The following is a 72,089-nucleotide window of genomic DNA, read 5'->3' on the forward strand; positions in this document are numbered from 1 at the left end:
TGCCTGGAAGCACCTCAATCTAAGCTTTCCCAGTCTTGGAAATAGACACATTTCCTCTTCTCCCTTGGGCAGAACTTCAAGATCTCTGTCCCCACCTTAATCAGAATCCACTGTTGCCTTAAGTCCTATCTGGAATGGTGCTGGGTAGGAGTAGTGATGGGATTGGCATGAGCTTGCTAGGTTTGGGGTGTTGGGGCAGCATCAGCCCAAACCCTATTGCAAACCCCAGGGCCATAGATCTGAGCTGCAAAGCATTGTTTGTTTGTTTTTGGTTTTTAATTTTTATAAAGGGTATTTATTTGGGGTAGGTTACATATACCAGGCCATAAAGCATAAGTTACTTCCCTCACCAAAGTCTTTTCATGTGTTAGAGCAAGATGGCTGCCAATGTCTGTGAGGGTTCAAGTTCCTGGGTTCCTCTGGGCTCAGCTCCTCTGTTTCCTATACAAGGTCAGCTGTAGACTATGAGGCTCTCTAGGCTTCTGCAAAGCATTTTGAAAGCCAACCCACAGATAGCAAAGGTACAAGAGATATGAGTAAAAGTCAGAGTCCAGGAAAGAGTGCTTATAGGATGCATGGAGGCTCAAGATGTCTGCTGAGCATATGACTGTGGATTTAAAAAAGGATGAATATGGTTAAGCAGAAATCATCATTTTCACAGTTTGGCAGGCCAAGGTGTCTCAGTTTTCTTCTTTTTTTAAAGATATATTTTACTTATTTATCTCCTTGCATCCCCTCATTGTTTGCACTGGCTGTGTCTCTTTTTCTTCACTGTTTCTTTAGGAAGGACTGGGAAACAAACCCTGGAACTCTGATGTGGGAGGAAGTGCCTAATCACTTGAGCCACCTCCATTCCCTGCTTTGTTGTGTCTCTCATTGTTTTCCTTCTTGTGTCTCTTGTTGTATCATCTTCTTGCATCAGCTTGCCACACCTACCTGTCATGCCAGATCACTGTCTTCTTTAGGAGGTGCCAGGAGCCAAACCAGCAACCTTCTATGTGGTAGGTGGGAACTCAACTGCTTGAGTTACATCATTTCCCTCCACTTTCTCCTTTATCTAACCTAGAGTTTGTAATTTTTTACATCACTCCTTCAGTTTTTGTGATAGTTTTCTAAAGCTATCATTGTATTTTAACATTTTATTATTCCTTTTTAACATATTTGTATTGTTTGTAATAGTTTTACAGTTTTTCCAAACATTTACTTATTCACTAACTCTAAGTACCTTAAATCCTTAGTATACTTATCATACAAAGAGAAATGTCAGAATAAGACAAAGGACTTTATTCCATCTGGTGTGTATGCTGGTAACTAGGTAAATAGTATGGGTTGCTAGTTCTACAACCCAAAAGATATTTGTTATTTGTCAGAGCAATAATCTTGCATTTTCAAAGAAGAGTGGCTATCTATCAAAGAGAGATGAAGAACTAAGGTTTGTTTCTTCCCACCAACTGTGTTACAAATATGAGATCAATTCAAAAACAGCCCACCCATCTCACAAACTATCAGTAACTACAGTAATCTCCACTTTTGGCAAGAATATATGGGGATATTTGTTTAAGTACCAGGCTTATGCACAAGGGCACAGGTGACTCTCACATAAGGTTATATACCATAAATTATACAAACAGTGCCCTCAAAAAGGATATCAATATTGTCCTGAGACATAGATTTTGAAATAAAAATTAATTTTCCTACACTCAATCTCATCTATTTGGTTGCAACTTATCCTTATGATAAAGCCATTTTTTGCTCTTCTTTATGAATCCCAGCCATTTAAGTGAAAGTCCTAGATAGTGTCTTACCCTCAGCTTTTGCTCCTTATGATTTCTGGTTCTTCTGAATTCAGTAAGGGCTTCAATGATATTCAATCTTGTCCAAACCATGCCTACTAATGATTTGGGAATCTATTTTAAACCCATGGCACAATTAACCAAAAGTGGTTGATAAACCAGGATGGGCTGTGCGTAACATTTCTCCAATCACTCAACTTCTGACCTTGTGCTACTATTTAGTCTCCCACCCCTTATTTCTGGTGCCAACTCAACTAACCTTCCCCAAAGGACCTACTCATTTTTAACTAAAAATCTTACCTCCAGGACTTCTCTCTCTAAAACATGACCTTGAGCTGTAAAATTTAATCATTTGAGCTCTCTAAGAAGACATCAAAGGCATACAATAATCTTAGTACCTTTTTTGCTTCTAAGAAGTCTAGAAGTCTGTGGCATATGATCTGAGTTTGCTCCCATTCACTCTCCCACTCCAGCTTGGTCACTGTAGAAGTGCTATGAAGGCAGGATAGGCAATCAGACCAGGAGCACCTCTCACACAGTCAAAAAGGATTCACTGGGTGCAGATGAAGCTCAGTGACTGAGTAACTCCCTCCCATGTTTGAGGTCCCAGTTTTAACCCCTGGTAACTCCTAAAAAAGGAGGGAGTTTTATTAAATATGGAGTAGTAAGTGCACCCATTCCTAGCAGCATAATCAGATGACATGACAATCTCAGAAAGAGGAAATTGGGGAGGGTCTAGGGATGTGTCGTAGGGAAGCACAGGTTCAGATAGGGCTTCATGCAGGAGAAGTAGAGGGCAGACAGGGCCCTGTAGCAGTTTGATTTAGTTATTAATTCCAAAAATAGATATTGGGCTATATTTGTAAATTGGTCTGTACTTGATTAAATTATGATTAGGGCTTTGATTGGGCTACATAAGTAGGGTGTTGGGTCCCCACCTCTTGGTGGGTGGGGACTCACAGGTAAAAGACATGGTGCTCTAAAATATATTCAACAAATGCAATGAATGTTCCATAATGATAATAGAGGTTGTTGATGTGGGAGGAGTGGGGTGAGGGGGTGGGGGGTATATGGGGACCTCATTTTTTTTAATGTAACATTTTTTAAAAACTAAAGAGGGAAAAATCAAACACAAAAAAATTTCTCTAATTTTTTTTTAAGATGCATAGATCACAAAAAAATGTTACATTAAAAAATATGAGGTGCCTATATACCCCACACACCACTCACTACTCCCACATCAACCTCTTTCATCATTGTGGCATATTCATTGCATTTGGTGAATACATTGGAGCACTGCTCCACTGCATGGATTATACTTTACATCGTAGTTTACACTCTTCCCCAGTATATTCAGTGGATTATGGCAGGATATATAATGTCTGGCATCTGTCCCTGCAGGATCATGTAGGACAATGCCAAGTCCCAAAAAAGCCCCCACATCACATCTCTTCTTCCCTCTCCATGCCCTCAGCAACTACCGTGGCCACTGTCTCCACATCAATGATACAATTTCTTCCATTGCTAGAGGCACAATAGATCTATAGCAGAATATGAATAAGTCCATTCTAATCCATATTTTATTCATCCTGTGGACCCTGTGATGGTGATGTCCACTCTACTTCTAAATCGAGATGGGACTTACATCCCACATGCCTGATGGATGTGATTCTCCTGCTTGCAACTGTAGGCACTCTGGGTTCCCTGGTGTGGTGGTTGACCATCTTCACCTCCCTGTTAGTGATCTGGTTAAGTCCAATGAACCAAAGAGTAGGTGTTGCAACTCTGCTGAGGCTCAGGGCCCAGCTGGCACATGGCTAGTCCAGAGATTCAAGTCTTCTGAGTATACACCAATCCCATGGCCAACCACAGGTTCAGTAAAAGTGACAGAAGAGGCATGTGTAGAAAGTTCATATCTGAGTCCAATACCATCACATGTAGGAGCACAAATTCCAAAGTAGGCCCACAGGCAAGACACTGAACTCCAGAGTCATCTGCCATGACCATAGAACTTGTGTGTCTCTGTAGGCCTTAGGAGCACCAGTACCTGGGATTGTATCTATTTTGGCTGTATCTGGGGTCCTGCTGAGATGTGTGTAAGCATGACCCCTCTGATGACCTCCCAACTCATTTTGAAGTCTCTTAGATATATAAATTCATTTGTCTTCACCATTTCTCCCTTTTATTCAAGGTCTTTTTCTAGTTGCATCACCAGCTGGTGATTGGCAGTAATCCCTCAGTGCCAGGGAGGCTCATCCCCAGGAGTAATGTCCCATGCTGGAGGGAAGGTAATGCATTTACATGCTGAGTTTGGCTTAGAGAGTGGCCACATTGAGCAACATGGAGGCTCTCAGGAAGTAACTCTTAGGTACCCTGCAGCTCTATGCCTAGTTGAAATTTTAGGCACATGGGCTCATAAGCATAATGTTGCACAAGATCACGAAATGACAGATATAGGATATGTTAAATTTCACCAAAAATTTAGAGAAGTATATAGTCTAAAATGTAAACCATAATGTAAACCATAATGTGACTAAAAATTTAGAAAGGTGTACAGTCTAAAATATAAACCATAATGTAAACCAAAATGGAACCATGTTTGGTAGCTATTTTCTTTTATATATATTATTTTATTTTATTTTTTGGTAGCTATTTTCAATATTGGTACATCAGCTGTAGCAAATATAACATGACCATGTAAAAAGATCATTGCTACGGAAGTAGGAAAAGGGTTTGATGTTGGATATATGGGAGTCCCCTACAGTGCATATGTGATGTTACTGTGATCTAAAACTTTTTTGAAGACGAATTTTAAAAATTTAAAAAGAGGTTGGGGTTTTGATGTTGGAGTTTTGATGTTGGAGTTTGATGATGAAGTCTTAAGCTGGAGACCCAGTAAGTAAGCACACAGTGGAAAGAGAAACATTCCCCAGGAAGAGAAGAATCCTGAGTCCAGAGAGAAGTAAGCCCTGAGAGGAACCCTGATCCTGGACAGAAGCAAGACCTAGGAAGAGAGGAACCCAGGAAGCCTGAACCCTGCTGATGTCAGCAGCCATCTTAGTCCAACACATGAAAACAGACTTTGGTGAGGGAAGGAAAATATGTTCTATGGCCTGGTGCCTGTAAATTCCTACTCCAAATAAATACCCTTTAAAAAAGCCAACAGACTTGTGATATTTTGCATCAGCACCCCTTTGGATGACTAATACAGGCCCTATCATCCATATAATCCTAGCTGATCCTGAGGCTATACACATGCACTTAGGAGAACTGAAAGTGCACAGCAAAGGAAACATCACAGCAGATACAAAAATGTCAGGGAACTTTCCTTTTATTTTTATTTTTAACTAGGACATCTTAAAATAAGATTTAATCCACATTCAAACATTTCTTGCAAAGTAGTGTTGATGGGTGAATGAAATGTTTTCAAATGTAAATATATTGCCTTAATATTACATTTTAATTTGAGATAACATTTGTCAAGACATAAAATGGAAATAGAAGTTCAAGAAAAAATGGGAACACACATTTCTGTTTGATTATGAAAAGTCAATTTGTGTATTTTTAAACAAAGAGTGATATGAACTCCATATATATTTAGAGGATAGTGGATTCACTTAAAAGAATGATATAGAAGTCTTGTTTTAAAAACTGCAGTAAATGCAGTGTATTAGATATATCATTTGGAGCTATGTAAATTTATGAAAAAAATGTTAAGTTAAAAATGTGCCAGAGTTATATAACTTTTAAAATGTCTTTTGTAAGTACAGAAGCAAAATTTTTGGAAATCATTTATATAGCTTATGAAGGATAATTGCCTCCAATTGCCTCCAAGATAAAGTTTCTGGAACTACTCTAAACTTTTCATTCTGTTTCATAAAATTTCACGTCCTTGTACTTGCCAGAGTCAATGGGGGATGTAGAGTGACAGATATTCTAGACTCATCAATACTATATTAGTTTTCCAGGGATGCTTTAAGACTACCATATCCTGGCTGGCTTAAGCAACAGGAATTTGCTATCTTAGTTTTGGAGGCTAGAGTACTAAACCAGGCCATCTTTCTTCCAAAGTCTGCAGTGTTCTGGTGGTGACTTGTTGGTAATAAATCTTTGCCTCAATGACATGGTGATCTGCTTACTTATGTCTCTTCCTATTCTTTTTTTATAAAGATTTATTATTTATCTCTCCCCTCCCCCCAATTGTCTGTTCTCTGTGTCTATTTGCTGTGTGTTCTTCTTTGCTTCTGTTGTTGTCAGCAGCACAGGAATCTGTGTTTCTTTCTGTTCTGTCATCTTGTTGTGTCAGCTCTGTGTGTGTGTGCAGTGACATTCCTGGGCAGGCTGCACTTTCTTTCATGCTGGGTGGCTTGCCTTAAGGGGTGCACTCCTTGCACATGGGGCTCCCCTATGCGGGGACACCCTTGTGTGGCATGGCACTCCTTGCATGCATTAGCACTGTGCATGGGCCAGCTCCATATGGGTCAAGGAGGCCTGGGGTTTGAACCACAAACCTCCCATGTGGTAGACGGATGCCCTAACTACTGGGCCAAGTCCGCTTCCCTCTCCTATTCTTCCTAATACTACTGTATGGTAGTATTAAGATCAAGAACATAAAGATGATCACTTTCAGTATCTGTTATAACTAACTCTAATAACAAAGAACTCTCTTTCCTGTATAGCCTTTTCATTCTTGGACATCTCAGATTTCGTTTTTTTTTTTTTTTTTTTACACTTTTTATTAAAGTTAATAGATAACAAAGAATGTTACATTAAACAACATTAAAAAAACATAAAAAACATGAGCTTCCCATATACCCCACACCCCACCCCATCATTTTTGTAAATTGTAATTTTTGAAGATACACATATCACAAAAAAAGTTACATTAAAAAATATGAGGGTCCTGTATACCACCCACCCCCACCCACCCCATTCCTCCCACACCAACAAACTCCTCCATCATTATGGCACACTCCGCACTCAGTGAACACATTTTTGAGCACTGCTGCACAGCATGGATAATAGTTTACCCTGTGGTTCACACTCTCCCCCAGTACATTCAGTGGCTTATGGCAGGATATATAAAGCCCAGCATCTGACCCTGCAATATCATTTAGGACAACTCAAGGTCCCAAAATTACCCCCACATCACATCTTTTCTTCCCTCTTCCTGCCCTCAGCAACTACTGTGGCCACTTTTTCCACCTCAATGCTACAATTTCTTCTATTACTAGTCACAATAGTTTTATAGTAGAGTATCAGTGTGTCCACTCTAATCCATATTTTATTCCTCCATTCTGTGGATCCTGGGATGGTGATGTCCACTCCACCTTTAGATCAAGAGGGGGCTTAGATTCCACATGGATGATGGATGCAATTCCTCTGCTTGCAGTAGTTGGCACTCTTGATTCCCTGGTGTGGTGGTTGACCATCTTCACTTCCCTGTTAGCAGACCTGGGTAAATCCAAAGAACCAGAGAGTAGGAGTCACAACTCTGCTGAGGTTCAGGGCCCAGCTGGCACATGGGCAGTCCAGAGATTCAAGTTCCCTGAGTATGCACCATCCCTAGTGTCAACAACAGATTCAGTAGAAGTGACAGAAGAGGCATGTGTAGGAAGGTCACATCTGAGTCCAGCTCCATCACACTCAGGAGCACAAATTCCAAAGTAGGGCCCTCTGACATGCCTCAAAACTCCAAATCCATTTGCCATGACCATATACCCTGTGGATCTCCATAGCCTTCAAGAGAACCAGCACCTAGGGTTGTATCTACTTTGGCTCTCTGGGATCCTGCTGAGGTGTGCATAAGCATGACCCCTCTGATGACTTCCTGACTCTTTTTGGAAGACTCTTAGCCATATAAACTAATTTGTCTTTGCCATTTTCCCCTTTTATTCAAAGTCAAGGAGCAGTTTTTAATACTTGATTCAAGATGTAGGCTGAGATATTCTGCTGGTCTGAGTTGACCCCTTTATTCAAGGTCTCTTTCTAGCTGCATCACCAGTTAGAGATTGGTAGTAATCTCAGGGAACTTTCAATAATCTTCTTCCCACATAGACTGATGAGCAAAGGATTGAACCCTTAGTGGTCTACAGTGGTTAAAAACAACCTCTGCCCATTTATTAGCTAACAGTTAATTCACATAGAAAGAGGTGCAACCCATGGGAAGACAACAAGAATTATGTAATATATACTATATAAAATATATTACATATTTGTGTGTTTATGCATATATATGCACACACATATATCGAGAACAGACATATATTGCTGTATAGTACAGGGGAGAGAGAAACCATAGATTTAGTCCAAGCAGACCAAAATAAAAATATGAATAAAAAAATTAACAACAGGAGAAGTAAGCACCATAACAATTAAAAATAAGAATGCAAACATGGTAAAATATTTTAAGTCATCCAGAATGATCAGTTTTCAGAAAATGAAAGTGTTTCATACACAGGGGGAAATGCAGTGAAGAGGATTGGCCCACAACTATCTCCAGAAGTCTTTTAAATGAAGATATCAAACAGCTATTATATGTGTTCCAAGAACTAAAAAAGATCATATTTAATGAATGAAAAGACAGTATGGCTACAATGAAGCAAGAAAAGGAATTTCTAAGAGGAGATAAAAATTATTTTAAAAAGAAATTTTAGTGTTGGTGAAACAGTAACTCATGAAAAATTCTGTAGAGTAATGCAACAGATAATTCAAGATGGCAAAAGAATGAATCTTGAACTAATAAAATCCATTTTTCAGAACCCAACTAAAAATTACTGAGGGAAAATTAAGAGAATGTCAGTCATCTGTGAGAAACATCAAATATACCAACTTCCATGTTATTGGACTCCTAAAAGTAGAGAAGGGGAAGAAAAATATTTGAAAAAATAAAGACCAACAATGACCTAGATTTAATGATAAACAATATTCATATCTAGGAAGTTAAAAACAAACCCTGCTAGGATGTATACAAAGAGATCCACACATCACAGAGAAACAATGAAAAACAAATACAAGGATCCATACAAGGAACCAGTGTCTAGAAGAGAGATGTTAACTCTAAGTTTCAATGTCCTCAGCTCAGCCTATATCAAACCAGCAATGGCTCATTTGAAAAGCAGGAATTAAAAATATTCTGTAAGGCATTTCACTTGTGGCTGCAGCCAGATAATCACAGCAAGGAATAAATCATTTCTCAATTGCTCCTGGAATAGTTTGTGATGAATGGATACTGCAAAAACTGATCCACTTTGAGAGGGACCTGCAATTCAAGCAGAAGAATCCTGGAGAAACTCATGGAAGACCTGACCAATGATTACATGAGGCCACCTGATTTTGTTCATGTCCACATGCAGGGACAGGAAGCCCACTTCTCAGAGAATATGATCTTAAGTATTCATCTCATGGGAAAAAATGTCAGCAGGAATCCCAAGAGGAGTATGAGGACACCCTTCCATGGCCCCCAAAATATACCCTTTCAAACAGAACAAGCAGAGGAATATCAACAGTTCTGTGATATTCCAATCAAGTAAATGACAGTATTACTAATTGAGTCAATCAATTACCTACCCTGGTTATTATTCAGGAAGATACTAGCCCTAAGCCTGAAGAGGGGTGTGGAACTTGGGAGAAACTGCATAACTCCAGAAGAGCAGGGCTTGGCTCCTCTGTATCCCAGAAAGGATCCCTAGGAGGACCTTCTCAAGATGTCCTGATGGAGGTAGAACCACAGTTTCTTCCCAGGATAGATCTAGCCAGCTCTAAGCCTGTCCCTACCAACCAAAGCAATTATAGGACATCCAGACATGGAATAAACCAAGAAAGTGTCCATAGTTCCCCCAAATCATACAAGTGTGAGAATTGTCCCAGGATCTTTAGGTACTAGTTCAGCTAGACACCTACCAGAGAAGACACAGGAATGTGAGACCATTTGTTTGTGCTATGTGTCAGAAAGGTTTCTTCCAAACATCAGACCTCAATGTGCACCAGAAGATTCACAAAGTGGAGAAGCCCTTCAAATGTGCACATGTGAAAAGCCCTTCAGCCAACAAACTTGTGAGCCCATGAGAGTATCAGAGAAGCTACTGCCAGTCTGTACATATCAATGCCATGTGAGGACCCACAAGAAAATTAATCTCAAAACAGATTCTGTCACATCAAAAGCCTCCCCTGCTACCGTCTCCACGCAAGATATATTTTTTAATTATACAGCATGCCTAATCATTCCTGCAAAATGTTAATTATTTTAGTAGGTAGATCATTTAAATATTGGTTACTTGGGTAGAATTGTTCTGTCTTCTCCCTTCCTTTATTATGTGACACACTTACTCATAGTTTAATTCAGAAGAAAAAGAAAATTAAAATCAAGTATAATGAGAAAATCATGAAAGCAACAAGAGAAAAATAATGCATTACATAAAGTGAGGTATCAATAAAACTAATGGACAGTGTGGCCACAAAGCAGTGGAATGACATTGTCAAAGCACTGCAAGAAAAACACTGTCAAGTATGAATTCTATATCTAGCAAAATGAAAGTCAAATAAAGATAATCCAAGATAGACAAATACCAAATATTTTAAGTTGTTGGCTTAAATAACAAGAATTACTGACTCACAATTTCAGAAACTAGCCATTGAAAATGAAGATGGCAGCAAGGCTGTGCTTTCTCAAGTCAGTCATTCTGGTCTAGCGGAGCTTTATCACATGATGGTGTCTTATATCTATGCCTCTGACTTTCTTCTGCTGGTGTTTGCCAAATTAACTCTGCTTATAAAGGATCCAGTAATAGGATACTATTTACAATAGATTCATACCCAAATGAACTGAGATTAAGAATAAGAACTTGGCATTTCTTGGGACAAATCATTTTAACTACCATACATGCCTTACAAGAAAACTGAAAGGAAGTACTCCAGACTGAAAAGAACTTACTCCATTGGGAAGCAATGAAGAGCACAAGAAATGATAAATATGTGGGTTAATATAAAAGCTTCTATAGGTGTACATTTTCTTATTTTTTGTTTTAATTTATGAGAAGGAAAATTGTATAAATCAGTAATTATTACATGGAGCATTTGTAACATATAAAAAATATATATCATAACAACCTAAAGAAAAGGGAAAAGAAATAGAGGTACATTGGAGAAAAGTGTATTTCTGGATTGATCTGAAGTAGAATGTATAAAATAAGCTGTATTCCAATCTTTCAATTAGAATCTGAAAGGAATAACTAAAGGAAATGTTAAAAGTAAACAAATCAATTTAAAGGATACACTAAATAATAACTTATACAAAACAGAAGAACAAATAAGAGAGAAGACATAGAAAAAAACAAAACTACAAATATAGATTTATAATTCCAGAAATGCCCACAACCCACTGAATGTGAATTGCCTAAACAGCCCAATGTTAGAGATCATAAAACTGGATGAATTTACAAGATCTAACTATGCACTGTCTACAAGAGACCCATCTTAGATTAAAGACACAAACAGAGTGAAAATAAAATGATGGGAAAAGACATATCATTCAAGCAGAAACCAATAGAGAACTGGAGTAATTATATTAGTATCAGACAAAATAGACTTTAAAAGAAACATTACTAGAGACAATGATGGATATTTCATAACAAATGAATGAATACATGAAGAAAATATAACTTTAAATATATGCATACTTAATATCTATGCCTCAAAATACCTAAAATAAAACCCTGACACCTACCTCAGAGATAGGAGAAGGATGGGGCAAGGTTACTGTCTCATGATCTTCCCCAATTCAGTTCCTCATACTTTATACTGCCAAGTTCATAACATTCAGCCTAATTTTTTAAAGCACGTTTTCTAATTTGGCTCATGTAGATCATTTTCTCTCTCTGAATGTCCAACCTATACTAGTTTTAATATATACAGTTGATGTATAATGAATGTTTTTGTGCTAAAAAAGTGAATGAATGGATGGTATCCCACACAGAGATGAAGAAGCAAAGGAGCACAGCATATTCTAGGACTTGTTATAAGTTGTTCCAAATGCCTTCAGTAGTATTTTCTAAATTGAACTCCTAAGGATGTTAATGGGTTTTCAATGAAAAACAGTTCAGTACTCAAAATTTACATTCTGTTCTTTTCATGGCTATTCTTAATGCCCACTACTGTGTTTAAACCAATTTTCCCACTTTCACAAATTAAAATTCTTTGTTCAGAATTTTATTAATAATTTGTGAATTTCTGCTCAGAACCTTTTTAGAATATCTAGTGTAGCATAACTCTGATGAGATGGTAGGGGTGAGCCTGGAGAGATGAACTGTGGCCAGACCATGAGATTTTTGGTAATGAAATGTTGAGGAATTTGGACTTTTTTGTGGAGACTACATAAAAAAGTGAAAGATTTTTAATAGTTATTTTTAATAGCATCAATATAGAGGATGAATTGGAGAACGTTCCATCATGAGGCAGAGGAACTAGCAGAAATCTTGTGAGAGCCAGGATACAAGTAATGAACACTTGGAATAAGTCTATAGCAGAAAAAACAGGGAAGAGGAGGGAAATTAAGAAAATGTATTTAGGGAGCAGAGTTGACACATCATCACTAAGTGCATTAATGAATGAGAGTGCAGGACATGTCAAGGAAATCTTCTATCTTCTGACTTAGAGCATTGGTGGTGACTGCACCCTGACAGGGAAGAGGGGGAAGAACATTGTATGAAGAGCTTTAGTTTGAGGTGTCTATGAGAGTTCAACTGGAAATTCAGATGTGGGGCTCAGGAGACAGTTCTCACTAGATGCGAAGAGGGGTTCCCTTGTATTTTGATTCAACCGAATCCATAATTTGGAAGTGGTCACTCCAAATTTTATTAAAGTGAGGGGTATATGGGCAGGAGTTTGAAACTCTGGGCATCAACAGGAAAGGGATAAATGGTGGAAGACTACACTGAGAAGGAAGAAACCAAAGGGTAGGAAGGAAGATGAAAAGGATGATATGGGTAAGCCAAGGTGGGAGTAGGGAAAAATATAATCAAACCTATAAATGATGATGAGAGAAATCAGGAAGAAATGATCAAGAAGATAAAGAAAAATGTGTCCATTACAATTGAGAACTTTAATGTAAATGGTCCTTAGAAGAGCAGTTTCAATGGAGTAGTTGGCTGAAGTGTGACAAGATCACAGCTAGTTGAATTGGAAATGAGTAAGTAGTGTCAAGTAATGACAGACTCATCTAAGAACCTTAGCTCTGAGAGGAGATTGAGGGAGCAGTACTTACAGTGGTGAAGGCCTTCAGCAAAGCAGATATTTCAGTTTCGGATGAGACATAAAGAGGGGAGAGCATGTTTACATGCCAAGGGAAAGCCAGAGAGAGGGAGGGGAGACATCTGAAGGGATTGAGCAAGATTGTTGGGGCAAGATGAGAAGCAACATAGTCAAGGCCAACTGAAATAGGTCTATTATTTGCTTATTCAAGTATATTGTTCATCTATTGGCATATTTTGGGTAGATTCACTAAGTTAGGCAGAAGCATCTTCTTAACCATTTGATTATTCCTTACCTTAGTAGGTTAGAACAAATAAGGGTTAACTTGCCCAGAAACATGCCATGTTCCTCCTGTTGCTTCTACCCTGCTCCCACCACTCTCCATACAGATTCCAAAGTCCCATGTGGTCTGCTTTCTTCTCAGCTTTCAAATTACATTCCCAACCAATTTTCCCCACTTCCTCTTCTGTTCCTTGAACTGGGGAACTTCTTTCCCCATTTAAAGCATGTGCCCTTCCTGTGACTGCTACCATGAAAGCTCTTGCCTTAGCACTTTGAATGGCTGCCTCCTTCAAATTCTTAACTAAGCCTGAAGCTCACTTCATCTCCTCACATGAAAGGATATCTCTGAAACCACCTATACTTTATTAATGATCTCAGTAGTCTTTCTTTTTTTCTTTAGTGTGATGTTTTAAGTTTATATTTAGAGATGTTTAGATTTATATTTACAGAAAAATTACAATAACAATTTAGGGAATTCCCATACAACATCCTGGCACCCACACATGGTTACCACTACTCTTGACATTGCAGATTAGTGTGGCCCATTTGTTAAAACTGATCAACCAATACTGAAGCATTGCTATTAATGAAAGTCTATAGATGATAATTCTCTTTTTATTCCTTCAAATCATTGCATGAAACAATGGCTATCTTTTCTGGCATTTAATTAGGCCTGCTGTGAATAAAGCACCATCAAGGTGACAGTGATTTACCTAATGTCAGTTTTTAAGTGTATATAAGTACACAACATGCCAAATTGTGAAATGAGTAAGATCAAATGTGTTAAGATTTACTGTCATCTTCCCTCTGAGTATATAAATACTCAACACTGAAACAGTACAGAGTCACTCTCTCCTAGTGGAGCATGTAGACCAGGCATCTACCAACTCTTGCCTGAGTAGCAGGCCTGCCTGGGAGACTGGCCATGATTGTATCTTTTGGCCATTTGTGCTAATAAACTGTTTGTTTACTACAAGATTTTGTTGTGCCTGAGTCTATGTTCCCAAGATGCACTACAAAGCAACTTGTTCCACTGATTTAGGGGGCTGCAAGCAGAGTATCTTGCAAATTATGGAATGGAATTGGTTGACTTTTTGGCCATTATTTTAAATTTTCTTTCATATCTTTTGTATGGTGGTGTCTCGAGCAATACAGGACCGAAGCATTTGTGTAGTAAACTGTCTACAGCTGATCACTGATCACAGTTTTTGATTACTGAATTCAGATCACTGAGTAATGGCTCTGGCGGAAGTTATTACTTCAACCTGCTCTGCACAAAGTTGGTGGCAGCCAATGTTTCAACCTTGTCTACAATCCTGGGTACAGGTAATGCCCCACATTTCAGGTACCTATGGCATGATGTCTACATCCTCTTGAGGAAGGGTTCAATATATGGGACTTTAAGAATCCCCCATGAATACCAAGGAGCTGTCAAACTGGTTTAATCCTGAGATCAATGAGGTTGGGGCTACCAGTGCCTGGCTCATGGTTTCTTATATCTCTTTTTATTCTGGAACCAGGATTACAATCAGGCCTCCAAGAATAATATTGTATGAGTATGAGGCCATTCATTGTTTAGGAGATTATGAGAATTGAAGATGGAGACCTGCAGGTGAAATCAAAATTATGAGACATTAGAAAGATAACAGAGTAGGGAGTTCCAATACTCAATCCTTCCACAACTATAAGACAGGCAGGGAATATCTGAAACACCTATTTCAAATGTCCAAGTCCAGTATAACATTGTACAACATCCATGGAAGAGCAGGAGGAAAAGACCAATAAACTATCATAAAAAACTGTAATTACAGTCTCTGAGTGGCAGCAACTGGTGCCCATCACACAATCTCACAAAAGGCCATGTCCATGGGGTACAGACCCTGGCTAGCTGCCACTGGCAGAAAGGTATTTAAAAATCCTATTCCCCAAGAACAGGAGAGGTACACCTGATCATTGATCACAGCTTAATAGAGTTAAGATCACTGGGTAATGGTAATAGAGGAAGTTATTGTTTCAAACTGCTTTGCACAAACATGGTGGCATCTACCAACCTTTCCTGGACAGAGGCAGAGGCAGTGGTGATTTAAAGCAGTAGTTTCCCAGGATTGTGGCGGAAAGTAAGCTGAAGTGCTGCATTTGTTGCCAGGCTAGAAAAGCTCAACTTTAGGAAGGCATTCAAGTTTTGCTGTCCTTACTCTCCATCTCCACAGGACACATTGGAGAAAGTCTGCAACCCTTCATTAGTCCCTGGCTCTGTTTTGGCTAGGAAAGAACAACTTGGGAAATTAATCTCTGGGGTGACCTTCCTTCCAGAATTTACACTCCACACAAAAGCAGCATGAGACAATGAAATGAGTGTAAAAAGCTATAGAAGTGGACAGTCTGAGACAAAGGCCTGCAGTTTCAAATACTCAGGAGAGGGCTGTCTATATACTAGGGAAAGAGCAGAAAACCAAACTTTTAAATACTGAAACTCCAAAACAACTAACAAACAAGACATAGGACAAGATGGAGGCCCAGAAAGACAAGGAAAACCCTGCACAGTATATTTGCCTTGACAAGCCTTCCTGATAAGAGGGCTGAAGCCCAAGAAAATGTTTGTCCTCTCACCAGCTGTTTACAAAATGAAAACAACCCATCCCAGACATAAATACAAGAATTGATATTTAAAACATTAACACATAAAATGTGCAAGAAAAAAAAATACAAAATGAGAAACAGGAAATGATCACCCATCCAAAGGAAGCAGATAAAAATACAGAAAATTCCAATGAAGATGAGAATGTGGACATAATGAACAAAGTATTTTAAAGAGAGGTCTTAAAAACTCTAGAGAGGGTGAATGAAAGTCCAGGTAAAGAACTAAAGTATATCAGAAAAACAATAAATTAGCAATATAAAAGTTTAAGTAAAGAGAAAAATATAAACAATTTAAGTAAAAGTAACAAAATAATAGTACTGGAGTTGAAGCCCACAATACCTGGTATGAGAAATTTTCAGGAGGGTTTCAAGAGTAGATTGGAGCTGGCAATGATCTTGAATAAAAACATGTGAAGTGAGTTAGGCTGAGGAGGACAAAGAGAAAAGAAATACTGAAAATGAAAATAGCCTAAAACACCTACTCCATACCACTATATCTGACTCTGCCAGATGGAGAAGATAAAAAGGGCCAGAAGGATATTTTAAAAAAGAGAGAGAGAGAGACATTCACAAACTTTTAAGAAGGTGTGATTATGCAAATCCAAGAAGCTTGGTGATCACCAAATGGGATAACCATGAAAAAATATACTCCACCATATACTGATTACAGTACCAAATGCAAAGGACAATGAGAGTTCTGAAAGCAGCAAGAGAAAAGGAACATTTTACATACAATTAAATTGAGAAGTGATTGATTTCTCACCAGAATTCAATGGAGGCAAGAGGGCAGAAAGTTGAAATACTAAAAGTTCTGAAGGAAAACAAATGCCAGACAAGAATTTATAATCTTTCAAAAATGACCCAGGTTTGATCCTTGGGGCCTCCTGGTATAGGCATGCCCACATGGTGAGCCAGGCCCATGCAGTGAGCCAGGCCCATATGGCAAGCCAATGACCATGCAGTGACCCAAATGGTGTGTCAGTGCCTGTGTGGCAACCTATGCATTGAGCCAGTGCACAGTAAACCAGTGCCTGCATGGTGAGCCAGTGCCCATGTGGTGAGCAAGTTCCCACACAGTGAGCCATGCAGCAAGATAATGATGCAACAAAAAAAGAGAAATGAAGGAGAGTCAAGGCAAGACAACAACAGAAACAAGGAACTGAGGTGGCGCAAGTGACAGGGAAACTTTCTCCACATCAGTGTCTCCAGGATCAAATCCCAGTGCATCCTAGAGGAGAAAATGAGAAAAACAAAAACAAAAAAAAATAGACACAGAAGATCACACAGCAAATGGACACAGGCAGCAAAAAGAGCAGGGTGGAGGGGAGAAGGGGGAGAAAAATATGAGGGAGAAATTAAGACATTCTCTGTTAAAGAAAAGCTGAGGGAATTCATCACTAGTAGACCTGCCTCACAAGCAATGGTAATGGGAGTTTTTCAGACTGAAATGAAAAGACACTAGGTAGTACTTCAAAACACCCTAAAGAAATAATGATATGCAGTACAGGTAACCATTTGGATAACTGTAAATGCCAGCATTATTGTACTTTGCTGTTTGGTATGTAATTCCACATCTTGCTTCCTACAAGTGCCTAAATGCAAATGTAAAAAAGGTAGTGATAAATAAAGCCTTTGGTACATTCAATGCACAAATATATAAGTGATAAAAAATGGTGGGGGTTCAGAGGCTTATAGTATACATGTATATACATACATGTATACAGAATACTGAAGTAGTATGGATGACTACAGGAACTACTGAAGAGATTAAAAACACCGTTCATTCATTATGTGAGTTCTTTCATATGTTTAAAGGTTAAATCTATGACTGAAGTCTCTTTCATACCCAAAACTATTATACTGTGAGTTTTTACATTTAAAGTAAGAATACTGACTGATTGCTTTCTCAAATTTTTGGCATTCAGAGGGATTCTCTCCAGTTTGAGTAATTTCCTGTTGTCCAAAGTTAGAATAATTAATGTTTCCTCATACATATATTATGATTTCTGTCTAGCATGAATTCTCTCATGTCTCCTGAGGGCAAAACGAAAAGTGAAAGTTTTCCCACATAGACAACATTCATAGGGTTTCTCTCCAGTGTGAATTCCCATATGTTGTTGAAGACTAGCATATTGACTGAAGGCTTTCCCACAAAGGTGACATTCATGGGGTTTCTCTCCAGTGTGAGTTCTCACATGTTGTTTTAGGTTACCTAGTTGAATGAAGGCTTTCCCACATAGATGACATTCATGAGGTTTCTCTCCAGTGTGAGTTCTCACATGTCGCTTTAGGTTAGTTTGGTGAATGGTTTTCCCACATAGATGACATTCATGGGGTTTCTCTCCAGTGTGAGTTCTTTCATGTTGTTTTAGGTTACATAGTTGAATGAAGGCCTTCCCACAAAGATGACATTCATGGGGTTTCTCTCCAGTGTGAGTTCTCTCATGATATTTAAGGGAAATATAATGACTATAGGTTTTCCCACACAGATGACATTCATGTGGTTTTCCTCCAGTGTGACATCTCTCATGTTGTTTAAGGGAAGATAATGTAGTGAAGGCTTTCCCACAGAGATGGCATTCATGGGTTTTCCCTCTAGTGTGAGTTCTTTCATGTTGCTGAAGATGGGAATGTTGACTGAGAGCTTTCTTGCATAGATGACATTCATGGGGTTTCCCTCCAGTGTGAGTTCTTTCATGTCTTTTGAGGGAAGATGACTGAATGAAGGCTTTCCCACAAAGATGACATTCATGGGGTTTCTCTCCAGTGTGAGTTCTCTCATGATATTTAAGGGAAGTATAATGACTATAGGTTTTCCCACACAGATGACATTCATGTGGTTTTCCTCCAGTGTGACATCTCTCATGTTGTTTAAGGGAAGATAATGTAGTGAAGGCTTTCCCACAGAGATGGCATTCATGGGTTTTCCCTCTAGTGTGAGTTCTTTCATGTTGCTGAAGATGGGAATGTTGACTGAGAGCTTTCTTGCATAGATGACATTCATGGGGTTTCCCTCCAGTGTGAGTTCTTTCATGTCTTTTGAGGGAAGATGACTGAATGAAGGCTTTCCCACAAAGATGACATTCATGGGGTTTCTCTCCAGTGTGAGTTCTCTCATGATATTTAAGGGAAGTATAATGACTATAGGTTTTCCCACACAGATGACATTCATGTGGTTTTCCTCCAGTGTGACATCTCTCATGTTGTTTAAGGGAAGATAATGTAGTGAAGGCTTTCCCACAGAGATGGCATTCATGGGTTTTCCCTCCAATGTGAGTTCTTTCATGTTGTCGAAGATGGAAATGTTGACTGAAAGCTTTCTTGCATAGATGACATTCATGGGGTTTCTCTCCAGTGTGAGTTCTTTCGTATTTTTTGAGGGAAGATGACTGAATGAAGTCTTTACCACAAAGATGACATTCTTGCAGTTTTTCTCCAGTGTGAAATCTCTCATGCTGTTTAAGGGAAGAGGATGTAGTGAAGGCTTTCCCACCTAGATGACATTCATGGGTTTTCTCTCCAATGGGAGTTACATTGTATTGCCTGATGTCAGAGCACTGGATACAATTTTTATCACTTTGGTAGCATTCATATGATTTACTTGTATGGTGAAGATGCTTATGTTGTTTAACATATGAATAGTCACTGAGGACTGCTGGAGGTGGTTTCCTGAAATAGGATTTCTTTGTTAAGTGAATCAGTGCATATTGGTTCACTATGGATGTGTGAGAGGACTCTTCTTGCAAAGAATTACATTTAAAGGAATTCTTTCGGGTGTGAGATCTGTGCTGTGGGGAATTAGATGAGAGACTGTAAAACTTTTGTCCATTTAAATGAATTCCTACATTTCCCTATATATGAAACCTAGACTAATCCACTAGTGGTAGTCTCTGCCACTATCTGCCATGTTAGTTTCATATAAAAGTATTCTAATTCATACACATAGATATTCTCTATTATAACACTCTAATTGCAGAGGTATCTGATCAATTTTGAGCTTCACGATGTTTCAAAGATTACCTTCATAAAACCTGCTTATACAATTTGATTTTTATGTGAACTCAGGTTAGAGTTTGTGTTTAGGTTTTTACCAAAAATTCAAACTATCACAAATTTTTGCTGGATTAGCACTTAATTCTAACATTAATTTAAATTTCATGATTTACTGAATTCCTAATTTATTCCATCTTTTGGTATCTATTTGGAACACTAGGGTATACAAAATTGAACTTACCAATGACATGGTTTTAGAAGTGTCTTTCCTACAGGTAGGCTGACTGAATATCATTTCTATCATTTCCCATGTTTTAAAGGCATATTGCCTTCCTGTAGTAATTGAAAAAAAGCAGAATAAATTGTTAGAATAGTTTTAGGGGAAGAAAATTTTAGAAAGTTCCAAATATCCCTTTCAGTATGTTTCCCACATTCACAATTACCTGGGAAAGAATATCAAAGTCATAAATAAGATAATTCTAGGACATTACAGTCAGAAAGGATTTTGAGACATGGATTGTGAGAAAAAAGCTGGGATGTCAGTGAGGTAAATCTTCCAAGAATAGGAACAGGACAAGGATTATTATGTGACAGTTTAATCACAATAACAAATGAACATCCCTTTCCCAATGCCAATGACACTCAATAAAGCTTAAGAAATGCATGGAACAAACACGTGACTAAAATTTCCCCAATATCTTCAGCTACATTTTAGAAATCATAACTCATGTAAAGAAAACTGAAGAAATCATTACAGGCGGCGGACTTGGCCCAGTGGTTAGGGCGTCCGTCTGCCACATGGGAGGTCCGTGGTTCAAACCCCAGGCCTCCTTGATCCGTGTGGAGCTGGCCCATGAGCAGTGCTGATGTGCGCAAGGAGTGCCATGCCATGCAGGGGTGTTCCCCATGTAGGGGAGCCCCACGCGCAAGGAGTGCACCCCGTAAGGAGAGCCGCCCAGCGGGAAAGTGCAGCCTACCAAGGAATGGTGCTGCACACATGGAGAGTTGATACAAGATGATGCAAGAAAAAGACACACAGATTCCCATGCCGCTGACAACAACAGAAGCGGACAAAGCAGCAGCAGCAGCAAATAGACACAGAGAACAGACAACTGGGGTGGGGGGAGGGGAGAGAAATAAACCAATAAATCTTTATTTAAAAATACCTAATTAAAAAAAATCATTACACACTTAAGGAATCCTGAAGTTAAAATATTCAAGCACAATATCATGAGACCCCTCTTCTAATGCAGAGGTCTTTAACAGCTCACCTGGATTCTGGTATTGAGGAAAAACTATTCCTTCTCTCGACACTTCTTCCTGTTCCAACTGGGAAAGCACATCTCTTTTGCAGACTTGATATCCTGTTTGTATGAAAAAAAGTTACCTGGATTTTGAGTTATGATAGTAACAGGTCATGATCATGATGTACATCACAAGTTACCAAAGTATAGGGTAAGCAATGAAGGTCAGCAGTGCAACAATAACTTGAACTTAGATCACTGACAATGTTTCAACAGAATCTGTAACTCTTGGCCTTTCGCCCATTTCAATGAGGACCACTGTTTGTTGTTACCCATGTACTAGTAAAAAGATAGACTGCAAAATTGTCCATTCCTAAATGGAGAGAAATCTGTTTTCAAAGTGATTGAATATTATTTTCAAAATAATCCAATTTACATAAATTCCCCCAAAAAATGATCTAAATTCTATATGGAAAAGGATATAAGCAATGTTTCTACTACTGTGTTCTGAAGCCTCAGCATAGCACTTGGAGGAGAACACTTATTTCAGCACAGCCCTGAGTGTTGGAAATTGAAATTCAAGAAAGACATTAAATTGTGGTCAAGAAGATTAAACTCTACTGGGGTGAACTTGATGTAAATAAAATGAAGAAACAAATTCATTTAAGGATTGTTAGCACAATATAAATGTATTAAAATTATAAAATATAAAAATATAATGTAAGAAAGATTATACAATTTGGAGAAGCTGATTTAGATACCTGAATTTAAAAAGGGAAGATGATTTATGATGAATATATAGGTAGATTAGATAGATGTTAGATAGAAAAAAGCTAGATATAGGTGGTAGATAAAGTTTGAGAGCCTCACCTACTGAGACAAGGTTACTGATATTCTCCAGCATCACTTCACTGAACAGCTTTCTTTGGGTTGTGTCTAACAGGTCCCACTCTTCCTGGGTGAAGTCTACAGACACATCCTTGAAGGTCACTAATGCCTAAAAAAAATCACAGAAATTTGTGTTCACACAGGGCTCTCTTTACCAATGTCTTGAGTGAGATGTACAAAATAACAGCACTAAAGCAAAAACTGTGTATATAAAACTTGAAAGGTGTTGGGGTTCCAGTAACATCATTATCAATGCTGAACTTCCACCTGCCTTTCAGATGCACTCACAGGCACATACACACTCTGAACCCACAATACCCCATTGTAAAAGAAAATCACATGACATAGGGTATGACATACATCTGGAAATATCCCAATAAATTTGTCATTATGCCTCTTCCTGCTAATTATTGTTTTCCTTTGAGCATTAATAATAAATCAATATTTGTTTTAGTAAATTTTAAGTAAATTTACAGATATTATAAGGCAAGCAATATCCATTATATACATATCATTTTGAAAAATGGGTATGGTTAAGTTACTCCCCTATATAGATGAGCTCACTTTCCTCTCATTTATAAAATCATTTAAGAATACGTTGTGCATTTTGGCAAATGTAAGTTCATGTATCAATTGCTTTCTATCTAAATTCAATTCAAGGTCTATTATTCATTAAAATGGCAGGGACCCTTGAAAAGATAACCAGAATCCTGCAAAGCTGAATAGGATTCAAATCATTAAGTCCTGTTTTCCTCAGTGCTACATAGCTCAGGTATTCGTTGTAATGCATACATATGGTTCAGTGTCACAAGCCAGGGACTCCTGAGAAAGGTGTACTGATACATGGCCTTAGACTGACCATTCCTGTGGTAGGACACCATCCAATCTCAACTTTTTCTGGAGTGTACAAAGACCAGTTTCATTGTCTCATTTTTATCGTCATCTCATTTGTCTGTGAAACATTAAAACAATCCTTGTTCATTGCCTCTGGCCTTTACTAATCTTTAAAAATTTTCACTGAGACATAAATTTTATCTATCTATTATACAGCTTCTAAAACCACAGGTAAAATGAAGGAAAAAATAATTCCTATACATAGCATCCACTTATAAAATTTGAATAAATTTGTTTTAGAAAATTGAAGTGGAGAAATTTGAGCAAGAGTGGTAAGGAGAATTGTAGTTTTTAAAAATTATTACAAGGAAAGTGTATGTGGCTCAAATAGTTGGGTTTGTTGATGCAACGAAGAGACAATGATGTGATGGCCTGGCATGGCAACCTGATGCAACAAGATGATGCAATGAAGAGACACAAATAGGAAACACAGTGAGAGATACAACCAGCAGGAGAAGGGGTGGCTTAAGTCATTGGTTGTCTCCCTCCAACATGGGAGGTCCTGGGTTCAGTTCCTGGCTTCTTTTAAATAGAAGATAAGCACACAATGAAAAGACACAGAGAGTAGACAGTGAGTGCAAACAATGAGGAGGAGTTAATATATTTTTAAAATATTTTTAAAAAGTATTTCAAAATGTAAAATATATTCCATCAAAACTTTAAGAAAATTAAAATTGGAGGAAACAAATACATTATTCCTAATTTCATTTAATTCACAAAACTTCTCATGTGCTTCTGACAAATATATCTACCCCTACACCCCAGTACCTGTAATGTTGGGCTGACTGCATGCACAGCTGAAAACTCACCATCCCTTCTGACTGTAAACAACTCTTCTTACTCACTTCTGTCACCACTATTCATCATATGGCCAGGCCAATCTCAGGCACTAACATGATCTGGGATTTCATTATTCAATGAGGCCATGGGATGGGAGAGAAAAAGAAAACTTCTAAAATCTTCTCAGAGAATACACAGCTTTAATCATAGCTTTAACCAACTCTTGTAATTACCTTGGAAGATTACTCATTGATCTGTACCTAACTTACCATAATTAATAAAGAGTCCTGTGTAAACTTAAGCTAAGATCCTTGAATAACTCCTGAATATACTTAGAATAATCACACCAATAGGAGAAATCTTCCCATCTGCTGGCAAGAGAGGTGCAAAGAATTACCTACTCACATGTGATTGCATTGCCAAAACCTGAGCTGGCATCTATCTTCCTCTGGATTTTCACTCACAACCAGATAAGCAGAAGGAAAACAAAGCTGAGAATGGAGAAAGAAATCTTAAGATTCAAATCTTGACCACAATTTTCTAGGCTCCCCCTTCTTAAATGCCAAAACTTTCACCTAGGAGTATCCCCTGCCCAAACAAAATAGAACATAAGGTATGCTCAAGAGAAAGAAGAAAGGACTCTCCTTTCCCAGGGTCAAGATGTTGGAGATCTTATCTTCTCTGGCTAATAAAGATATGATTATCTTCATATTATAGATAAGAAGATGAAAATCCATGAATTGCATTTATTAATTAGCCCATGATGTTCACAGACTTTTTAAAAAATATGCCAGTTTTACTCTTTTGTTTGTAACAGCTTTTTAAAAAGATACTTAGATCACATAAAATGTTACAGTAAAAAATATAAGAGGTTCCCAAATACTCCCACTCCCCACCACCCCCACTCCTCCGACATCAACAAACTCTTTCGTCAGTGTGACACATCCATTGCATTTGATGAATATATTTTGGAACACTGCTACACAGCATGGGTTATAGTTTAATTGTAGTTTACACTCTCTCCCAGTCCACTCAGTGAGTTATGACAGGATGTACAATGTCCTGCATCTGTCCTTCAATATCATTCAGGACAACGCCAAGTCCTGAAAATACTCCCTTATCACACCTCTTCTTCCCTCTCCCTGCCCTTGGCAACTCCCACAGTCACTGTCTCCACATCAGTGATACAGTTTCTTCCATTGCTAGAGTCACAATTCTATAGCAGAATACCAGTAAGTGCACTTTAATCCCTATTTTATTCATTCATTCTGAGGACCCTGGGATAGAGATGTTGACTCCACCTCTAAATCAAGAGGGTGCTTAGTTCCTACATGGCTGTTGTATGGGATTCCTACTTGCAGTTGTAGACACTCTCAGTTCCCTGGTGTGCTGGTTGACAATTCTCACCTCCCTGTTAGCTGACCTGAGTATGTCCAATGAACCTGACAGCAGGTGTTACAACTCTGCTGAGGTCAAACTCAGCATGTAAATGCATTTCCTTCCCCCCAGCAAGGGACATGACTCCCAGGGATGGGCCTCCCTGATGCCAAGGAATTACTACCAAATACCAGCTGGTGATGCAACTGGAAAAAGACCTGGATTAAAATGGGGAAATGGTAAAGACAAATGAGTTTATATGATTAAGGGACTTTGGAATGAGTCAGTAGGTCATCAGAGGGATCACATTTATGCACATCTCAGCAGGATCTCAGAGAAAGCCAAAGTAGATACAACCCCAAATAGTGGTGCTCCTGAGAGCTACAGAGACACCTAGGTCCTATGGCCATGACAGATGGCATTCATTGCCTTGTCAGTGGGCCCTGCTTTGGAACTTGTGCTCCTGAATGTGATGGAGTTGGGCTCAGATGTGACCTCTCTACACATGCCTCTTCTGTCATTAATGAACCTGTGGTAGGTGCTGGGGTTGGTATGTGCTCAGGAGACTTGAATCTCTGGACTGTCCATGTGCCAGCTGGGCCCTGAGCCTCAGCAGAGTTGTAACACCTGCTCTCTGGTTCACTGGAGACTTTTAATTCATTGCTGATTTCAAAACATAGGTATCCCTAACCAAAATCACACCTGTAATTGCGTCCTCGCCGTAAGAGGAAGCATACTGGAATCTCTGTTATAAATATTACTGTTTTTTTGTAATAGCACTGGCTCTCTGTTGGAGCTTTGGACCCGAAGGGTATCGGGAATGAAAGAGAAAAAGAGAGTGAAAGAAAGAGAAAGAAAGAAAGGAAGAACGAGAGAGCTTGGATCAGGGGGTCTGTGAGTAGAGACTCATCAGACAACTTTATTGTTTACAAGGGGCTCTCTATATACCCCAGTCTACGTGACAACAAGCAGGAACACGTAGCCTATGTGACAGCAACATGTAGCCTACGTGACAAGAAGCAGCAACATGTATTAACTATGAGCATTACTCATAGTCTAAAGAATTTTAAAAATTCTTATCTCAAGGAACAAAGTCTAAGTGCTCTATTCACTACAAAAAGTATGTGCTCATCTTTTCTTTCAGCCTTTAACAGCTTCATCCCATTTGCCGGGAACTCTTAATTACTGCATTCCTTAGGTTGCAAGCGTAGCTATGGAGACAGCATGTCTCTCCTTGTGAGGCCACTGTGCCTCAGTTTCCAACAGCTCTCTCACATTCATTTCTGATTTCTGGATTCCCCCTTCCTGCTCTACCATGAACCTGACCTTCTGGATACATTTGTCCTAAAACATCTTTATTCTTCCATACGTACAATGTAGCCCACTCAACACTAAGTTCTACATCCCACCCAAATATATTTGGAAATCAACTAAGAAGCTTAAGAATATATGTTATTAAAATAAAAGAAAAAATAATTTATATATTATTATGAGATTGATCAGACCCAAGATTAGCTAATTCATTTGTACCTCAATTCCAGGAAGAAAATTATTATATTCAACATGTTTGGAGAATTACATATATTTTTAAAATTTAATCTTCTCAGTAACCCAACTGATAAAGTCTAATTTACTCATTTAACAAATGTCCTACATTAAGGCTCAGAGAGGTGAAGTAAAATGACAAATTTATATGGCCACTGAAAAACACAGATTGAGTTTGAATTTTTTCTTCCTGTATCCCAATTTCAAATATCTTAAAGGTTACATATCACACCTAGTTTTTACATGGAATGTCACCTCTCAATTCAATATTCGGATCCTCACCCTGTTGTCAAAACTTCCTCTTCAGAGTTTGTTACTTACACCCATGAACAGCAAACCTGTTCAAGCAAATCTCCTTTTCATTGAACCTATTGTCAGATTTTCTCTATGTTCTTGGCTAAGTTGTAAGAAATTAATTTCAAGAGCAAGCTGGGTTAGTTAGGCCAGGAATTTATTAGGGAATGATCCAAAGAGAAATGGGAAAAAATAACAGATCATGGGGCCCAAGAGGAAGGGGCTGAAGAGTGATAAAAAGGGTTGACAGACTACAATTCCCCATTACAGATCATAAATCCCCAGGTTTACTTGTGTATTGATCCAGCTGAGGGGTGAAAAAGGCCAGAACAGGGGGCAGAAGGCAAGAACAGGGGTCAAAAGGCAAGAGAGGGTCAGTTGGCCTTTGCATTTGCTTTTAGAACCATTAATTGTAACACCCTTTGCTAATGACAGGAGGTAGTCCCAGCTGTTTGCTGTTTTAATTGCCTCCCCCACCATTCAATCCCCCAGGAGGGACTTATGATAAGGCCCCTGGAGAACATCCAGGGCTTCTCCTAGCTTCCAGAGGAAATCTCATTCAGAATGGGATTCTTGCAAGTTTCTCCAGCAGCCACTTTGGGAATACCAATTTCCACATGTGCAATGGTGGTGGTTTTTCTGCCAGGTTCCAGATCCATCTATTGAGTCCCTAACTTGCCTGCTTCAAATCTACTTCCCAAACATTACCTCCCAACTTATGTAGTATTTACTGCCAGATGTATTCCAAGCATGCATATTTCAGCATATGTTTCATGAGAATTTTTTTTTTAATTTTTTAATTTTTTGATTTTTAATTTTTAAAAAGAAACTTAGATCATATAAATGTTACATAAAAAATGTAGGAGAGGGAAGCAGATTTGGCTCAACTGATAGAGCATCCACCTACCACATGGGAGGTCCAGGGTTCAAACCCAGGGTCTCCTGACCCATGTGGTAAGCTGGCTCACGTGCAGTGCTGCTATGTGCAAGGAGTGCCATGCCATGCAGGGGCGTCCCCTGTGAAGGGGAGCCCCACGCACAAGGAGTGCGCCCTGTAAGGAGAGCCATGCCATGTGAAAAAAAGTGCAGCCTGCCCAGGAGTGGCACCACACACATGGAGAGCTGACACAGCAAGATGATGCAACAAAAAGAGACACAGATTCCTGTGCTGCTGACCAGAATACAAGTACACACATAAGAACACAGTGAATGGACACAGAGAGCAGAGAACTGGGGGTGAGGGAATAGGAGAGAAATAAAATAAATAAATATTTTTTAAAAATGCAAAAGATTCCCATATGCTCCACTCCCTCCCCTCCCACACTTTCCCCCATTAACAGCATTCTTCATTAGTGTGGTACATTTGTTGCAACTGATGAACACATATTAGAGCATTGCAACTAAGTGTGGATTATAGTTTACATTATAGTTTAAACTCTTTCCCACACATTTTTGTAAGTTATCACAAGATATGTAATGGCCTGTATCCATCACTGCAACATCATTTAGCACAATCCCAATGTCCCAAAAATGCCACCATATTGCACTTATTTTTTTTAAAGCTATTTAGATTACATAAATGTTACATAAAAAATATAGGTGATTCCCATATGCCCTAATCCCCACATATCCCACATTTTTCCACATTAACAAAATCCTTCATTAATGTGGTACATTCGTTGCAATTGAGGGACACATTTTGTAGCACTGCCAATAAGCATGGATTAAAGTTTACACTGTAGTTTATTTACACTCTCTCCCACACAATTCTGTAGGTTATGGCAAGATAAGTAATAGCTTGTTCTGCCATTACAATGTTATTCAGGACAATTCCCAATTCCCAAAAATGTCCCTATATGACACCTGTTTTCCCTCTCCCATCCCTCAGAACCTCCAGTGGCCACTGTCTCCACATCAATGATTTAGTTTCTTCCACTGCTAGGATCACAATAGGTCTATTTTAGTCCATACCAGTAAGTCTATTTTAGTCCATAGTTCATTCCCCAATCCTGAGGATTCTGGGATGGTGATGTCCATTCCACTTCAAATTAAGAGAGGGCTGTGATCCAGTAGGGCTGATGAGTGGAAATTTCATGCTTGCAGTTGTAGCCTTTCTTGATTCTTTGGTATGGAAATTGTCCATTCTCACCTTGTTAGTTGTCCTGGGTGTGACCAATGAACTGGAGAGTAAATGTTGCAACTCCATTGAGATTCAGGGCCCAGATGGAACAGAACAGACCAAAGATTTAAGTTTCTTGGGTGTACACCTACCAACTCTAATACTAATTATAGGTTCAAATTCAAGAACAGAAGAGCTATGTGTAGGGACAACACAACTGAGTCCAACTCTATCACCTTGGGGAGCATACGTTCCAAAATAGGGCACACTGGCAAGGCACCAAACTCCTGACCTATCTGACCTGACCATAGTGTCTGGAGGTCTTCAGAGACCTCAGGAGCCCTGCTATTTGGAAAAGTATCTACTTTGGTAGTAAATGAGATCCTGCTGAGACATGCATAATCATAACCTCTGGAATGACCTCCCGACCCACTTTGAAGTCTCTTGGCCATATAAACTCATTTGTCTTTTACATTTTCCCCCTTTTGGTCAAGGTCTTTTTCCAACATTTCTGATGTCACTGTATTTGCCTGATGTGTTAATAGATAACTATTTTCCACATCTGCCCACATAGGAGGTGACTTTAATTTTCTGTCATGTTTATTACTGCATGTGACACAGCACATTACTAAGCTCTCCAACTGAAATGCAGGTTTTCCTGTTTCTTTTTGAAGTCATTACCGGCAACTGCTCTCTCTTATCACACTCAATCACCTCATCATTTAACCTTATTGTTTCTCTTCTTTTATGAACCCAGTGGACCACTGACCATGAGGTGCAGCGGTGCTCAGAGATGTATTCACCAAATGCAATGAATGTCTCATGATGATAGAGAAGATTGTTGTTATGGGGGGGAAGAGTGAGGGGGGTGGGAGGTATATGGGGACCTCATACTTTTTGAATGTAATATTAAAGAAATAAAGACAAAAAAAAAGTTAAGAAAAAAACATAATGTTGAGGAAAAAACAAACAAAAAATTGAACCCAAATGCCCCTTGTGCCTATTTCATCTCTTGTGCCTGATCTCCTTTTCCTTCTTTCATAATCAAGCTACATGAGCACTTTTATGCTTTACTCACAAACCTTAAAGGATGAGTTAGTAAATGACAGGCTTCCTCTTAAGTAAATCATGCTACCATCTCCAATAAGCTCCCCATGAATAAATTCAATGTGTATGCTTCAGTCTATAACTTGGAAGTAAAGAACTGGACCTTTTAGGAACTTTCTTTTTCCTAGACTTCTCTGACATCTCAGTCCCCTGAGTGTATTCCTCCTTCTTGTCCTGCATGGCCATTATTAGAACATCTCAAGGTTGAATTGTAATGTAGCCCCCTTTCTCGCCCACTTCTGTACACTATGACAATCACATATCTATTCAATTACTTCAATTTATTCCATGTTGGCTCAAAACTGAGAGTGTTCATCTCTATTTACATAGGTAAAGGCAAAAAATCCAACATAACTCAAGACAATACTACCACCATGAGCCCAGAAATTTAAAATAAATTCTCTTTTTCTAGCGTTAACTCTCTGATTAACCTAAATGTCAATCAAGATGAATATCAAGATATGCCACTTTAACAAAATATTTCCCTCAAATTAAGTAATTTTAAGTTAGGACTCCTCCAGGCATCCAAGGATTGAATAAGAATCCATTTCTCAGAAACAATCAAACATATTCATATTAGCTATTATTTCAGCACTAAACACTATAACCACCCTTCATTTCTGTGGAAATCCCCTCAAAAAATTTCCCACATCATCCTCATGTTCTTTTAGTCTTTGTTTTGTCATTTCCTCAGAGATCTCTTGACTGAACCCCAACCAAAAGTATCCTTTGCCCTTCCTATAGCTTATATTAAAATTCTACTGTTCCTTCAGGTCACTCATATCATTTTTTGTTGTACAACTATTCATTTGTTCCTATTTTGACCTCTCCCCTGGTCTAAATGCATAAAACCCTTCCTTAAGTGATAATATATTAAACGAGTTTCCCTTTGGCAATGAGCAAATAATTATAAATCCAGAAATATTATATATCCACAATAATTTTACCTGACCTCATATAGCTTTATCTAACTGCCTGCAGTCAAATTAAATAACACATTCTGATTGAAAAGTAAATCATTTACAAAATAAATGAGGACTCTCCCACCTGGTTAAAATTCTCTCCCTTATTCATGAGAATCCAAATGGACTGAGAATGCAGGGAGCCCAAGTCTTAATGAGGCTGCTTTCATTCCAACTGGAGTTCAGAGTTTTTTTTGTCTCTAGAAAAACACCATTTTGATGACAAACTCTCTTTCAGTGTAGTTCTAACAGCATCAGTCCTATAATTCAAAAGACACAATTAGATTAACACAGATGTTAGTTAAGATAAATCTCCTTGACACACCTTGTGTCATTCACTTCCTTCTAAAACTCTCAAAAACAACCTTTCTTCTTTTTCAAAGATATGTCATGCTTTTATAGATTTTGGTTGTCCTGGGCAACTACTCTAAAGCACCTATAGCAAAAAGTTTCTTACTAATCTCTATATCTAAGAGGAACGGAAATCTACCAATATTTTCTGAGTCACCCATGTGACTATATAAGTAGAAATATTTGTGCTGAAGAAACAAGGAAAATTTTTATTGTTCGAGAGTATGTATACTTTACTATCAACCACATAATGACTGAATAAGGCAGCCATCCACAATTTTCTTCCACCAAAAAGGATGAATTCTGTACTCTTACCCAGCACTGCCTTCCATCAGAAGGAAATTCAATTAACCAGTAATAACAGGGGTTCTTAACCATTTTTGTTCCAAGGAGTCCTTTGCCAGTCAGGTGAACACCATGGACCCCTACTCTGAATGTAGCAGCAGATAATTTTATGACACTCAACATCGCCATGTCTATAAGTTAAAATTTTCAATTCAAACTCAAAGACCCCCTGAAAACCTGCCCCTGAAATCTCCACAGACCCTGGTTTAGATCTATAGTGATCTATAGTGATTTTCAGCATACTCTGGAAGCAAAAAAGGTTCCTCATATCTGGCATGCCAGTTGAAATTTTTTGATAAGTGAATTATCTCCTTTTGCCATTTTATTCCCACCTACTGTTGCTATCATTAAGATAAAGGCTTACACAAAAAGGACTGAGCGTGAATATTTTTAAAATGCACTTGCATATTTTCATGCAAAAACAGGCACTAGTAAAACAGGTATAATTATAAACTTAAATTAATGCTGTCTAAATTAACTGAAGAACCTAGTCTTTACAGGCCCAAAATTTTACCTTAGGCCCTCTGTTTATTCATAGCATTTATTTTAGGAAATTCAAATTCTCCCCATATGAAATTTTTCCTGGCAGACCTATCTCTGGGAATAAATTGAAAACATTGTCACACAATGACATGACCTAATTTGCAAATCCTTAATGCATTATGCCAAAGATTACCTTCAACAAGTAAAGGACACTTTTCCTGTCTCATATGACAGACACTCCATTAATCATAATCTGACACCAGGATAACGGATTTACTGGAAATGACACATACAAATACAGATCCTGACAAAAAGGAACCCTCCCAAGTACTCCAAACTTCTGGTAATGCAAATTAATTACAGGGTATTGAGCCATGGGTCCACATTACTCAACAAAAAAATGTTCCATCAGACTCCTGGACTAATTATGCAGAGTTAAAAATCCAACTAGCCAGGAAGAGAAGTAGGCAATGTCACAAAGGAGACTACTATCCCAAGGTGCCAGATCAAATCCTAGCATAGATGCTACCTTACTAATATTCATAATGCATAAAGTCTTTATATTTCATTATGCTTTCCCTTGCACTGGCTTGGAAAGACAATGTCATGGTTTCTACAAGGACTTTTCAAAGGAATGTAACCTTATAGACTGTTTGAATTGTCACCATAAACCTTGATATATGCACATTGCAAGGGACCCCATAGTTCTACCCATAACAAATTTCTTTTTTATCCCAAATGGTTCCGTCTCTTCAGATCAAACTGCACCATTTGTTTCATATCAGATATGAATACTAGACCCAAGTCTTCTTTATTCTGCTTTAAAATTTCTTGGACCTGGAACCTTGTAACCAAGAATTAAGAATCAGCTTAAGTTTATGATTACTGAATCATTATACAGATGGTTTTTTCCCTTATTTTTTCACTATATTATAAAACAGCCCAAAGCTAATACCTGAAATTACTGAAACTGGCTAGGTCAACCTCACCTTTCTTTATGGTTATTTCAAATGAGGCACACCCTTGTGTACACATACTATTGTGATGGTTATTACAGTCTGATCTTACTTTTGTTTATGGTTATTTGAAAACTAGGCTTATGTATATTTATTATTGTGATTATAACCACTCCACCCTCCCCTGTTTGAAACAATAAAAACCCCAAACTCCTCAAAATCAAGGAGACAGGTTTTTGGGTCCTTGCTAGACAATGATCTCTTTGCTTGCCTAGCAAATAAACTTTCTCACTTGGAAACCCAGTGTCTCAGGAATTGGTCTTTAAAGTGTATTGGAAGGAAAGAACCTGTTTTTGCTCAGTGTAAACCACACAATAGACACAACTGATTGAGAGAATTATAAAGGTATCATAGAAGAGTTTGGAAAACTTGCCATAATAGTCCACATACCTCCACAAACTAAAAGTTACATTAACAATGCATTCTACTTTCAGGTTTAGGTTACTGGATCTGCAAAATATTCACAATACAAATAATTTTCGGTAAGCTTTTCATTTATAGTCTCAATAAGACAGACCATTGGATACTAAGGACAAATGATAGTATTCCTACTAATAAATCTATAAACAACATCACACTGACTGTATTTACATTGTTCTGCCAGGTAATAAATTTTTTTTAAATTTCTAAGATTTATTTTATCTATTTATTTCTCCCCCATCCCATTGCCTTGCACTTACTGTCTGCTCTCCATGTGTTCTTCTATGTATGCTTGTCTTCTCTTTACGTGGCACTGGGAATTGATCCTGGGACCTTCCAGAGGAGGAGAGATGTGCTCAAACTCTTGTGCAACCTCAGCTCCCCGGTCTGCTGCATCTCTTATTGTCTCTTCTCTGGGCCTCTTTCTATTTGTATCACCTTGCTGCGCCAGCTCTCTGCATGGGCCAGTTCTCAGCACTCGTCAGGCCAGCTCACCATTATGGCCAGCTTGCCTTTCAACAGGCAGCCCTGGGAATCAAACCCTGGACCTCCTATATGGTAGGTGGGAGCACAATCACTTGAGCCATATCCATTTCCCCAGGCAATATTTTTGTTTTGGAAATGTTACCAGATACTTGACTGGGTTGTAAATTACCTTTACAGTTGATAAAATGCCTAAGCAATGTGTATTTGGTCACCTCACAGTCCTTTAGGAATTTATAATAAATCTGAAACTTCTCACTGGACTACTCCCCTCAAGCTACAGTCTCAAGGGAAAGAGAATTTACCCAGGGAGGTAATGATTCTGGGTTTGGGTCTTTGGGCAGATTGCTGCTACCTTGGTTTGGGACTAACACAAATGAAAACAGGATTAGAATCACAATAGGAGAAATTACTGACTCTACTGCTAAAGCTATAGCTGCACAACAACTCATTAGATTTATTAGCTTAACTTGTTACTTATTAGCTGAACAAGGAGGCATTTTTGTCATTGCCAACACCACCTGTTGTATTTGGGTACACACTTCTGTGGAAGTTAAGGTAAAATTAAATGAAATAATTAAATGCACTACATGACTTAAACAGCTAAGGCCTTTCTTTTGATCACTTTGATTTCATTTGGGTCAAAACATGGGAACTGGGCTTAGGCATATACTATGAGGTGGGCATTTGAACCTTTTATCACACATAATATTCATTATAATCTCCCTGGTGAACTGTCTGTCCCAAAGATTTGAATGTGTGTCACCAACCACGTGTGACCCAGCAAATTATTTCTTTATGTCTGGGATGACCTAAAAATTATGATCATGTTAAAACTGACATCATGATCATCTATGAGCCCAACATGAAAACAACTAGCAAATATTACCCCAAGGCCTTAGGCAGTAAATGAACGCCAGTTCAACACCTTAAATTTTTATCACAACTCTCAATGGCTGACAGCCAGATCAAACTGGGGTAAGTTAAATAAATTAAGTAGACCCTAGATGGAGACCTTTATGCTAAGCCCTACATCAGCAAACTGAAGCTTAACTTAATTCCTATCTCTTATAAGCCCTCCTTTCCCCAGTACAAGAAACACAACAGCCTGCCATAACTTGCCAGTTTCGCCTCTCTTCCTTCTTCAGGAATCTTGATCTGTTCTCTTTGTTTCTGTATAGAATTTTGTCCCCTGCTCCTATGATTTGTTTAAAGTCTCTTCCTCACTCAGTCCCCCATTTTCCTTACAGTTTCCATTTCTGGAACTCTCCAGTCCAGCAGGTGTTCAGTTTAATCCTCCCTCTCCGTTTTCCTCCGTGAGGCTTTTCTGCCTAAAGTTCCTTCCCTGCTAGGTTTTCCTGCCTCGGTGAGTCAGACAGCGTCATTGCAGAAAGGCGGGACCCTCGGAAAGGTCCAGTCTGCATTTAGGGAATTCAACCGGCAGAAACTGGATGTGGTGACTGCGCCGCTCAGCCACAGCCAATCTGCTGAGGTTTTATTCCCCAACCCCCCAAAATGGGGGCCCTTTTGCTTGCAGCACCCCGCAGCAAATTGTTTTCAGCACTGGGTCTCTGTGCCTGGATACGCACGGGGCCCCAACTCACTGCTGTTAGTTCCCCGAAAACCTCTTTCCCGGGTGAGAGGGGTCCAGGCCGCTTGCTGCAGATCCCAGAAGCTTTGCAGGGCCCCGCTGAGAGGGAAGCGAAGAGGACCACTTGGTCCCGGATAGAAGTTTCCTACCTGATACTGTCCTCTTTCTTCAATTCGGCGTCTGTGCAGCCCCTCTCCAGCCTCTACCATCCTCCAGAGGATCGAGGAGGTGTTTTCAGAGTATGGCTTCCGGCGCTGGTTGATGACGTCACCCCGCCACCACTGTTGTTTTTTTTCAAGAGGTACCAGAGATTGGACCTCTTACGTGGGAAGCAAGAATGTCCCATGATGATGGAGGAGGTTGTTGTTATGGGCGGAGTGGGGGTGAGGAGGTGGGGGGTATATGAGGACCTCATATTTTTTTAATGTAACATTAAAAAAAATGAAGACAAAAAAAGAACTCACCCATTGAGCTACATCCACTCTCCAATGAGAGTTGGTTTATTTCACTTTTTTATTTTGTTTTTAGAAGGACCAGGGATTGAATCCAGGGCCTAATACATGGGAAGCAGGAAATTAACCACTTGAGTTATATCTACTCCCTCATTGGTTTTTTTTCTAACTTTATCTCTACTTCAAAAAATGAAATAATATACAAAAGGTGGTTTAACAAATTATGGAAGCATTAATCTAAAAATTTCTGTCCGGTCACATTTATCATATTTAATCCTAGAAGCAAACTCAATTATTTCTCCAGTGTTCAGAAAGATACATAAATGAGCAGAGATTGGTTAAATGACATGACCTACATCTCCTTCTTAATGAAGGAAATGAAGAAAAAAATGTTTACTCATATTCACCTCTCATAAAACTAAACTCATTTTTTTACCTTTAGCATTGATATAGTACCTCCTTTGCCTTTCCTACAAAAATATTACAATATTGTTGGTAATTATAGTCTATATTAGTTGTATTTTTCTTGTTTATCACCAAATTCTTAACATCTTGTAGTTGAAGAACATTCTTGCATTTATATTATTAAACAGAATCCTCATCTACCACCAAAATCACTATGTAAATTATCCTATAGCTGTTTTTCAATTAACATTAACCTCTCTAGACTACATCTTTCAACTATAATCACAACTTATAAATAAGCAGTGTATGTAATAGCCATTATAATGTGCTACTTTCAACTCTCTCCATTGCAACATATTTACAACTGACTTTATTAACATTTTACATACATTCCATATACCTCCCCCTTCTTAGCCAGCATTTTATCTCCTACTAACCTGTACTCTATGGTGTAATTACATAAGCTTACTAATAGTATTTAGTCCATATCAGTGAGAACATACAATATTCATCCTTTTGTTTCTGCCTTCTTTCACTCAACATAGTATCCTCAAGGTTAATCCTTGTTGTCACATGCATCCTGATTTCATTTCTTCTTACATGTGAAGAGTATTATCTTGCAAGTTTATGCCACATTTTGTTTTTCCATTCATTGTTTGGTGGGCATTAAGCTGTTTCCATCTTCTAGCAATTATGAGTAATGCCACTATGAACATGGATGTGCAAATATCTGTTAGCATTCTTTCTATCAGTTCTTCTGTATATATTCCTAGTTGTAGGATTGCTGGATCATAGAGTAGTTCTATATTTAGCTTCCTGAGCGACCACCAAATCATCCTCCACAGAGGCAACACCATTCACATTCCCATCAACAGTGAAGGATTGTTCATATTTCTCCACATCCTCTCAAACACTTGTAATTCTCTATCTTTTTAATAATGGCCATTCTGTATGGCATGAAACATTATCATATTGCAGTTTTGATCATTTCCCTAATAGCTAGTGATGCTGAATATCTTTTCATGTGCTCTTTTGGCCATCTGTATTTTCTCTTTGGAAAAATTGTCTATTCAATTCTTTTGCCCATTATTAAATTTGGTTGTTTTTTGATCATTGACTTATGTGATCTATTTATAAAACATGGAAATAAAACCCTTGTTGTTTTTTTTCCCATTGAATATGCTGCCTTTTAAACTTCTTGAAAAATTGTTTGAAACACAAACATGTTTAATTTTGAGGGAGTCATAAGTCCTTTTAATCTATTTTTTATTTCACTGCTTGTGTTTTGGGTGTAAGGGCCAAGAAACCACCACTTAACACAAGATCTAAAAGTTGTTTCCCTACATTTTCTTCTAGGAGTTTTATGGTTCTAGTTTTACATTTAGGTCCTTGACCTATTTTGAGTTAGTTTTTGTATTAGGTGTGAGATAGGGATCCTTTCCTTTCTTTGAGATATGAGTATCCATTTTCCCATCTCCATTTGTTGAATAGGCTGTTCTGATTCATCTGGGTTTGTTTCACAGCCTTGTCAAAAATCACTTGACCACAGATATGAGGGTCTATTTTGGAACTCTTGATTTGATCCCATCAATCTATCTTTATACCAGTACAGGCTGTTTTTTACCACTTTAGGTAAATAATACACTTCAGAGTCAGAAAGTGAGAGTCCTGCAACTTCATTCTCCTAGTTTAAGATAGTTTTGGTTACTCAGGGGCCCATGTCCTTCCAGATAAATCTGATAATTGGCTTTTCCAATTTTACATCAAAGGCTTTTGAACTTGTATCAGCATTACATTAAATCTATAGCTCAGTTGGTGTAAAATTGAATTCTTAGTGATATTTAGTCTTCCAACACATGAACATGGAATGTTCTTCGATTTATTAAAGATTTCCTTGGTTTCTTTCGAAAATGTTTTGTAGTTCTTTGAATACAGGCCCTTTATGTCTTTGATTGATTATTCCTAAGTGTTTAATTCTTTCAGTCACTCTTGTAAATGGAATTTTTTTCCTACCTTCCTCCTCAGTTTGCTCTTTAGTAGTGTATAATATTTTTTCATATTAATCTTTTATTCTGCCACTTTGCTAAAAATGTCTATTAGTTCTAGTAATTTTGTGGTGGATTTTTCAGGGTATTCTAAGATAGGACCATATCATCAGGGAATAGTGAACATTTTACTTCTTCCTTTCCTATTTGGGTGCCTTTTGTATATTTTCTTGCATAATTGCTCTAGTTAGAACATCTAGCATAATATTGATTAACAGCAGAAATAGTGGACATCCTTGTTTTTTTCCCAGTCTCATTGGGAAAAAAATGATCTTTCACCATTCACTACCATGTTTGTCTTGGGTTTTTTTCACATATGACCTTTATCCTATTGATAAAGATTCCTTCTCTTGCTGTGTTTCAGAGTTTTTATCAAGAAGCGATGTGTTTTGTGAAAAGTCTTTTCAACTCAATTGCAATAATCAAGTGCTTTTTATCTTCAATTTATTAATGAGGTGTAATACACTGATTTTCTTACATTGAACCATCCTTGCATACCTGCTATAAAACCCATATGATCAGGGAGTGGATGTTGGTCAAATGGTTGAGCCTCTGCTTCCCACATGTTTAGTTCCCAGTACCTCCTGAAATTAATACAAACAAGCAAACAAATGAAAAAAACTAACTCAGGGGAGTCAATGTGACTCAGTGTTTAAGTGCTGGTTTCCCACATACAGGGTCCTACATTCAATCACTGGCACCAGTACCTCACACACACACAAAAAAACATATGATCATGTTGCCTAATTTTAATGTGCTTTTTAACTTGGTCAGGAAGTATTTTTTTGAAAATGTTGCATCTATATTCATTAGAGATATTTGTCTATAATTTTTTTTCCTAATATCTCTATCTGGCTTTAGTATTGAGGTGATTGCTTCAGTGACAGAGTTTGGTAGTGTTCCTTCCTGCTCAACTTTTGGAAGAGGTTGAGAAAGATCAGTAGTAGATCATCTTTGAATCATTAGCAGAATTCACTGTGAAGCCAACTGGTCTTGGGCTTTCATTTTGGGAGGGTTTCTGATGAGTGTTACATTTGTTTTACTTGTGGTTGCCTTCTTGAGGTCTTTGATTTCTTCTAGGGTCAGTGTGGGTTGTTCATGGATTTCTAGGAATTCATCCATGTCATGAATATTTGTCAGGTTTGTTTGCATACAGTTAATATTATCTTTTTTTGATATTTTAATTTCTGCTCAGGTAGCATTAATGCCCCCATTTCATTTCTAATTTTATTTATTTACATCATCTCTCTTTTTCCTTTGTTTAAACTAGCTAATCTTCTCCAAGAACCATCTTTTGGTTCTGTTGATTCTCTCTTTTGTCTATTTTTATTAGCCATTTTATTTAGTCATGCTCTAATCTTATTGTTTCTTTTCTTCTACTTGTTTTTGGGTTGGTTTGCAGCTCTTTTTCTAGTTCTTCCAAATGTACCATTATGTCTTTAATTTTAGCTCTTTCTTCTTTTTTAAAGTAAACATTGAAGGATATAAATTTCATTGTGAACAGTACCATAATTGTTTTAGGAGGTACAGGAGATTGAACTCAGGGCCTCATACATGGGAAGCAGATACTCAAACAATTGGGCTGCATCTGCTCCCCTATTATAAGGTTTTTTAAGATTTACTTTATGTATTTCTCCCCACCCCCTTTCACTTACTGTGCTGTTCATCTTCCTTGATTCTATAGGAGGCACTGGGAACCAAACCCTGGACCTTGCTGTGGGAGGGAGGTGCTTAATTGCTAGAGCCACCTTTGCTCCCTGCTTTGTTGTGTCTCTTATTCTGCTTTTCCTCCCCACCTTTCGTGTTGCATCAGCTCACCATGCCTTCCCATCACATTAGCTCACTGTCTTCTTTAGGAGGCACCAGGAACGTCTGCTTACGCTTTTTTGTGTATCTCAACATGTTTTTTCTTCTTGTTTCTCTTGTTATGTCAGCTGGCCATGCCCATCTATCATGCCAGGTTGCTGTCTTCTTCAGGAGGCATGGGGATCTGAAACAATGACCTCCCATGTGGTAAGCAGGAGCCCAGTTGTATGAGCCACATCTGCTTCCCTGTCATAAACTTTTATATGCTATGTCTCTGTTTTAACTCATCTTGAGATATTTACTGATTTACTTGCAATTTTTCTTTGAATCACTGATTATTTAAGAGTATACTGTTTAATCTAAATGTATTAGTGAATTTTCCTTTTTTTCAACTTGTTATTAATTTCCAACTTAATTCCATTATGATCAGAGACAGTCCTTTCTTTAATTCAATCTTTTTAAATTTATTCAGATCTGATTCATGTCCCAACAAAAAGGCTGTCCTGGAGAAAGGTTAATGAGAACTTGAGAAGAATGTATATATGTTGCTTTGGGCTGGGTGTAATATTCTACAAATGTATGTTAGATCTATTTCATTTATCATATTGTTCAAGCTCTCTTTTTCCTTATTTATCCTCTGTCCAGGTGTTCTATTCAATTCTGAAAGTAGAATCACCAATTTCTCCTGCCAGGTTGGCCAGTGTTTGCCTCATGTACTTTGGGAAACTAAGTTGGTGCATAAATATTTATTATTGTCATTTCTTCTTGTTTACTTTTCCCATTTATTAATATATAGTTACCTTCTTCATCCATTATAACAGTTTTGCTTTTAAAATCTATTTTGTCTGATATTAATGTCATTACTCCAGATCTTTTTTCATTACTACTTGCATGGAATAGCTCTTTCCAACCTTTCACTTCCAGGCTGATTGTGTCCTTGCATCTAAAGTGAGTCTTTGGGGGAGTGGGCGTAGCTCAGTGGGTGAGTGCCTGTTTCCCATGTATGAGGTTCTGGGTTCAATCCCCAGTACCTCATTAAAAAACTAAAAATAATAAAGTGAGCCTCTTGTAGTCAATTAACAGATGGGTCATATTTTTAATCCATTCTGTCATTCTATGCCTTTTGATTGAGGAGTTCAGTACATTTACATTCAATATCACAATAAAGCTTTTCTTATCTTGTCCATTTTATCCCTTGGATTTATGTTGTCATATATTACTATTTTTTGTCATTTAACCCTTCCAGTAATGCTTATTTATTATCTTCATTACCAAACTCTTCTCCAAGGCTCTCATCATTGTTGTTTCCTTTCAGCCTGTAACATACAGTGTAGTATGTTTTGTAGAACCAGCCTCTTGGTGAAATACTCTCAGATTTTCTTTTTTTTTTTTTAAGATTTATTTTTATTTATTTAATTCCCCTCCCCTCCCCCGGTTGTCTGTTTTCTGTGTCTTTTTGCTGCGTCTTGTTTCTTTTGTCCGCTACTGTTGTCGTCAGCGGCACAGAAAGTGTGGGCAGCGCCATTCCTCGGCAGGCTGCTCCCTCCTTTGTGCTAGGCAGCTCTCCTTATGGGTGCACTCCTTGCGCGTGGGGCTCCCCTACGCGGGGGACACCCCTGTGTGGCACGGCACTCCTTGTGCGCATCAGCACTGCGCATGGGCCAGCTCCACAAGGGTCAAGGAGGCCCGGGGCTTGAACCGCGGACCTCCCATGTGGTAGACGGACGCCCTAACCACTGGGCAAAAGTCCGTTTCCCTCTCAGATTTTCTTTGTGAAGGCTTTAAATATTTCTTAAGGATGGTTTTGCTGGAGACAGAATTCTTGGCTGGAAGTTTTTTCTATCATACCTTAAAAATATTGTGCCACTGTTTCCTTACCTCCATTGTTTCTGAGGTGACATCAGCACTTAGACTTAATGAGACTTCCATGTAAGTGATAAATTGCTTTTCTCTTGCTGCTCTAAGAAACGTCTTTATTTCTTGCATTTTAAATTCTAAAAAGAATATGTCAGATTAAATATATTCACATTTATTCTGTTTAAGATACATTGTAATTCTGGATTATTGATATTCATGTCATGCATAAGGTTTGGAAAATTGTCAGCCATTATTTTCTTTAAAATTCTTTCTGCCCCTTCTCTGTTCTCTTCTTCTTGGAATCCTATAATACATTTGTTTGTGTGTTTCATGCTCTCATACAATTCCTGGAAATCCTGTTAAATCTTTTCCATTCTTTTCACTTTCTGTTCTTCTATTTTTTAAAATTCAGATGCTCTGTCATCTACTTCACTAATTCTGTCCTCAAGCAAATAAAAAATCGGCTATTATATGATATTAATGTGTTTTTAATCTATTCTATTGTGTCTTTCATTTCTATATGTTATGTACTTTTCTTTACAGGCTTTCCAATTGTTCTTTATGCTAACACAGTGTCATCTTTTTTTTTTTTTTTTTGGTTCAAAATTCCTTTCTTTTTTTCTTTTTTCTTGTCTTTCTTTAAAGATATATCACACAAAATGTTAGATTAAAAAATGTTTTCCATATACCTGTCTCACCACCCCCACTCCTCCCAAATCAACAACCTCTTTCATCAGTGAGGCACATTCTTTGCATTTAATGAATACATTTTGGAGTACTGCTAAACTACATGGATTATAGTTTACATTGTAATTTACACTCTACCTAGTCCATTCAGTGTGTTCTGGCAGGATATATAATGTCCTGAATCTGACCCTGCAATATCATTCAGGACAGCTCCAAATCTCAAAGATGCCCTCATACCACACCTCTTCTTCCCTATCCCTGCCCCCAGCAACTCCCATGGCCACTGTCTCCACATCAATGATGCAATTTCTTCCATTGCTAGAGTCACAATAGTTCTATAGTGGAATACCAGGAAGTCCACTCTAATCCATATTTTCTTCCTTCATCCTGAGGACCCTGGGATGGTGATGTCCACTCCATCTCTAAACCAAGAGGGGGCTTAAGTCCCATGTGACTGATGGATGTAATTCTCCTGCTTGCAGTTTTAGACTCTCTTGGTTCCCTGGTATGGTGGTTGAACATCCTCACCTCCCTGTCAGCAGACCTGGGTAAGTCCATTGAGAAAGAGAGGTGTTGCAACTCTGCTGAGCCTCAGCGTCCAGCTGTCACATGTACAGTCCAGAGATTCAAGTCTCCTGAGACTATACCAACTCCAGTGACAAACACAAGCTCAGTAAATGTGACAGAAGAGGCATGTGTAGAGAAGTCTCATCTGAGTCCAAATCCTTCACACTCAGGAGCACAAATTCCACTGGCAAGGCACTGAACTCCAGAGCCATTTGCCATGACTGTAGAACCTGTGTGTCTCTGTAGCCCTCAGGAGCAGCACTACCTCAGATTGCATCTACTTTGGCTGTCTCTGGGATCCTGCTGAGACATAAATGTGGCCCCTCTGATGACCTCCTGACTCATTTTCAAGTCTCTTAGCCAAATAAAATCATTTTTATTTACCATTCACCCCTTCTTACTCAAGGTCTTTTTCCCATTGCATTACCAGCTGGTGATTAGCAGTAATCCCTCAGTGCCAGGGAGGCTCATCCCCAGGAGTCATATCACATGCAGATGGGAAGGTAATGTATTTATACTCTGAGTTTGGCTTAGAAAGTGGCCATATTTGAGCTACATAGAGGCTCTCGGGAGGTAACTCATAGGCACACAGCAGCTCTAGGCCATTGTAGGAAATAGAATAAGAAGAACAAGGGGACAGAGAGAAGACATAACTCTTACACAGGAACAGCAACTAATTAATCCCCAAGACTAGACAAAGAAGCAAAGGAACTGATTAAACCCGTCAAGATAAAATGATGACCAGACAGCAACAAAAAACTACAAACCAAACCAATAATCAGGAAAGCATGGCCAATTCAATGAACAAACTAAAAACCAGGAAGGGGAGCAGAACATCAGACAGGTAATTAAAGATCTCAAAACATATATTAGAGACCAACTTAATGAAGTAAAGCAAGAGATTAACAATATGAAGAAAACACTTGGAGAGGAAATTGCAGACATATGTAAAAAGATAACAGATATAATGGGGATGAACACCACAGTTCAAGAAATCAAAAATACAATCTCAGCAAATAGTAGCAGATTAGAAGAGGCAGAGGAGAGAATTAGTGACGTGTAAGACAGTACATCTGAAATCAAACAGATAGTAGAAATGATTGACAAAAAGATAGAAAAATATCCAGCTGGGACTTAGGGACCTGAATGACAATGCAAAATGCACAAACATACCTATTATAGGCATCCCAGAAGGAGAAGAGAAGGGAAAGGGGACAGAAGAGGTTTTGGAGGAAATAATGGTTGAAAATTTCCCAAATCTACTGAGAGAGATGGATGCATGTGTCCAGGAAGCACAATGCACCCCAACAACCATAAATCCCAAGAGGCCCACCCGAAGACATATACTTGTCAAATTATCCAATGCTCAAGACAAAGAGAAAATTCTAAAAGCAGCAAGAGAAAAGAAAACCATCACATACAAGGGAGGCTCCATAAGATTAAGTGCTGGGAAACGGACTTTGGCCCAGTGGTTAGGGCATCCGTCTACCATATGGGAGGTCCGCGGTTCAAACCCCGGGCCTCCTTGACCCGTGTGGAGCTGGCCATGCGCAGTGCTGATGCGCGCAAGGAGTGCCGTGCCACGCAAGGGTGTCCCCCGCGTGGGGGAGCCCCACGCGCCAGGAGTGCGCCCGTGAGGAAAGCCGCCCAGCGTGAAAAGAAAGAGCAGCCTGCCCAGGAATGGCGCCGCCCACACTTCCCATGCCGCGGACAAAGAAACAACAACAACAAAAAAAAGCAGACAAAGAAACAAGACGCAACAAATAGACACCAAGAACAGACAACCAGGGGAGGGGGGGAAATTAAATAAATAAATCTTTAAAAAAAAAAAAAAAAAAAAAAGATTAAGTGCTGATTTCTCATCTGAAACCATGGGGGCAAGAAGGCAGTGGTATGATATATAGTCAAGGTACTAAAAGAAAAAAAATCTCCAAGATACTCTACCCAGCTAAACTAGCATTCAAAAATGATAAAGAGTTCAAAATATTCACAGATAAACAGAAATTGAAAGAGTATACCAACAAGAATCCTGCCCTTCAAGAAATACTAAAGGGAATTCTGCAGGAAGAAAGAAAGAAACAGGAGAGGCAGAGTTGGAGGAGAGTGTAAGAGCAACAAAAAAGACAAAAAGAGAAGAAAAAAAAAGCAAACAAAATATGACAAACTCAAGTCCAAACAAAATATGGTTAACATGAATAATTCCTTGAAAGTAATAACAATGAATGTCAATGGATTAAACTCACTTGTCAAAAGATTCAGACTGGAAGACTGGATAGGGAAATATGATCCATCTATATGCTGTCTACACGAAATACATCTTAGACCCAGGGAGTCATTGAGGTTGAAAGTGAATGGCTGGACAACAATCTTACAAGCAAACAATAATCAAAAAAAAAAAAAAACAGGAGTAGCTATATTAATATCAGACAAAATAGACTTTAAATGAGAAGCAATTGTGAGAGACAAAGAAGGATACTACATATTAGTAAAAGGGATAATCTCTAAAGAAGAATGAACAATCATAAATATTTATGCTCCTAACAAGGGCGCCTAGAATACGTGAGGCAAACACTGGAAAAATTAAGTGAAAGAATAAATGCCTCTACAATTATAGTGGGACACTTTAATACACCACTATCAACTTTGGAAAGAACATTTCAAAAAAGAATCAATAAAAAAAAATAACTTGAATGGTATATTAGAGGAACTTGATCTAATAGACATATACAGATCATTACACCTGAATACAGCAGGATATACATTTTTCTCAAGTGCATATGGATCATTCTCCAAGATAGACCATATGCTAGGCCACAAAGTAAGGCTCAATGAATTCAGAAAGATCAAAATCATACAAAATAATACCTCTGAGCACAGTGGAGTGAAGCTGGAAATCTGCAAGGGCCAGAGGCCCAGATTTCACACCAAGATATGGAAAATAAACAGCACACTCTTAGAAAAACAGTGGGTCAAAGAGGAAATCTCAAAAGAAATTAATAACTACCTTGAAACTAATGAAAATGATAACACAACATACCAAAACTTATGGGATGCAGCAAAAACAGTACTGAGAGGAAAATTTATACCCATAAATTCATACATCAAAAAAGAAGAGAGCAAAAATTGAAGAACTAACTGCACATTTGGAGGAATTATTAAGAAAACAACAAAGTAACCCCACAGGAAAAAGAAAGAAAGAAATAACAAAGATAAGAGCAGAACTAAATGAAATACAAAATACAAAATACAAAATAAGAAAGCACTTGAAAAGATAAACAAAACCAAGATCTGATTCTTTGAGAAGATGAATAAAATTGACAAACCCTTAGCTAGACTAACAAGGAAAAAAAGAGAGAAGATGCAAATACACAAAACTAGAAATGAGAAAGGAGATATCACCACTGACCTCACAGAAATAAAGCCTACCATAAGAGGATACTTTGAAAAACTATATTCCAACAAAAATGACAATTCAGAGGAAATGGACAAATTCCTAGAAACAAATAAGCAGCATATATTGATGAAAGAAGAAATTGATGATCTCAACAAACCAATCACAAGTAAAGAGATAGAATCAGTCATTAAAAACCTCCCAACTAAGAAAAGCCCAGGACCAAACAGCTTCAAAGTTGAATTCTACAAAACATTTCAGAAAGAACTAATGCCAATCTTGCTGAAACCCTTCCAAAAAATCGAAACAGAAGGAACATTACCTATCTCATTCTATGACGCCAACATTACCCTAGTACCAAAACCAAACAAAGACACCACAAGAAAGGAAAATTACAGACCAAATCCTCTAATGAACCTAGACACAAAAATCCTCAACAAAATACTTACTAAGTGTATTCAACAACACATTAGGGAAACGGATTGGCCCAGAGGTTAGGGCATCCATCTACCACATGGGAGGTCCGCAGTTAAAACCCCGGGCCTCCTTGACCCATGTGGAGCTGGCCCATGTGCAGTGCTGATGCGTGCAAGGAGTGCCTTGCCACACGGGGGTGTCGACCATGTAGGGGAGCCCCACGTGCAAGGAGTGTGCCCCATAAGGAGAGCCGCCCAGCGCAAAAGAAAGTGCAGCCTGCCCAGGAATGGCATCGCCCATATTTCTCGTGCTGCTGACGACAACAGAAGCAGACAAAGAAACAAGACGCAGCAAATAGACACAGAGAACACACAACCGGGGGAGGGGGAAATTAAATAAATAAATAAATCTTTAAAAAAACAACAAAAACAACACATTAAATGAATTATACACCATGACCAAGTGGGATTCATTCTGGGTATGCAAGAATGGTTCAACATAAGAAAATCAATCAATGTAATACACAATATAAACAGATTGAAGGAAAAAAATCACATGATTATATCTATAGATGCAGAAAAAACATTTGACAAAATACAGCACACTTTCTTGATAAAAACACTGCAAAAGATCAGAATACAAGGAAATTCTCTGAACATGATATATTAAAGAGGTTATATGAAAAACCCACAACCAACATCATTTACAATGGTGAAAGCCTAAAATCCTTCCCTCTAAGATCAGGAACAAGACAAGGACGCCCACTATCAACTCTTCTATTTAATATTTTCTTAGAAGTACTTGCTCGAGCACTGAGGCAAGAACCAGATATAAAAGGCATTCAAATTGGAAAGGAAGAAATCAAAATTTCATTATTTGCAGATGACATGATCCTATACATAGAAAACCCGAGAGGTCTACAGCAAAGCTTGTTGAACTCATAAATGAGTTTAGTAAAGTCACAGGTTATAAGATCAATGTGCAAAAATCAGTAGCATTTCTGTACACCAATAATGAGCAAGCTCAGTAGGAAATAAAGAAACAAATACCATTCACAATAGTAAATAAAAAAATCAAATACCTAGTAATAAATTTAACTAAAGATGTAAAAAAACTTATACACAGAGAACTACCTAAGACTGTTCAAGGAAATCAAAGAAGACCTAAATAAATGGAAGGATATTCCCTGTTCATGGATAGGAAGACTAAATATTATTAAGATGTCTATCCTACCAAAACTGATCTACACATTCAATACAATCCCAATAAAAATCAACACAGCATTCTTCAAGGAATTAGGAAAACTAGCTATGAAATTTATTCAGAAAGAGGCCCAGAATAGCCAAAGACATATTGAAAAAGAAAAATGAAATTGGAGGAATCACACTACCTGACTTCAAAACATACTACAAAGCTACAGTAGTGAAAACAGCATGGTATTGGCACAAGGAGAGACTCGTAGACCAAGGGAACCGAATTGAGAGTTCTGATATAGATCCTCATATATATAGTCATATATTATTCAATAAAGCCACCAAACCCTCTCAACTGGGAGAGAATGGCCTATTCAACAAATGGTGCCTGGAGAACTGGATAGCCATATGTAAAAGAATGAAAGAGGATTACCATCTCACACCTTATACAAAGATCAACTCCAGATGGATCAAAGACCTAAATATAAGAGCCAAGACCATAAAGACTTTGGAAAGCAGTGTAGGGAAGCATATACAAGACCTTGTAATAAGAAATGGTTTCATGAACTTCACACCAAAAGCACGAGCAGCAAAAGAACAAATAAATAAATGGGACTTCCTCAAAAGTAAAGCCTTCTGCACCTCAAAGGAGTTTGTCAAGAAAGTGAAAAGAGAGCCTACACAATGGGAGAAAATATTTGGTAACCATATATTTGATAGCAGACTTATACCCTGCATATGTAAAGAACTCCTATATCTTGAAAACACAAAGACAAACAACCCATTTAAAAAATGGGAAAAAGATTTAAAAAGACACTTCTCCAAAGAAGAAATACAAATGGCTAAAAAGCACATGAAAAAATGCTCCAAATCTCTAGCTATCAGGGAAATGCAAATCAAAACTACAATGAGATACCATCTTACTCCCATAAGATTGGCAGCTATGAAAAAAACAGAAGACTACAAATGCTGGAGAGGATGTCGAGGAATTGGAACACTCATCCACTGCTGGTGGGAATGCAGAAACATCCAGCCATTCTGGAGGACAGTTTGGCGGCTTCTCAAAAAACTGGCTATGGATTTGCCATATGACCCAGCAATTCCACTGCTGCATATATACCCAGTAGACCTGAAAACAAGGACACAAACCGATATATGCAAACCAATGTTCATAGCAGCATTGTTCACTATTGCCAAAAGTTGGAATCAAACTAAATGTTCATCAAGAGATGAATGGACAAATAAAATGTGGTATATACATATGATGGAATACTACTCAGCTTTAAGAACAAATACACTACAAACGTATGTGATAACATGGATGAATCTTGAGAACCTTATGTTCAATGAAGCAACCCAGGCATTGAAGGACAAATACTACATGACCTCAATGATATGAAATAAGTAAACCAAGCTGCCTCAGAGAGCTAGAGACTGGATGACAGGCTTAAAGGAATTTGGAGGATAGAGGAAGGATGTAAGCTGACACCTACATAGGTGAAATCTATGATAAGCTGGAGGTAAGTATTAGCACAAGGAAGGGACAAAACGGGGGCATAGGATTATCTTTGGGTGGGGCTTTGCGGGCTTGAGGGGGGCTAGGGATGAGAGGATGGGTAATATTGCCCAAGAAATTGGGGGAGGGTGGGGCAACATACGAACATAGGAGATTGTCAGATATTTGGTTGAGAGTATAATGCTGAGAAATCTTTTTCAAAAATAGAATAAGGAAGGTTGCCTGTTTAAGATGCTAAAAGGGTATAATCTGATGTAGGACAGGCTCCTAGGGAATATATGAATGCTCATTTTGCCATAGTGGGTTATATCACTGGATAGAGACCCATATAATGAGAGTGAAGGTATACCCACATCCTGGGGAGGACTTATGCTCTCAAATAGAGGGAATTGTATCTCTCAAGAGAAATGGTGGCTCTCAATGCATTAGGGCAGTTGAGTATATCAAGCCCTCAACACTGTTGCAAGTATCTTTGAACATGGCCCTTCAATCAATGAAGACTGACTGTCACTGTGGGCCCTAAGGGGAGGGAGAAAGAGGTATTGAATAGAGGAAACCAATGTAACTGTGTGGGCAATAAAAGTGCTCCACAAGAATGTGCAAGGATGGATATAGGACATATAAAATTACACCAAAAATATATAGGGGCTGATAGGCTAAAATGTAAATCATAATGTAAAACATAAGATAACTAAAAACTTAGAAAATTGTGTAGTCTAAAATATAAACCACAATGTAAACACAAATGTTACCTTGTTTGAAAGCTATTGTCTCAATATCTGTACATCAGTTTCAGTAAATATAGTATGAATATGTAAAAAGATTATTGCTATGGGAGGGAAAAGGGTTTTATGTTGGATATGTGGAAGTACTGCATATTGTATATATGAATTACTGTGATCTAAAACTTTTGTGAAGATAAGCTTAATAATTAGAAAAAAGTAAAGAAAAAGATAGAACATAGACACTGAGGAAAAGACGGAAGTTTTTGCCTTGGCAATTTGCATACCGGACAACGCTTATTGCAGTGATGGAATGCAAAACATCAAAAACAAAGCTTTTGCATTTTTAAATTTTTTGATACCCCATTTTTATCTTAATTTTTCTAAATACGTATTCTTTAATCTTTAAACTCATCACTATATTCTATTTTACCATTAATGGAACCTGGCAATATATTGGGCTTCACTTTTGAAGAAGTTTTGGATCACAGTGAGCTTCAACAATGACAGGGGAGGGATACTGGTGTGGGATGTTATTGACAGGGGACACATGGTTGGTAGGGATTTCTACAGGGCATATATCCAGGGTACATAAAAATGTTGGGATATTTTCATAGTGCATACTATTAAAAACAACAACTGAGGGAGTACTGAGTTCCTAGCCCGGGAGCTCTATCACAGTCCCTAATGGAACAGCAACAATCCCCCAAGTGCAAGGGCAAAGACCAAAAAAGAATGAAGGTTCAAAAATGAGCCCTTGATACTAATGACTATGCTTGTGAGCCTGTGCACCTGAAATAAGAACAAGGTGCAGAGTGTCTAAGAGTTATCTCCTGAGAGCCTCCATGTTGCTCAAATGTGGCCAGTCTCGAAGCCAAACTCAGCACGTAAATGTGTTGCCTTCCCCCCAGCATGGGACATGACTCCCGGGGATGAGCCCCCCAATGCCAAGGGATTACTACTAAGTACCAGCTGACGATGTAGCTAGAAAATGACCTTGAATAAAAGGGTCAACTCGGAGCAGCAGAATATCTCAATCTACATATAATACCAGGAGTTAAAAATGCTTTTTGACCTGAATAAAAGGGGGAAATGGAAAGGACAAATGAGTTTATATGGCTATGAGTCTCCAAAAAGACCCAGGAGGTTATCAGAGGGGTTGCCCTTATAGTACACCTCAGCAGAGTCCCAGAGACATATAAAGTAGATACAACCCCAGGCATTGGTTCTTCTGAGGGCTACAGAGACCCACAGGTTCTATTGTCATGGCAAATGGAGTTCAGTGCCATGTCAGTTGGCCCTACATTGGAGTTTGTGTTTCTGTGTGATGGAGCTGGACTTAGATGTGATCTTTGTTCACAAGCCTCTCCTGTTACTTTTACCAGAACTGTAGTTGGCACTGAGGTTAGTGTATACCCAGGGGACCTGAATCTCTGGACTGACCATGTCATAGCCAGGCCCTGAGCCTCAACAGACTTCAGCTCCTACACTCTGGTTTATTGGACTCACTCCACTCAGCTAACATGGAGTTGAAGAAGGTCAACCATCACACCAGGGACCCAAGAGTGGCTACAACTGAAAGCAGGAGAATTGCATCCAGCATCCATGTGGAATCTAAGCCCCCTCTTGCTATAGAGGTGGAGTGGACACAACCATTCCAGGGTCCACATGATGGAGGAATAGAGTATGGATTAGAGTGGACTTACTGATATTCTATTCATGAATTATTGTGATTAGTAATCAAAGAAAATGTGGCATTGGTGTGGAGAAAGTGGCCATGGTGGCTGCTGGGGGTAGGGACTGGGAGGCAGAGATGAGATGTGGGGGCATTTTCAGGGGTTGGAGTTGTCCTGGTTGGTGCTGCAGGGACAGTTACTGGACATTGTATGTCCTTCCCTGGCCCCCTGGGTGGACTGTGGGAGAGTGTGGACTATGTTGTGGACCATTGACTATGAGGTGCAGCGGTCCTCAGAGATGTATTCACCAAATGCAATGAATGTCTCGTGATGATGGAGGAGATTGTTGTTATGGGGGGAGGAGTGGGGTTAGGGGGTGGGGGTATATGGGGACCTCATATTTTTTAAATGTAATATTAAAAATAAATAAATAAAGACAAAAAAAGTTTTAAAAATCTTCTTATTCCAGGTCATCCAATGCCATTTTAAGAAATTCCATTACAAAACTTTCTTCTTGGTAAACGTGATGTTCCTTTGAAATGTATTGAGCAAATTGCACAGCAAATGAACACAAAAAGAAGCAGAAAGTCCTAGGCCCCAAGCAAAAATCTAATTTGATCCAATGGTGTTAGTTATTTATTGTAAGGATTTCAGGAATGTCAGATTTTGCTTTGAAAAATCATGTCCCAAAACTACTAAAAAAGGTATACCTTGCAAATACTTCACTCTTCCAAGCCAAGAGGCCTGCAGCTAATCTTTATATTTGAATTTGCTGGGAAAAATACTACAATTCAGTCAAAAAAATAAATTGACTACCCTCAGAACTTTGAGGAGGAAGTTGTAGAGCTGGTGGTTTGAAATTACTCAGAATGGTACAGAGGCATCAATAGGATGGGTATTTCTGTGTGGAGAGTTTGTTCCATTAACAAGGGTTACATGATATCCACTTGCCTTCCAGAATACTTTGTACTGCCAAGTTCTTTAGTAGACCAAGACCTGAAAGTAGTTTTCCCATTATTTGTTGGAAGACTGCCACTCCTGTGCTGAAACCACCCTAATGGCATATCTTGGTGAGAATGGTCCTCACAAAAGATGTGTTGCAGCAGAGAAAAATTGATCAAAGTATCTGTAATGCAATAACTAGAAATCACCCACAGAGAAGTGATATTTACAAATTGGATTTGAATAAGACCTTGTCTAATATCCAAGAAATACAGAAAGTATTTGTAAAACTTAAGCAACTATGTGTTAATGTGCCTTTTGAAGAAACTTAACTGAAATGGTTATCTTCATGCAATGTACTAGGTGATTAAAATAAGTAAAGGCATTCCTTAAGCATTCAGTAGCACTTATGTACATGCTGGAAAGCAAACATACCTCTGTAATCCTACCATAGGAGGACCAGTAGATTTGAGTTACTTCATATTTTCTCCTATTCAAGTGATGCTGGATGCTTCCATTAGGACAATTTCTGTATTTCAGTGTCTGATACAGAAGGAGTGGATCATGGCTGGCTATCAGTTCCTGGACAGATGCAACCATTTAATGAGATCAGAAAAAGAATCTCCCTTATTTTTGCAATTCTTGGATGCCACAAGGCACCTGTTACTATCCAGCCATGCTCAAGTTCTAATGAAACTTAGTGGTCCTATACAACAGTACCCACATCTCACTGTTAGGCATGCTCCTATTCAACTGTCCTAACCAGTGGGTGAAGCAAACCACAGAATTTGTTGTAAGCGAAAATAGCCAATTGGGTGATTAAACGAGTTTAAAATTCACATTGGTTTGGAATTGGTCTTTTCAGTTTACAGTGAAGTATCACACCATTTTCTGTAATGCCTTATACATTGGAAAGAGCATACCTTATATACAGAATTGCTCTATGAAAATTTTTAAATGGACAAAGAAAAGCTACAGTTCCACAATTAGAGAATAGCTGTCCTTCAAGAATGGACCCATCAGTGACCAATTACTTCATCAAAGGAGAAACCCCTTAATATTACAACTGAAACCAGAATTGTGGGAAGATGGCATCATATGAGGCAAAAACAATGGAGAAAGAGCCTAAAACTCTCCAAGGGGTCTGATTTTGGGGCCAGCAGACCAGGACAGTGCTTCACAATTCCCAGAAGGGTGAGGGCCAGAGAGATGACCTTAAAGTTACAAATGTAAGTTACCAAACCCTTGTGGCATCCTGGAAGAGCTCCATTCCCCCACTCCAAGTCATTAAACTGGGGTAAAAGCCCTAGCTTACTGCAGCTGACTGAGAGAGGAACATATTCCTACCTGTGAGCTCTTACAAGGAAAAGAAAAGGGCTTGGGGGGAATTTCTTCAATGACTTCAGCCAGCTGAGTCTGATTTCAATCTCAGATTTGGCCAGACCAAAATACAGGAAAACAGATATTGAAATAAACACCTCCATGGAAAAGTGCTCTGGCAAGTGCCACCTACAGGCAGTTATGGAAATTGCATGGACAAAACTGCATTCAAATCTCTCTGTGCCCTAACTTCTAGAAGGAAATCTGCACTTAAGCTGGGCACTTTTAAAAACATAGAACAAGTTGAACCAAGTAGCAAAGAAGATATGTTGGGGAAAAAAATAGATGATAGAGAGAAAACTGGCCATCAGAGTAAATTCACCAACATATTCAGATGCCTGAACATCAGCAAAAAATTACAGACCATATCAGGAAACAGGAAGAGTTTGTTTAAGCAAATGAACAAACCAAATCTCCAGAAGAGATATGGGATTTAAGACAAGACATGGTAATCACACAACTCTCCTAAACCAATTCAAAGAATTGAAAGAAAGTATGACTAAAAGGATAAAAGATATTAAGAAGACTCTGGATGAGCATAAAGAACCATGTGAAAGCCTGCAAATAAAAGTGACAGGCTTTATTTAAAGATAGAACATCTGACCTGGAAAAGACAGGAAAACAAAGAGAATGTAAAAAATGGAAGAGGGTCTCAGGGAATTGAATGACAATGTGAAAGACACAAACATTCACATTATTGGCTTCCCAGAAGGAGAAGGGAATGGAAAAGACACATAAAGTATATTTGAGAAAATAATAACCAAAAACTTGCCACCCTTTACAAAAGACTTAAGTATCAATAGCCAAGAAGGACAACATACTCCATACATTATAAATCTGAATAGACCTACCCCCAGACAGTTAGTATTCAGAGTACAAATATCAGAAATAAATAGAGTCTTCTGAAATCAGCAAGAGAAAAGCAAAACATCACTTGCAAGGGAACATCAGTAAGATTAAGTGCCAACTTCTCATCAGAAACCATGGAGGAAATAAGAAAGTGGTATGACGTTTCTAAGGTACTGAAGGAGAAAAAACTGCCTGCCAAGAATTCTGTATCCAGGGAAACTGTCCTTAAAATATGAGGGTGAGTTCAAAATCTAAACAGACAAACTAAAACTGATAGAATATTTTACCAAAACATGACAATTGCAAGAACTAACAAAGGCAGTGTTGCATCCTGAAAGGAAAAAGCAAAGGCAAGAGATTTGGAGAAGAATATAGAAATGAAGGTTATTAGGAAGGATACCTTTAAGTGTAAATAGACAGATAATAGTATGACATGAAAACACAAAGCCAAAGGAAAAAATACATGAAGTAATAATGCCTTTAAACTAATAACTTTGAATGTTAATGTCTTGAACACTGAATCTAAAGACATATACTGATAGAATGGATTTTAAAAATGAACCAAGTATATGTTGTCTACAAGAGACTCACCATAGACATAAGGACAAATCCTGATAAAAAGTGAAATGTTATTTCATGCAAATAATAACCAAAAAAGTTATTGTAGTGATACTAATATTGGACCAAAGAGATTTTAAATGCAAAACGGTGTTAAGGGATGAAGAGGGCTATTATATATTAATAAAAGGGTCAAGTCACCAAGAAAAAATATCTAACCTAAGTGCTCCAAGATACATGAAGTACATACTGGCAAAGCTGAAGGAAGAAATACATGTCCCTACAATAACAGTTAGAAATTTCAACATTATCATCCTCAGTATTAGACAGAACATGTGGACAGAGGATAAAGAAACAGGTAACTTGAATAATATGATAAATGAACAAGATCTAACAGACATCTATAGAGCATTGCACCCCAAACAGCAGGATAAACTTTCTTTTCAATCACTCATATATCCTTCTCCAAGGTGGACCATATGTTGGGTGGCAAGAAAAACCTCAATAAATTTAAAAAGATTGGCATTAAACAAAACACTTTCTCTGATCATAACAGAATGAAGATGGAAATCAATAGTGTTGGAAAAAGGAAAATTAATAAGTATATGGAGAACAATACACTCAAATAATCAGTGGGTCAAAGCAGAAATTACAAGAGGGTCAGAAAATATCTTGAGATGAAAGAAAATGAGAATACAGCATATCAAAACCTATGGGACACTGCAAAGGCAGTGCTGTGAGAGAAATTTACAGACCTCAATGCTTATGGTGAAAAAAAGAAAGAACTAAAATAGGAGAGCTTACTGCTACCTGAAAAATCTAGAAGAGAGCAGCACACTAATCCCAAACCAAGCTGAAGGAAAGAAATAGAAAGTTCAGAGCAGTAATAAATGAAATTGAGGAAAAAATAGAGTGAATCAACAAAACTAAAGTTGGTTATTTGATAAGATCAACAAACCTGACAACTCCTTAGTTATAATGACAAAGAAAAAGAGAGAAGATACAAATAAATAAAATAAATGGGAGGGAGGACATGACTACTGAACCCACAGAAATAAGTGTGATCATAAGAGGATTCTATGAGCAACTCTATGCCAAAAAACTAGACAATATAGACAAGACAGACAAATTCCTAGAAACACGGGACCCACCAACACTGACCCTAAAAGACATAGAAGATATCAACAAACCAATCACAATTGAAGAGATAGAAACAGTCATCAAAAAATTCTCAAAGATGAAATGCCAGCATCCAGATGGCTTCTCAATGAAATCTATCAGTTATTCAAAGACAATCTTATACCAATCTTGCTCAAACTCTTCCAAAAAATTGAATAGGAAAGAACACTACCAAACTCATTATATGAAGCCAACATCACACTAATACCCAAACCTAATAAAGATACTATTAAAAAAAAATTACAATCCAATATCTCTAAAGAACATAGATGCAAAAATCCTCAACAAATACTTGCAAATTGAATCCAAAAGCACATCAAAAGAATTATACATCAATATCAAGTGGTTTTAAGGGCAGTTCAACACACACACAAAAAATAGTGTAATAAATTGATAAATTGAAGAAGAAATATCACATGAGCCTCCCAACTGATGCAGAAAATGCATTTGACAAAATACACCATCCTTTCTTGGTTAAAAAAAAAAACACTCCAAGAGATTGGAATATAAGGAAGCTTTCTGTCTATGGTAAAGTGCATATGTGAAAAACCTACTAATAGTATTGTACTCAATGGTGATAGACTGAAATCTTTCATGCTGAGATGAGGAACAAGACAAGGACGCCCCCGTCACAATTATTATTCAGTATTGTGCTAGAATTACTAGCTAGAGCAATTAGATTAGATAAAGAAATAAGAGGCACCCAAGTAGGAAAGGAAAAAGTGAAACTTCACAATGTGCTAATAGTATGAACCTATATCTAGAAAATCCTGAAACATCCACAACACAGTTACTAAAATTAATAGACAAGTTCAGCAAAATGACAGGATGCAAGTTTAATATACAAAATCAATAGATTTATTGTACACTACTGCTGTGCAATCTAAGGAGAATATTGGGGGAAAATTCACTTATAATAGCAACTAAAACAATAAAATATTTAGGAATAAGCATAGCCAAGGACATAAATGACCAGTATTCAGAAAAGTACAAAATATTTTTAATAGAAAATGAAGAAATTTATATAAATGGAAAAACATTCCATGTTCATGGATTGGAAAACTAAATATCATTAAGATGTTAATCCTACCCAAACTGATTTACAGACTCAATGCAATCCCAGTAAAACACCCAACATCCTTTTTGAAGAAATTGAAAAGCCAATTTGCAAATTTATTTTGAAGGGCAAGTGGCCCAAAATAGCCACAAATATCTTTAAAAAAGAAACATGGCGTTGGAAGACTCTCACTTCCAGGCATAAAAGAATATTACCTACAGTGGCAAAAACAGCATGGTACTGGGATAAAGATAGACTTATCTGAAAATAGAACTGAATCAAGAACTCAGGAATAGACCTTCACATCTGTAGTCAAGTGATTTTTGACAAGGTTTCTAAGCCCACCCATTTGACCAGAACACTGTATTCAACAAATGGTCCTGGCAGAATGGGATATCCATATCCAAAAAAAGTCTATCCTGATCTCACAATTAGACAAAAATTAACTCAAAATGGATCAAAGGCCTAAATATAAAAGGTGACAAGCTTAAAACTCCTAGATAAAACTGTAGGAAAACATCTTCATGATGTTTTAGTAGATGGTAGTTTCTTAAAACTTACACCCAAAGTATGAGCAACAAAAGAAAAATTCTCAAAATTAAACACTTTCACCCCTCAAAGATCTTTGTCAAATAGGTGAAAAGACAGTTAACTCAATGGGAGAAAATATTTGTTAATCGCATTTCTGATAAAGGCTTAATAACCATGATATAGAAAGAGATCATACAATTTAACAATAAAAAGACAAACTACCCAGTTAAAAGTGAGCAAAAGACTAGAAAAAGCAATTGTCCAAAGAAGAAATGCAAATGATGAAGAAACATATGAAAAAATGTTCAACGTCACTGGCAATTGTGGAAATTCAAGTCAAAATTCAAATCATTTCACATCTGTTAGATTGGCCACTATTAAAAAGGAGAAGAAATGGAGAGATGGGAATGCTTATTCACTTTAGTGGGAATGTAGAATTGTACAGCCACTGTGGAGGATGGTTGGAAAGTTCCTAAAGAACTTAAATGTCAACTTTTCATGTGGACTTTGCTAGGTATATACCCAGAAGAAATGAGAGCAGTAACATGAACAGACATCTGAACACTTCATTATTCACAATTGCCAAAAGTTGGAAAAACACAGACGTCCATAAACTGATGAATGGATAAATAAATTCTGGTGCATACATATGATGGGATATTATGCTGTTGTAAGAATAAATGATATCATGAAGCAATGACAACATGGATGAACCTAAAGGATATTAGGTTGAGTGAAGCAAGCCAGACATAAAAATGACAAATGCTGTATGATTGTGCTATTATGAACTAAGTTATATTGTTTAAAATCATGGAATTAATAATTAGAATATATTGACCAGAAAATAGGACAATGGTAGAGAGTGTAAAGCTGAGAGTTTATCTGTGAAGAATTGGTAAAAATGTTACTTTAAAGTTTTGGAAAAATTGAAAATTGTGAGGGCACATCATGCTGTTCATGAGCAGCAGAGCTATTTTATGGGTTTGACAATGGTAGAAAGGGAAATCCTAAGGACATTTACTAGAAGGAAGCATAAAAAGTATAACATTACATATATAAGACCGTGAAGTCTACCAAATATTCCAGAAAGAACTAACACCAATCCTGCTAAAACACTTCCAAATATAGAAATGGAGGGAACATTGCCTAACTAATTCTATGATGCCAACATCACCCTAATTCCAAAGCCAAACAAATATGACACAAGAATGGAAAACTATAGGCCAATCTCTCTAATGAAACTAGATGCTAAAATCCTCAACAAAATACTTGACAATTGTATTCAACAACACATCTAATGAATTAAACACTATGCCCAGCGGGTTTCATCCCTGGTATGCAAAGATGGTTCAACATAAGAAAATCCATCAAAATAATACCCACATAAACACAGAAAGAAAAAAATCACATGATTATCTCCACAGATGCAGGAAAAGCATTTGACAAATACAGCACTCTTTCCTGATTAAAAACACTTCAAAAGATAGAAATAGAAGAAAACTTCCTCAACATGATAAATGGCATATATGAAAAACCCACAGCTAACAACATATTCGATGGTGAAATCCTAAAAGCATTCCCTCTAAGATCTGGAACAAGACAAGGATGCCTACTGTCACTGATCTTATTTAAAATTCTGTTAGAAGTACTTGCTCAAGCACTTGGGCAAGTAAAAAGATATGAAAGGCATCCAAATTGGAAAGGAAGAAGTAAACATTTCACTATTTGCAGATGACTTGACTGTATACCTCAAAAGCTCTGAGAAACCTACAACAAAGTTTCTAGGGTTAATAAGTGAGTTCTTTAAAGTGGCAGATTATAAAATCAATCTGCAAAAATTAGTAGCGTTTCTTTACACCATTCATGAGGAGGCAATTTTTTAAAAAATCTCATTTACAATTGCAACTAAGAGAATCAAATATCAAGGAATAAATTTAAAGATATAAATGATTTGTATGCAGAAAAGTACTCAGCACTATTAAAGGAAATCAAAGAAAACCTAAATAAATGGAAGAATATTCCCTGTTCATGGATAGGTATAATAAACATCATTAAGATGTCTGTCCTGCCCAAACTGAGTTACAGATTGCAATCCCAATAAAAATTACCAAAAAAAAAATTTTTTTTTTACTGAGTTGGAAAAGCTTGCTATGAAATTTACTTGAAAGGGCAAGGGGCTCTAAAGAGCCAAAGACATGTTGAAAAAGAAAAACAAAATCAGAGGAAGCACACTACCTGACATTAAAAACAAACTACAGTGCAACAAAGCTACAATGGCTAAAACTGCTTGACATTGGCACAAGGATAGACATACTGACCACTGGAATGGAATTGAGAGTTGTGATACAGATCCTCAAATATAGAGTCAGCTGATATTTGACAAGATCACCAAGCCCATTTGACAGGGAAAGAATGGCCTCTCCATCAAATGGTGCTTGAAGAACTTGATATCTATATCCAAAAATTAAGAAAGGAACATCATCTCACACATTTTACAAAAATTATCTCAGGATGGATCAAAGATATAAGTGTAAGAGCCAAGACCATAAAGATCTTGGAAGATAATGTAGGGAAGCACCTAATACAAGATCTTGTATTAGGAAATGGTTTCATGAACTTTACACCAAAAGCACAATCAATGAAATAAAAAGTAGCTAAATGGGACCTCCATGAAATTAAAAAACGTTTGCATCTCAAAGGAGTTTGTCAAGCATATGAAAAGGCAGTCTACTTAATGGGAGAAAATAGTTGGTAATCATATATCTGGTAGGGGCCTAATATCCAGCATATATAAAAAAATACTACATCTCAAAAATAAAAATACAAACAAGCATTTGAAAGATGGGCAAGTGACTTGAATAGACACTTCCACAGAAAATAAATACAAATGGTGAAAAAGTACCTGTAAAGATGCTTAATATCACTAGCTATTAGTGAAATGCAAATCAAACTAAAATGATATCATCTTGCACCCATTAGACTGGCATCTATTTTTAAAAAACAGTGTTCAACAAGTGTTGAAGAGGATGTAGAGGAATGGGAATATTTACTCACTGCTGGTGGGAATACAGAATGATTCCCACCATTCTGGAGGACATTTCAGTGGTTCCTCAGAAACCTAACTATAGAACTGCCATATGACCCAGCAATCCACTACTGGGTATATGCCCAGGAGAATTGAAAGCAGAGAAGTGAACAGATGTATGTACACCAAAGTTCCTAGTGGCATTACTCACTATTGCCGAAAGTTGAAAACAACCTTAGTGTCCATCAACTGATGAAAGGATGAGCAAACTCTTGTATATACATACAATGGAATATTACCCAGTTGTAAGAAGGAATACAGTATTAACACATGGGATAACATGGATGAAGCTTAAAGACCTTATGTTGAGTGAGGCAAGCCAGGCACTGAAGAACAAATATTACATGATCTCACTGATATGAATTATGGAAACTGAGCAGAATCACAGAACTAGAGTCTGGACAATAGGTTTACAGGAGACAGAAAGGGAGTAGAGGGTTGTGAGCCAATGCCCATAGGGCAAAAATCTATAAGATGGAAGGTTGTAGTTGTAAGGGGATAGGGTGGGGTGGTTGCACTGTCCTTGGAACTGAGGGGAGGTAAAGGGAGGGAGCAAATGAACTCTAGGGTTTTGTGGGTTTGTGATTGAAGCGACAATATTGAAAATGCTGATTTTGGCAAATATGGCAGTGGAGGGTTACTGGAAGACAAAATGAAAAAAGCAAGACATTGGGGGAATAAACAGAAGAAAATGTCACTGTACATACAAGACAACAAATCATACACAGTTGTTACAACTGTGGCAGGGGAGAATCATTGATGTGGGGTGTCAGATGCATGGGAGGAGGTTCACCTGGGACATAAATATAAGTCATATCAATGATTCAATTGTTAATGGGACATTTTCATAGTGAATGGAGATCCACACAATAACTGAAAAAATATCAAATTCCCATCCTAGGGAGTTCTGACACATTCTCTAATGGGCCACAAGGATCCTCTGAGTACAGGGGCAGTGAATAGCGAAAGAGGATGGACCATTGACATACCCTTGATATTGATGACTATACTTACGAAAATTTTCTTTTGAAATTGAAAATTAGCCCAGTATTATAGGTTACCAATGAAATACTATTTGTGGTATTTCTACTTGTTTCTCAAATGTGGCCTCTCTCTAAATCAAACTCAACATATAAATGCATTACCTTCACCACAGCATGGGACATGACTCCAGGGGAGGAGACTCCCTGGCACCAAGGAATTACTTCCAAACACCAACTGGCAATGCAACTGGAAAAAGAGCTTGGCCAAAAGGGGGAAAAGGTAAAGAGCAATGATTTTATACAGTTAAGAGTCTTCAGAGTGAGTCTGGAGGCTGTTCCAGGGGTTATGCATTATGCATTTCTCAGCAGGCTCTCATTGACTGCCACCATAAACATTGTTTCAAACAATAGGCCTCCTCAGAGACAGATAAAGTAGATACAACCCAAGATATTTGTTCTTCGGAGGGCTACAGAGACCCACAGGTTCTATGGCCATGGCAGATGGAGTTCAGTGCCATGTCAGTTGGCCTTACTTTGGACTTTGTGTTTCTGTGTGATGGAGCTGGACTCAGATGTGATCTTTGTCCACAAGCCTCTCCTGTTACTTTTACTGGATCTGTAGTTGACACTGTGGTTTAGTGTATACCCAGGGGACCTGAATCTCTGGACTGACCATGTGATAGCCAGGCCCTGAGCCTCAACAGACCTGCAACTCCTACACTCTGGTTTATTGGACTTACCGTACTCAACTAACATGGAGATGAAGAAGGTCAACCACCACACCAGGGAGCCAAGAGTGCCTACAACTGAAAGCAGAATTTCATCCAGCATCCATGTGGAATCTAAGCCCCCTCTTAATAGAGATGTGGAGTGGACACAACCATTCCAGGGTCCACAGGATGGAGGAATAGAGTATGGATTAGAGTGGACTTACTGATATTCTATTCATGAACTATTGTGATTAGTAATCGAAGAAAATGTGGCATTGGTGTGGAAAAAGTGGCCATGGTGGCTGCTGGGGGTAGGGAGTGGGAGGGAGAGATGTGATGTGGAGGCATTTTTGGGGGTTGGAGTTGTACTGTGTGGTGCTGTGGACACAGTTACCAGACACTGTATGTCCTCCCATGGCCCACTGGGTAGACTGTGGGAGAGTGTGTGCTATGGTGTGGGCCATTGACCATGAGGTGCAGCAGTGCTCAGAGATGTATTCACCAAGTGCAATGAATGTCTCATGATGATGGAGGAGGTTGTTGTTATGGGGAGAGGAGTGGGGGTAGGGAGTATATGGAGACCTCATTTTTTTTAATGTAACATTAAAAAAGTAAATAAAGACAAAAAAATAAAAGTAAAAGTTCAACTAAAAGAAGAAAAAACAGTGATGATTGTGAAGAAGATTCTGACTTTAAATAAAATGTCTGCAGGAAAATATTCTGCAAGCATCTCAGCCTCATTTTAATGTCATGAGCCTCATTAATCCAAGTGGGTCTCCTCTGGGAAGGATACCCTGGCCCACATCCCAGATGACATCATCACAGCCCAGGAGCTCACTGCCACAGATGACATCACCTCAAACGAAATAGTTCCCCAGCCCAAGAGTTCACTGTTGGAGATCACTATCACTCTCCCCTGCAACCTAAATGCTTGTCAGGACTCCCAGCTACACCTGAGCTGGGACAGGCTTGCCATCCAAGAAAGACCCCAGACACCCTCAAATTTTCAGTGAGTAATCACACTATCAAGTCCTGTTTTTTAAAGTGAACCTGCCAGAGTGAGTGATTTTCCCGACAGTGCAGTTTACTTGCCCTGTGACCTAACCTTGCTTGATGAAACCTGTAAAATGTATAATTTAATGTATGCTTCCTCATGATGGTAACACTAATTTTACCATGTTAAGTACCTGTGGGTCCTGTCCAAATAAATCCAGGCTGAATTCAAAATTAAGGTTCCTACTAATATTATCTCTTGCCTAAAGGGAGGCCTTATGAGGTATCCATGCTATGTGCTCTCCTTGGTAAAACAGAATTCTACCGACTTCCTAGTGTGCTCTCTTCATGCCCCTCCACTCTTTCCCTCCTGATGGTCATTATTCATCATCCATATTCTTTCCTCAGTCTCTCCTTACCTAATAATGCCTCTACCTCTTACCCTCCAAAAGATTACATTTCAAATTAAATCCAATCCCATCACCTCAATCCCTTGGATATTTACACAGATGTCCAATCTACACATACATTAGCTGAACTAGTCTTTCATGCATTGACAAACTGAAACTGCTGGATTTGCTATTGGATTGCTTCCAAACCTTTATTCAGCTCATATCTGGCCCAGAAATGGAAAATATTGAGAAATTCAAACCTCTTCCAAACAGCCATCTCACCTGAGTCTGATGCCCTTCTCCTCATCGCAACTCGTGATTGTACTCATGTTTCTTCAATATACAGCCCATGTAAGTGACTTAACGGACAACTCCACACCGTTTTGGTTCGCTTTTATGCACATTCCCAGGCACACCTGCCATGAGGGAATATGTTTACTTTGCATCCATGTGAGTCAGGAATGATTCTTTTTTTTTTTTTTTTTTATGGCCAAAGCAAGAATATATTTATTCTTTTTTTTTTTTTTTAGAATAAGCCACAGAACCATGTTCATATTTTATTGGGTCTACTAGTAATTCATTCACAAAATCATCCTTTTAAAAAATAGTTTCATTGATTTTGTCCCCCAAACCTTTTTTTCTGTCTCATGATCCAAGTTTATGATGTTGGATGAATTGGATGGATTTTCATTTTTCATGCTTAGCTCTAATCCAATTTATGAAACCTATTATAATTTTTTATCATTTTACACTTCTGGGAACTTTTTTTTTTTTAAATATTTATTTATTATTATTATTTTTTAATTACATTAAAAAAAAAATATGAGGTCCCATTCAACCCCACCGCCCCCGCCCCCCACTCCCCCCACAGCAACACTCTCTCCCATCATCGTGATACATCCATTGCACCTGGTAAGTTCATCTCTGAGCATCACTGCACCCCATAGTCAATGGTCCACATCATAGCCCAGACTCTCTCATGTTCCATCAAGTGGGCCCTGGGGGGATCTACAGTGTCCCTTAATTGTCCGTGAAGCACTATCCAGGACAACTCCACGTCCCGAAAACGCCTCCACATCTCATCTCTTCCTCCCGTTCCCCACACCCAGCAGCCCCCATGGCTACCGTTCCCACACCCATTCCACATTTTCTCTGTGGACATTGGATTGGTTGTGTCCATTGCACACCTATGTCAAGTGAGGGCTTAGATTCCACATGGGTACTGGATGCACTCTTCCCACTTCTAGTTGTAGACACTCTAGGCTCCATGTTGTGGTGGTTGACCTTCTTCAACTCCATGTTAGCTGAGTGGAGTAAGTCCAATAAGTCAAAGTGTAGGAGCTGAAGTCTGTTGAGGCTCTGGGCCTGGGTGTCATATTATCAGTCCAGAGATTCAAATCCCCTACATATATCTTAAACTCAGCACCAACTACAATTGCAATAAAGTAGCATGCAAGTCTTGTGAAAAGAGATCCCCTCTGAGTCCAATTCCATCACGCAGAAACACCAGCTCCAAAGAAGGGCCATCTGTCATGGCAGTGAACCCCTTCTGCCATGACCATAGAACCCATGGGTCTCTTTATCCCTCAAAAGAACCAATACCTGGGGTTGTATCTACCTTATCTGTCTCTTAGACTCTGTTCATTTGTACATAGGGGTATTCCTTCTGACAACCTCCAGACTCTTTTTTAGAGACTCACAGCCTTATAATCTCATTTCTTCTTTCCATTTCCCCCTTACATTAGGTCAAACTGCTTCCCGAAGTCATGTTATTATATGTAGACAGGTATATTCTGCTGTTCCGCATTGAATCTTTAATTCAAGGTCATTTTCTAGTTGCTTCTTCAGCTGGTATGTGGTAGTGATCCCTCGGTGCCAGGGAGGCTCATCCCCGGGTGTCGTGTCCCACGCTGGGGGGAATGCATCACATCTACACGCTGAGTTTGGCTGTGAGAGTGGCCACATTTGAGTAACATGAAGGCTGTCAGGAGGAAACCCCCAGGCACAATGCTACTCTAGGCCTTGTTCTTATTGCAGGTACATAGGCTCAAAAGTGTAGCCATTAGTATCAAGAGCCCACTGTTGGGCCCTCCTTCCTTCCTGGTTCTTGCCGTTGCACCTGGAGGATTGCCGCTGCTCTCCCAGGGCCCACAACAGTGACCCCCCGGCCAGGAGCCCAGTACCCCCCCAGCTGTTGTTTTTAATTGTTTCCACTATGAGTATATATAGACATTACCATATACCCTGGGCATATGCCCTGTATAACTCCCTGTCAACCATATATATCCTGTCAATAACATCCCGTATCAGTATTCCTCCGCTGCCATTGTTGAACCACTCTGTGATCCAAAACTTCCCGTAAAGTGAATCCCAACATAATGTCAGCTTCAGAAGAGTCTTAGATCACCAAAATTCATATATACAATATACAGTATTTCCCCAGATCCACCATAAGACCTTTTCCCTTCCACAGCAATAATCTTTTGACTTATTCATATCATATTTCCTGAAACTGATGTACAGATTCCGAAACTATAGTTTTCAAACAAGGTAACATTTGTGCTTACTATGTGGTCCATACTTTAGGTTGTACAGTTTTCTAAATTTTTTAGTTATCCTATGTTTTGTCTTATGGTTTTCATTATTAGTCTGTCGTCCCCTATATGTTTTTGGTGTAATATTAGCTGTTTTATATTCATCCTCGTGTACTCTCACATAACTCCTCTTTTGCCCCCTTATTTACCTTTGTTCTATCCATTGCACGTCCATTTTCCCTTCCCCTTAGGGCCCACAACGCCTGCCAATCTAATGCCCTGGGAGCCGTCCTTTCTCACGAGAGATACAGTTCTCTCTATTCGACGGCATTAGTCTTCCCCAGGATATGGGTCCACCCCACCCAATGGTAGAACCCACCTTGGCAAAATGAGCCTTCAGCTATTCCCTCCGGAGTCCGTCCCGCATCAGACCATACCCCCTGAGCGTCCTAACCAGGTGACCCTCCCACTTATACTTTGATACATTTTACTCAACATTTAGTTCTCAATGAACTTCTGGCACTCTCCCATGTTTGTATGTTGCCCCTCCCTCCCACCTATTTCTTGGACCATATTACCCCTCTTCCCATCCTCAGCCCCCCTCAAACCCAGAAAACCCCACCCGAAGGTAACCCCTTGCCCCCATTTTGTCCCTTCTTTGTGCTCATACTTACCCCCACCTCATCACAGATTCCACCCCTACAGACATTAACTCACATCCTTCCTCCACCCCCCGATTTCCAGTAAGCCACTTTTCCAGACTCTAGCTCTCTGAGGCAGTTAACTTATTTCATATCATTGAGGTCATATAGTATTTGTCCTTCAATGCCTGGGTTGCTTCACTTAACATAAGATTCTCAAGGTTCATCCATGTTATCACGTGCGATTGTAGTGTATTGGTTCTTACAGCTGAGTAGTATTCCATTGTGTATATATACCACATTTTATTGATCCACTCATCTGTTGATGGACTTTTGGATTGATTCCAACTTTTGGCGATGGTGAACAATGCTGCTATGAACATTGGTGTACATATATCGGTTTGTGTCCTTGTTTTCAGATCTGGTGGGTATATACCCAGCAGTGGTATTGCTGGGTCATATGGCAAATCTATGGATAATTTTTTGAGAAACTGCCAAACTGTCCTCCAGAATGGTTGGATCCTTCTGCATTCCCACCAGCAATGGATGAGTGTTCCCCTGTCTTCACATCCTCTCCAGCATTTGTATTCTACTGTTTTTTCATGGCTGCCAATCTTATGGGAGTAAGATGGTATCTCATTGTAGTTTTGATTTGCATTTCCCTGATAGCTAGGGATTTGGAGCATTTTTTCATGTGCTTTTTAGCCATTTGTATTTCTTCTTTGGAGAAGTGTCTGTTTAAATCTTTTTCCCATTTTTTAAATGGGTTGTTTATCTTTTTGTTTTCGAGATATATGTGTTCTTTATATATGCAAGTTATAAGTCTCTTATCAGATATATGGTTGCCAAATATTTTCTCCCATTGTGTGGGTTCCCTTTTTACTTTCTTGACAAACTCCTTTGAGGTGCAGAAGGCTTTAATTTTGAGGTAGTCCCATTTATCTATTTGTTCTTTTGCTGCTCGTGCTTTTGGTGTGATATTCATGAAGCCATTTCCTATTACAAGGTCCTGTAGAAGTTTCCCTACACTGCTTTCTAAGGTCTTTATGGTCTTGGCTCTTATATTTAGGTCTTTGATCCATCTTGAGTTGATCTTTGTATAAGGTGTGAGATGGTAATCCTCTTTCATTCTTCTACATATGGCTATCCAGTTCTCCAGGCACCATTTGTTCAATAGGCCATTCTCTCCCAGTTGAGAGGGTTTGGTGGCTTTATCGAATATTATATGGCTATATACATGAGGTTCTATATCTGAACTTTCAATTCGATTCCATTGGTCTGTGTGTCTCTCCTTATGCCAGTACCATGCTGTTTTCACTACTGTAGCTTTGTAGTATGTTTTGAAGTCAGGAAGTGTGATTCCTCCTATTTCGTTTTTCTTTTTCAATATGTCTTTGGCTATTCGGGGCCTCTTTTTATTCCAAATAAATTTCATAGTTAGTTTTTCTAGTTCCTTAAAGAAGGCTGTGTTGATTTTTATTGGGATTGCATTGAATGTGTAGGTCAGTTTTGGTAGGATAGACATCTTAATAATATTCAGTCTTCCTATCCATGAACAGGGAATATTCTTCCATTTATTTAGGTCTTCTTTGATTTCCTTGAACAATCTTGTATAGTTCTCGATGTATAAGTTTTTTACCTCTTTAGTTAAATTTATTCCTAAGTATTTGATTTTTTTATTTACTATTGTGAATGGTATTTGTTTCTTGATTTCCTCCTGATCTTGCTCATTATTGGTGTATAGAAATGCTACTGATTTTTGCGCATTGATCTTATAACCTGCGACTTTGCTAAACTCATTTATGAGTTCTAGGAGCTTTGTTGAAGATCTCTCAGGGTTTTCTATATATAGGATCATGTCATCTGCAAATAATGAAATTTTGACTTCTTCCCTTCCAATTTGAATGCCTTTTATATCTGGTTCTTGTCTCAGTGCTCGAGCCAGTACTTCCAAGACAATGTTAAATAGGAGCAGAGACAATGGGCATCCTTGTCTTGTTCCTGATTTTAGAGGGAAGGATTTCAGGATTTCGCCATTGTAAACAATGTTGGCTTTAGGTTTTTCATATATACTCTTTATCATGTTCAAAAAGTTTCCTTGTATTCCGATCTTTTGGAGTGTTTTTATCAGGAAGGGGTGCTGTATTTTGTCAAATGCCTTTTCTGCATCTATAGATATAATCATGTGGTTTTTTTCTCTCAATCTGTTTATATGGTGTATTACATTGATTGATTTTCTTATGTTGAACCATCCTTGCATACCTGGGATAAATCCCACTTGGTCATGGTGTATAATTCGTTTAATGTGTTGTTGAATATGATTAGCAAGTATTTTGTTAAGTATTTTTGTGTCTAGGTTCATTAGAGAAATTGGTCTGTAATTTTCCTTTCTTGTGGTGTCTTTGTTGGGCTTTGGTACTAGGGTAATGTTGGCATCATAGAAGGAATTAGGCAGTGTTCCTTCTGTTTCGATTTTTTGGAATAGTTTCAACAGGATTGGTGTTAGTTCTTTCCGGAATGTTTTGTAGAATTCACCTGTGAAGCCATCTGGCCCTGGGCTCTTCTTAGTTGGGAGATTTTTAATGACTGATTCTATCTCTTTGCTTGTGATTGGTTTGTTAAGATCATCAATTTCTTCTTTCATCAGTATGGGCTGCTTATGTATTTCTAGGAATTTGTCCATTTCCTCTAAATTGTCATTTTTGTTGGAATATAGTTTTTCAAAGTATCCTCTTATGATAGTCTTTATTTTTGTGGGGTCAGTGGTGATATCACCTTTCTCATTTCTTATTTTGCGTATTTGCATCTTTTCTCTTTTTTTCTTTGATAGTCTTGCTAAAGGTTTGTCAATTTTGTTGATCTTCTCAAAAAACCAGCTCTTGGTCTTGTTTATTTTTTCAAGTGCTTTCTTATTTTCTATTTCATTTAGTTCTGCTCTTATCTTTGTTATTTCCTTCCTTCTTCTTCCTGTTGGGTTACTTTGTTGCTGTTTTTCTAATTCCTTCAAATGTGCAGTTAATTCTTCAATTTCTGCTCTTTCTTCTTTTTTGATATATGAATTTATGGCTATAAATTTCCCTCTCAGTACCGCTTTTGCTGCATCCCATAAATTTTGGTATGTTGTGTTATCATTATCATTTGTTTCAAAGTAGTCATTGATTTCTTTTGAGATTTCCTCTTTGACCCACTGTTTTTCTAAGAGTGTGCTGTTTAATTTCCAAATTGTCGTGTGAAGTCTGGGTCTCTGTCCCTTGCAAATTTCCAGCTTGACTCCACTGTGGTCAGAGATATTGTTTTGTATGATTTCAATCTTTCTGAATTCATTAAGCCTTTCTTTGTGACCTAGCATATGGTCAATCTTGGAGAATGTTCCATGTGCGCTTGAGAAAAATGTATATCCTGCTGTGTTTGGGTGTAATGATCTATATATGTCTATTAGATCCAGCTCTTCTAATATACTGTTCAAATGTTTTGTTTCTTTAGTGATTCTCTTTTGAGATGTTCTGTCCAGAGTTGATAGTGGTGTATTAAAATCCCCCACTATAATTGTAGATGCATTTATTCTTTCACTTAGTTTTTCCAGCGTTTGCCTCACATATTTAGAGGCGCCCTTGTTAGGAGCATAAATATTTATGATTGTTCGATCTTCTTGACAAATTGTCCCTTT

The 72,089-nt window shown here is 38.3% G+C and overlaps 1 protein-coding gene across 6 annotated transcripts; it reads right to left on the reverse strand.

The window, feature by feature from the left end:
* Positions 1–5,108: 5,108 nt before the first annotated feature.
* LOC101422657 (zinc finger protein 705F-like) lies at positions 5,109–36,120 on the reverse strand. Of its 6 annotated transcripts, none has more exons than XM_071211123.1 (8): positions 36,004–36,106; positions 34,041–34,113; positions 31,251–31,425; positions 24,167–24,252; positions 22,070–22,196; positions 21,227–21,319; positions 20,197–20,288; positions 6,503–7,247 (listed from the first exon to the last, which is right to left on the reverse strand). In XM_071211123.1, the coding sequence occupies exons 4-8, from the start codon at positions 24,197–24,199 to the stop codon at positions 7,239–7,241; spliced, it is 354 nt and encodes a 117-aa protein (XP_071067224.1). In that variant the 5' UTR covers positions 24,200–24,252; positions 31,251–31,425; positions 34,041–34,113; positions 36,004–36,106; the 3' UTR covers positions 6,503–7,238. The 6 variants fall into 6 exon arrangements, with proteins under 6 accessions (XP_058141633.1, XP_071067224.1, XP_058141629.1 ...); XM_058285646.2 differs by lacking the exon at positions 6,503–7,247 and adding an exon at positions 14,448–19,750; XM_071211122.1 differs by lacking the exons at positions 6,503–7,247; positions 34,041–34,113 and adding an exon at positions 14,448–19,750 and having other exon boundaries at positions 36,004–36,120.
* Positions 36,121–72,089: the final 35,969 nt, after the last annotated feature.

This window comes from Dasypus novemcinctus, chromosome 23, assembly GCF_030445035.2.
Source record: "Dasypus novemcinctus isolate mDasNov1 chromosome 23, mDasNov1.1.hap2, whole genome shotgun sequence".
NCBI lineage: Eukaryota > Metazoa > Chordata > Mammalia > Cingulata > Dasypodidae > Dasypus > Dasypus novemcinctus.

Coding starts and splice junctions, on each gene's coding strand:
- LOC101422657 (XM_071211122.1), bottom strand. CDS start 24,199: ATGCCAGCTCAGGTTTTGGCAATGCAATCACAT. Junction 20,289..21,226: donor TCCTCAATACCAGAATCCAG/GTGAGCTGTTAA, acceptor CAATTACTACAG/GAAGGCAATATGCCTTTAAA. Junction 19,751..20,196: donor CTTCTAAAACCATGTCATTG/GTAAGTTCAATT, acceptor AATTCCCCACAG/CACAGATCTCACACCCGAAA.